The sequence below is a fragment of the Danio rerio genome, chromosome 3, assembly GCF_049306965.1.
Source record: "Danio rerio strain Tuebingen ecotype United States chromosome 3, GRCz12tu, whole genome shotgun sequence".
Lineage (NCBI taxonomy): Eukaryota > Metazoa > Chordata > Actinopteri > Cypriniformes > Danionidae > Danio > Danio rerio.
The window spans coordinates 1,500,965-1,573,053 of NC_133178.1; the positions used below are offsets into that span (position 1 = coordinate 1,500,965).

At 42.0% G+C, this 72,089-nt stretch overlaps 3 protein-coding genes across 4 annotated transcripts; 2 read left to right on the plus strand and 1 right to left on the minus strand.

Annotated features, from left to right (window-relative positions):
• Positions 1-1,956: 1,956 nt before the first annotated feature.
• Positions 1,957-51,793, minus strand: LOC108179126 (GTPase IMAP family member 8). Of its 2 annotated transcripts, XM_017354872.4 has the most exons (6): positions 51,644-51,793; positions 49,292-49,410; positions 26,693-26,786; positions 24,722-24,813; positions 6,320-6,933; positions 1,957-6,209 (listed from the first exon to the last, which is right to left on the minus strand). In XM_017354872.4, the coding sequence occupies exons 3-6, from the start codon at positions 26,723-26,725 to the stop codon at positions 4,678-4,680; spliced, it is 2,271 nt and encodes a 756-aa protein (XP_017210361.3). In that variant the 5' UTR covers positions 26,726-26,786; positions 49,292-49,410; positions 51,644-51,793; the 3' UTR covers positions 1,957-4,677. The 2 variants fall into 2 exon arrangements, 1 of the variants encoding a protein (XP_017210361.3); XR_658470.4 differs by lacking the exons at positions 1,957-6,209; positions 6,320-6,933; positions 24,722-24,813; positions 26,693-26,786 and adding an exon at positions 43,600-48,569 and having other exon boundaries at positions 51,644-51,760.
• LOC141381346 (uncharacterized) lies at positions 30,965-37,637 on the plus strand. The gene is made up of 3 exons (XM_073945292.1): positions 30,965-31,078; positions 31,615-37,521; positions 37,608-37,637. The coding sequence occupies exons 2-3, from the start codon at positions 31,918-31,920 to the stop codon at positions 37,635-37,637; spliced, it is 5,634 nt and encodes a 1,877-aa protein (XP_073801393.1). The 5' UTR covers positions 30,965-31,078; positions 31,615-31,917.
• Positions 51,794-53,831: 2,038 nt separating the features above from the next.
• On the plus strand, positions 53,832-57,344 carry zgc:172090. The gene is made up of 3 exons (NM_001128253.1): positions 53,832-53,876; positions 54,297-54,359; positions 54,441-57,344. The coding sequence occupies exons 2-3, from the start codon at positions 54,315-54,317 to the stop codon at positions 55,665-55,667; spliced, it is 1,272 nt and encodes a 423-aa protein (NP_001121725.1). The 5' UTR covers positions 53,832-53,876; positions 54,297-54,314; the 3' UTR covers positions 55,668-57,344.
• Positions 57,345-72,089: the final 14,745 nt, after the last annotated feature.

Genomic DNA, 72,089 nt, shown 5'->3' on the forward strand with positions numbered 1-72,089 from the left:
AAAGGGCATCCGCTGTGTAAAAACTTGCTGGATAAGTTGGTGGTTCATTCCGCTGTGGCGACCCCGGACTAATAAAGAGACAAAGCTGACAAGAAAATGAAAGAATGAATGAAGTTAGCCTAATTAGCCATGCCTACCTAACGCTAGATTGACGTGCTGCTCTACAATTACTGTGATTTACTTTCTGGCTTTAATAAAAACAAGCTAACAATATTGTTTTGAATATTTTAATCTAGCTATTTAACGCGACTAAACTTGGCCTCTTGCTAATTTAGCGACCGTATTTTTGTCTAATAACTCGGTTTTTAGCATGTATTATGTCAATTTCATTTAAAGACAAACGCCAGAAAGGTAAACCAACACCTTTTTGAATTTGCGTTTTTGGCGGACTCTGCAGGCCACACATAATTATGACATAATCACGTTTGATTGGCTGATAGAGTTGCTGTCCCTGGGTTATCATAAATTATGTTGGTCACAGGACAACTAGCACCTGGTAAAATCAGGATGTGCGCAGTGGCACACAGTATATTGCCCCGTGTTTCATGTGATATGCAATTTGTTTCTCCAAATAAAGAGCCCCTTTCACACAGTGATACCGGTAAATATCTGGAATATTTCCGGAACGATTTTAACGGTATATTCAAAAAAGCGCTGTTCACACAGGCGAGGACGTTACGGAAATTTTCCGGAAAAGAGCATTCACACATCCATTCCAAAATACCGGTAAATTCTGACATCATTCACCACAAATGAGCTTTAAACGGCTGCGCTTGTATTTGTAAACATTTGACTACATCACAAACTCTGTGGATGATCAATATTGTAAACAACTTTCACAGGATCACTTTCTCATGTCGAGATGTTCATAATATGTGCGTGTGCATGCGCTCACAGGCTGTTTCACAGGCACACGCAAAGCTTGAAGGTAAACAAACAACGGCTTATCATAAGCATCTCATCGATGATTATTTACACAGTTGGCATTAAGAAGAACATATAAACGTGATCTGACTAACTTCTAGCAGCTAAATGTGTCTGGAAAAATATTCAAAGGCTTTTATTCTCATAAACCGCGCGGACGTAAATGCGTCTGACTGTTGTGATTGGCTAAAGCAGACGTCTCACGTCAGCACGTTCTAGACGTGCACGCGCTTATTACGGCAATCTTCCTTCTGCGTTCACACAGCGCAGCATTCCGGCAAATTGCTGATAATGTTACAACTTCTCTTTCCGGAAAATAGCCAGAACGAATTTACCAGTATTTTCAAAAAGGACCTGTTCACACATACAACCTTTCCGGAAAGGTCTGTATGTGTGAAAGGGGCTATTGAGAACCACTTTTGGAGGGTTTCATTGATTTAAGTTGGTGACGATTGCAAACATCACAATGCAGAGGTCAACAATCGTTACACTTAAGGAGGTTATAAGAGAGGGATTGTATCCCATAGAGTCTCCTAAAAGAGACGCAGTGTTGAGTTACCTGGGAGTGAACTGTTGTGCCTATACCAGCTCACTGATATTTTTATGTTCATCACTGAATATAAGAGTATGCAAAATGATGAAGTTATGCAAAAAATATGTCTGTTTCAATTTATTTTGACCTAATATCACGAATATTGATCTTTTGTGTGTTGAGTGTTTAGTAGACCAACTCAAAAATATATTTCACCAAATATTACAGCACGTGGTGAGATTCAGCTGCAAATATTTTATGATTTGAGGATCTTGCAGAAACGATATGCAACAAATAAATAATTATAGGCTGTTCAAAGCTCTGTGGTGGTTAAGAATCAGAGTAGATACACTCAAATAACTCAAATCACTTTTAAAAAATGAAGCTTTGAGGTGAGCATTGTGTGTTCAGTGGAGTAAACTAAAATATTTTTAGTCTTTAAACGAGAAAAAAGATGAGAGATCTGCTGAAACACAGCTTTAACTAGAATAATCAGAAACTGAAATCAAATCAAATGTAATTTTTCTGAATATGCATAATTAAAGTCAATAACAGAGTTTATATAAAGCTGTGCTCATTGAGACCAGTTAACAAGAGACACTGAACAAGAAAAATACACATCAATCAAAGAGCAAGAAACATTTACAAAGTTTAAATGTCAGCAAATGCTTTTCCAGAGCAGGATAAACCAATCTGATAATAATGTCTATATGACACTGTAGAAAAATACAACTTAAGTGTTATTATGAAACAAAAAGATAACTTCTTTTTTTGATGAACACAAACCATATCATCATTTTGTAAATATAGACTTTCATTCAATGCACAATAGAAAATAAACATGCTTTATGGAAATGCATGGAAACATTGAGGCAAAACCTCTTCAATTACTGTTACAGTATTTTATCTTAAATCAATGTGTCGTTTAAACCAAAGCAAATTTGTGCACCCACAGCCAAAAATCTTTAATCAAGAAAACATTTCTTCAAACACCCATGCATGTATCAACTATTAATAATGAAATAATTCATAAGAATTCATAATTCATACTGTTCATCATGTGCAGGAGAACTTCAGCACGGTCCGCACCAGTTCAGATATAAAGTTCTCAAGATCACTTTTCTTGAGACACACATCCTTAATGGCCACATCTTTTGAATTATTAAAGAATTAATCAAAAACTTAATTAAACAGATCTCTGATTAGCCTGCTAAAAATCCACAAACTGCTAAAGCAGCAACTCCACCAACATCAGCTAAAGCAACAACTCCACCAACATCAGCTAAAGCAGCAACTCCACCAACATCAGCTAAAGCAACAACTCCACCAACATCAGCTAAAGCAGCAACTCCACCAACATCAGCTAAAGCAACAACTCCACCAACATCAGCTAAAGCAAAAACTCCACCAACATCAGCTAAAGCAACAACTCCACCAACATCAGCTAAAGCAACAACTCCACCAACATCAGCTAAAGCAACAACTCCACCAACATCAGCTAAAGCAGCAACTCCACCAACATCAGCTAAAGCAGCAACTCCACCAACATCAGCTAAAGCAGCAACTCCACCAACATCAGCTAAAGCAACAACTCCACCAACATCAGCTAAAGCAGCAACTCCACCAACATCAGCTAAAGCAGCAACTCCACCAACATCAGCTAAAGCAGCAACTCCACCAACATCAGCTAAAGCAACAACTCCACCAACATCAGCTAAAGCAAAAACTCCACCAACATCAGCTAAAGCAACAACTCCACCAACATCAGCTAAAGCAACAACTCCACCAACATCAGCTAAAGCAACAACTCCACCAACATCAGCTAAAGCAACAACTCCACCAACATCAGCTAAAGCAACAACTCCACCAACATCAGCTAAAGCAACAACTCCACCAACATCAGCTAAAGCAACAACTCCACCAACATCAGCTAAAGCAGCAACTCCACCAACATCAGCTAAAGCAACAACTCCACCAACATCAGCTAAAGCAGCAACTCCACCAACATCAGCTAAAGCAGCAACTCCACCAACATCAGCTAAAGCAACAACTCCACCAACATCAGCTAAAGCAACAACTCCACCAACATCAGCTAAAGCAGCAACTCCACCAACATCAGCTAAAGCAGCAACTCCACCAACATCAGCTAAAGCAACAACTCCACCAACATCAGCTAAAGCAGCAACTCCACCAACATCAGCTAAAGCAGCAACTCCACCAACATCAGCTAAAGCAACAACTCCACCAACATCAGCTAAAGCAGCAACTCCACCAACATCAGCTAAAGCAACAACTCCACCAACATCAGCTAAAGCAACAACTCCACCAACATCAGCTAAAGCAACAACTCCACCAACATCAGCTAAAGCAACAACTCCACCAACATCAGCTAAAGCAACAACTCCACCAACATCAGCTAAAGCAACAACTCCACCAACATCAGCTAAAGCAACAACTCCACCAACATCAGCTAAAGCAACAACTCCACCAACATCAGCTAAAGCAGCAACTCCACCAACATCAGCTAAAGCAACAACTCCACCAACATCAGCTAAAGCAACAACTCCACCAACATCAGCTAAAGCAGCAACTCCACCAACATCAGCTAAAGCAACAACTCCACCAACATCAGCTAAAGCAACAACTCCACCAACATCAGCTAAAGCAACAACTCCACCAACATCAGCTAAAGCAACAACTCCACCAACATCAGCTAAAGCAACAACTCCACCAACATCAGCTAAAGCAACAACTCTACCAATTACACCACCAACAGCTCTACAAGCAACAACACCATCACAACCCCCCCTTAAAAAAAAATCATAAAACTGTTTCAATTGTTTTGTATTTCCTATTTTGTTCTGTAATTTTGTTGTTTTGATGATAGAGATGCTAATGGAGCTATTTTCTCTGTTCTGACCCTCTCCTCAGTTTCCATTCTCACTCTCTCTATCTCCTCTTGTCTTTGTTTTTCTCATCTTTTCTGTTCTTCCTCACTCTGTCTCTCTGCTTTAAGATTTTCAGTTTCCATTTCTTCTCTAAATCTCTCCTTTGTCTCCTTTATCACTCTCTCAATCTCCTCTTGTATTTGTTTGTCAACTTGTTGTTTTCTCTCTTCTTCCTCTCTTCTTCCTCTCTTAAAAAAATAAAAAAATCCACTCTTCTCGTTTAATTTAGCCTCATTTTCTGCTCTGACTCTCTCCTCTGTCTCTTTTATCACTCTAACTCCTCTTGTTTTTGTTTCTCTCGTCTTCTCTGTTCTTCCTTACTCCGTCTCTCTGCTTTTTAGCTTCAATTTCTGCTCTGATTCTCTCCTCTGTCTTTTCTCTTACTCTCTTAATCTCCTCTAGTCTTTGTTTCTCTTGTCTTCTCTGTTCTTCCTCACTCTGTTTCTCTGCTTTAAGATTTTTAGCTACCATTTCTTCTCTGAATCTCTCATCAATCTCCTTTATTGCTCTCTCAATCTCTTCTTGTATTTTTTTGTCAACTTGTTGTTCTCTCTCTTCTTCTTCTCTTCTTCTCTTCTTCCACTTTATTTCTTCCTCATATTTGCTAGCAGCAACACCTCCAACAACACCTCCAACAACACCTCCAACAGCAGCTCCAGCAACTGAAACACTTCCTACTCCAGCACAAAAAGCTGCTAAACCAGCTCCAGCAGCAGCTCCAACTCCAACTCCAGATAAAACTGCAGCTCCGATAGCAATTCCTCCAACAACATGTCCTGCCGTGGCAAAATGATGTTTGTATTTGGAAAAAAAGTTTAAAAAGCCACTCTCCTCATTTAATTTAGCCTTATTCTCTGCTCTGATTCTCTCTTCTGTCTCCTTTTTAGCTTTAATTTCTTTTCTAACCCTCTCCTCAGTATTCTTCTTCACTCTCTCTATCTCCTCTTGTCTTTGTTTCTCTCGTCTTCTCTGTTCTTCCTCACTCAGTCTCTCTGCTTTAAGATTTTCAGCTTCCATTTCTGCTTTGATTCTCTCCTCAGTCTCCTTTATCTCTCTCTCAATCTCCTCTTGTATTTGTTTCTCCTCTTGTAGTTTTCTCTCCTCTTCTTCCTCTTGTCTGAATATCTGAGCATCTTCATACATCTGGTTAGTGTAGTGTCCTCCTCCATTCTGCTGTATCATTGAGTCAATCTTCTGCTGTAGATCCTCCACCTGCTCTCTGTTATTCACTTTATTGTTGAACACATGATATCTGCCTCCACACTGCTGGACTAGAGATCTTAAGGCAAAGTTCTCCTCTATCAGCTTCTCTACTGACTCGCCATCCAGCAGATCTCCATGAGTGAAGAGAATGATGGAGTATTTCAACACTTCTTCACCAAACATCAGCTCAATCATCTGAGGAATCTGTTCCTCCTGTTCAGTGAATCTCGTGTTCACATGAAACACAATGAGGAAAGCGTGAGGTCCAGGACTGGAGATATACACACTTCTGGCGATCTCCATCATTAACTCTTCAGGTTTCATCTTTGTGTCAAAGAATCCAGGAGTGTCGACTACAGACACAGATCTGCCTGAAACTGTGGACTGAGCTGCTGAACAAACGCGGGTTACTGAATTTGTGCTCATCACAGATGTAAACTCTTTCTGTCCCAGGATTGTGTTTCCAACTGCACTTTTACCAACACCAGATTTACCGAGAAGAACAATCCGTCTGGAGGGGAGACCGGAGACACGAGAGACTGCTCCAATATTTGCTGGTATTTTTCTCTTCAGTGTATTCTGCTGCCATATCTTTTCTCCTGCTGAATAAAAATATAAAGCAGAAACTGAACACCATTTATAAACTTCAGTCACTGCAGGTCATTTTCATTAAAAGTGTAAAGAATATGTAATATTATCATAAAACACTCACCCATTGTGTCGAGGTAAGGCTTCAGTATTTTATTGAACAGTATCTTTACTTGTTCACTTGGTCCCCCCTCCTCCTCTTCCTCCTTCTTCATCTTGTTGTTGTTGAACAGATGGTATCTGTCCTCATATTTCTGCACGAGTGTCTTCAGTTCTTCAGTCTCCTCTATGAACTTCTCTATCGTCATGTTTTCTCCCTCCAGTTTGTCTCCTCTGGTGAACAGAATCCAGGTGTTGTTCTGGTTGTTTTCTCCCAGGATCTTCTCAATCTTCTCCACAGTTTTTCTGTCTTCTTCAGTGAATCTGTCTGCTTTGATGACCAGCAGAAACACACACAGACCTGATGAACATATTTGGAGGATCTTCTCATTGATCATCTGCCGAATCTCTTCTTCACTCATCTCTATATCTGATAATCCTGGAGTGTCGTAAACAGAGACTGGTAGTTCACCGAATGATCCAGACTCCACAGTGACGTCTTGTGCGACACTTTTCTGTGTGATGAAAGCTTGTCGACCCAGGATTGTGTTTCCTGATGAGCTTTTTCCGGCTCCTGTTTTTCCCAGCAGGACCACGTTCAATCCGGCGGTCATTTCTCTCATTTTCAATGCATCAACCCTAAAAACAAAAAGATGCAAAGATGAAAAAGTGAAATTCACTAGTAATTTAAATCCCACAGAGTGCCAAATGTAAAAACCAAGTGTGCCACACATCTGCTTTTGAGTGAAGGTCTCGGCCATTAGATCGCCTGCAGATCACGAGACATAAAGCCGGCTCCTCCGTGCTAATAAAATCAAATCAAATCACTTTTATTGTCACATCATCAGCAGCACATGTGCTTTGATGAGTGAAAAGCTTAGGTGCTGGCTCCAGACAGAACAAAATACAGATGGTGCAAAATACAACAACAATGCAAAATACAGACAGTGCAAAATACGACAGCATACTCAAAAAAAAAAAAAAAAAAAACACAGGACAATGTAAAATTGACAGCGATATGTACAATGAATAAGTGTCCACGTAGTTGTTGTAGGCAGTATAGTTTTAAGTATGGATTGGTTAAAGTGTAGAGCATGCTACATATTGATAGTGTGCAGTTAGGGGTATGGAAGAGTCTGTGTGAGGTTTGTAAAGTGTTCATCAGCCTGATAGTCTGAGGGAAGAAGCTTTCCTTCAGTCGGCTGGTGCATGACTGGATGCTGTGGAACCGTCTGCCTGAGGGTAGCAGAGAGAAAAGTCTATGGCTTGGGTGGCTGGAGTCACTGATGATTCTCTTGGCTTTCCTCATGCACCGCCTGGTGTAGATGTCCTGGAGGGAGGGAAGCTCACCTCCTACTACGCGTCCAGCAGTTCGCACAATCCTATTTAGGCCTTTGCAATTGCTGCTGGTGCTATTTCCATACCAGGTGGTGATAGACAGGATGCTCTCCACAGTGCAGGTTATGAACGAGTGGAGGATGTGGGGGTTAATTCCAAACCTCCTGAGACGCCTGAGGAAGAAGAGGCGTTGTTGTGCCTTCCTCAGCACTGTATCTGTGTGAGCAGTCCATGTAAAGTCCTCAGCGATGGGGACTCCAAGAAACTTGAAAGTGCTGACTCTCCACTGGTGTCCCGTTGATGGTGATGGGGGTCTGCTCCCTCTTCTCTCTCCTGAAATCCACCACCAGATCCTTTGTTTTGCTGATGTTGAGTGAGAGGTGGTTTTCCACACACCACTGCATCAGAGTGTGCACCTCCTCTCTGTATGCCGTCTCATCATTATTGGTGATGAGGCTTACCACCGTTGTGTCATCAGCAAATTTAACGATGGTGTTGGAGCTGTGTTTGGCTGTACAGTCATGTGTGTACAGGGAGTAGAGGAGTGGGCTGAGAACACAGCCCTGTGGAGCACCAGTGTTGAGGATCAGTGTGGAAGAGGTGATGTTGTTCATTCTGACCACCTGGCATCTGATTGACAGGAAGTCCAGGATCCAGTTGCACAGAGAACTGTGAAGACCAAGAGCCTGGAGCTTCAACACCAGCTTGGCACCAGCGAACGTAGAACGAGTTAAGCTCATCCGGGAGAGTTGCAGCAATGTTTACGTTTTACAGTTTGTTACTTTTAAAGTCCGTGATGTAATTAAGTCCCTGCCACATGCTCCTTGCATTATTGGTATTAAATTGTCCCTCTACCTTGTCTCTGTATTGACGTTTTGCTGCTTTGATGGTTTTCTTGAGGTTGTTTTTGCTTGTTTTTGTTCCCCAGCATTTCTGGATTTATAGGCGGAAGCTCACAATGATAGGGCTGTTGGAACTTCGTCATTGATCCATGGTTTTTGGTCGGGGTAGAAACGGACAGTTTTTGTTGGGACCACGTCTTCAATGCATTTCCTGATGAAGCATGTGACTCTGTCTGCGTATACGTCAATCTTGTCATAACATGCTGCCCGGAACATATCCCTGCCCACGTGATCAAAATGTGGTCTTGAAGTATGGAATCCGATTGGTCCGTCCAGCTCTGAAACGTCCTGAGAGTGGGTGGTTCCAGTTTCTGTCTGTAAACAGGCAGGAGCAGAACAGAAGAGTGATTTGATTTGCCAAACGGTGGGCGGGGGAGGGATTTGTATGCGTCCCAGAACGGAGAGTAGCAATGGTCCAGCATGCGATCCCCACGGTGGTTTGTGGTGAAGTGTTGATAGTATTTTAGAGCAATTTTCCTGAGATTGGCGTTGATAAAGTCCCCTGTAACAATAAACGCTGCCTCCGGTGTGTACTTTTCTGAAATTTTATTATTAAGGAGAAAGTCTGAAAGTGCCAATACATAACCAACTTTACCTCTATTGTATATTTTGGGTCCTGTTGATTGCTAATTTAAAATAAAAACCTTTCTAAAAATGTATGTGTTGTTTATATGTTTTTGTTCATATTTTATATTTTCATATTTTATTCATAAGTGCTATTTCTTCCCCTCTGAAGATAACTAATACCAACTACCCTGTTATAAGAGAATATATTGTTTATGCTCATATTAGTCTAACTCGGGCTAGAGTGTATGAAAGATGTTTTATTTCTGCAGTCCAACATGCATTGCTGTTATTAAATTATAACAGCTTACATCACACAGTTTTTAAGTCATAAATTATTTCATGTTTTTAAACGTAAGTGCTTATATTTATATTAGTGAGCCTTTGTTGTAGTGCAGATACCGGCGGTCACGTGAGAGGTTCAGACGGTGTGGTTAATTTGATGTACAAGCATTTGGTTGGAAGCTTGATTCCGCACCTCTGCCTTTGGCTCCACCAGGCAGTCCTTGTGTGCATGCCCAGGCTCCAAACCAGTTTTGCCTTCAAAGTGTTCAATGGGAAAAGGGGCTGTCGCGTTTTCCATATTTTATACAGTCATTAGTAAAAACTTAGTCTTCAGTGTATGTACTTCTGAATGATTATACATAGGATGTATACTGTAGCAAGGTGGAATATCGCTTTATGGCTATTGGCTGGTGTAACACTAACTTGTTGAGCCTATGAGATCCGGGTTGACTATTACTGTAGTTTCTATTGGCTGGGTCGCGCTAAGTCAGTGGTTCTCAAACTGTGGTACGCGTACCACTAGTGGTACGCAGGCTTCCTCCTAGTGGTACATGGAGAAACCACTGAATAATGAAAGAAACAATTAACACTTTTAATCCTTTAATGCGTAATATAACATCGATGTGATCAGCATTGGCTGTTTTGTGAAGCGTACGATCACAACGCTGTGCTTAGAATGTTTATTTTATTGCATTGTGTCATAAGCTGCTATAAATCATTTTCTGAAGTTTAAGAATTGATTCTGAGGCGTGATTTGACTGACATGAAAAGTAGCCAATCACAATCGACCTTTTCTAGTTGCGTGAAAAGTAAAGGCAGGACAAATGCTTTCTTTGTTGCAGAGACAGAAAAAAACAACTTAAAAACAAATGTTTTGTTGGAATAATGCTTCTCGGATGTTTTCACTATAGAGATGTCTAGCTGAGTAATTAAACCGCGGGCATATTTCCTGCCTTTTTGATGATCTACAAACACATTTCGCTCTCCGACAGCCAGTCTCTCACCTCTGACCTGTCACTCCTCTAAATACATTCTGAATGGCGGCGCGGGAATGGAGGTATTGCGCAATAACTCATTTCTGCAAATGCGGCGAGTGCTCTATTTTAACACGAGAGCGCATTCATGTACGCAAATCGCTAAAACAGATATGTGAGCTCTTAAATGGGCTTTTTTTTTTTCAAATGAACTGCAAGTCCTCTCAGGATTGCCCGTGTGCTCAGATTGAATACAATCGCGATCTTTCCACTATTAAAGTAAACATTATTTATCTTTGCTCCTTGACTAAATTTAGTCAAAAGTATTCAGAGTTATCAAGTATTTAGAAATAGATTGATACATGACCGATGACAATGCTAATGGTCTTCTTATTTGGCTGTGTTGTGAAGTGAAACTTACTTTTAGCAAAGGTGTATTTTTTTCTTTTTTTTTCTTTACGACAAAAGAATTATGCTGGAAATGTTTCTGGATGAGGTATTTGTGTGATTTATACATTTAGCTGTATTCTGATCTGTCTTAAAGCATTACAGCTCAAAGCAATCCGTTGTTACTTATTGTTTATTTATCAAAATTAACAATAAGGCTCTTTAAGCACTGCTTTGATAAATGTAGTCTTGTCATATTTCAAATACCTCAAGTAAAATGAAGCCATTTGTTTTATTAATTTTTTTTTTTTTTTTTACTGACAGTGTACTTGTATGTTTTTAAAGTTTCTATTTTAGATTAGGTTAAATGTAAAATAAAATATACATGTGATGTACAGCTTTTTAAGAAACAAATTTGCCATATTGTAAAGAAAAATAGCATAAAATATGTAAATAAAAGGCTAATTTAAATATTTTTACCATATACTTCAATTAAACCTTTCAAAGCTTGTAAATATCGTTTAAAAAATGGGCAAAAAGTGTCTCTATGGCCTTAAAGTATATGTGGTAGTTTTACCAGTGCTATTGAAAAAGATTAATTGTCATGAAAGGAAAAATTGACTATACTTTCTTTGTTAGTGCAATTACCTATACATGTAGCTTTGGATTTAAGCAATTAAACCATTCAATCAGGTTTCCATGTAAAAAAGTGATTTCATAATGAAAATCTGATTTTTTTTTTTCAAAAGTAACCAACTAGTACTTTTTAAAAGAGTAATTTGTACTTTTACCTAATATTAGTATTATTTACTAAAATTTGTGTTATTTTAGCAGTGTAATAGTATTTTTACTTGAGTACAAAAAAGATTTCACAAGCATTTAGTGCAGGTTTATTATATTATGAATATATGATTAATAAATATTATTTTTAATGTTTTTTATTTGTATCTATTCTTATGCAATGTTTTATGGGTTGCTGAGAATACTTTTCAGGTCTTCAATACATAGCATGTCAGTCTTGAGAAAAAAAAAAATAGGTGCTGGAATTGATTTTCATTAGGCTGTGCCTGTATGAACCCTGTCATATGTACATTTAACATATATTTCAAGATTTGTCTGAAAGTGTATGAATATGACATATAGCCTATATTTATAAGGTCCAAGCAACATCTCCAGCTTTTGATGAATAGGCTACAATGAATACTTTAGATTTAAGTACAGCAGTTTTCTTTTTACTTTTTAAGAACAGCGCCATTTTTTAATGAACTTTTAAAAGCACATTTTAACAAAAACTTTTCTTTTTTAATCTGCAAGCACAGTTAATGTTCAGACTATTTCAAATGTTTAAAGTGACTGATAATAATACATATTCTTAATAATAGGAATTAATCTGCATCGTTTTTAAACTGTGCACACCTGTAGCTGCTTAATTAGGCCTACAACGCTATTTTTAAATACTGGTTAAAAAATAGCGTCGTAAGGTGGTACTTGGAGAGACATTTTTTTCTAAGGTGGTACTTGGTGAAAAAAGTTTGAGAACCACTGCGCTAAGTCATCGAACCTGTCAGATCCCGTCTAGGCAGTATAAAAGTTGAGCGCGTTTGGTAACTCAGTATGTATCATCGGTGTTGCCGTCTTTTGTTCTGATGGGTAAACCCTTTCGGTTGAAAGTAACGGTAAGTGCGGAAGTTGGGTTTGTGTACACTTCAGTATATTTGGGTAGTAACCGTAGTAAACGTGTTGCCAGGATTGACTGGTTTGGTCCTCAGCTGCTCTGCATCAGTCGATGTCCGTTCGGTGTGCTTTCTGCCTGCTCTGGTTCCCGGCGCTTTGTGTGCTTTGATCTGCATTGGTGGCATCCGATTTAGTGTTTACCAATAACTTCTGATGTTTAAAGAGTGAGGCCATGTTCTAACATCTGTACGGTATGTATGGCAGAGCATTTGTTTGTTTTGATTTTGTTTTTTTTAATTGTAATTTGTGGCTTTGTGACAACAGGTGACTGTGCACAAGGGTTGTCAAAATGACTGGTGACCAAGTCTGACAACTGTGGTGGCATCGCTGCTGTTTTGCCTAAGCCTTATTTTGTGATTTTTGTTTCTTTGTATATTATGATTTTTATAGTTTTCGTTTGAATAGTTATATGTGATGTTTTGTAAACAAATTTCGGGGGGAGTATGCGCAGAGGTTTCAGTATCGAATACGTCATTGACAATAATCCCATCATCAAATCAGTTTCTGAGCAACCCCTATATATACCAAAGCTGTCTTACCTGCAGCATCTCACGACTTTAGCATTGGCACATCCAATCACTGTAGCCTTGTCCAAACTGCAAATTTCCATGATGATGACACAGCTCCTCTTGCAAACTCCAAGCCGATGCCCAGCGCATCAGCACTCGGCAGAGCATATCAACAGAGTCCGCGGTCTTAACTTAGGCCTGCCACGCTGCCGTTCTTCCAGACACCGGCAACAAACCTGAGCCGCTCCCCAGTTGGAAACCACTGGCTCAGATCAAGCGAGTGCCAGGCCACCGCTCTACAGGCGAAGCGCCACCATTGGCCAATTCGCTATGACAGCGGGAGCACGTCTCCGCTACGGCCTCATCCACCCCCCACGCACGGAAAATTTCCACTTAGTAGCGCCCGCAATGGCTGCTCTTGGCGCGCCAAATTTAGGAATAACAAGCCTGTCCGCTTGTGAGTGTGACGTCACGCGAAGCGGCTTTCGCGTCCAAGCGCTCTATTCAACTGCATGGGGAGACCCATGAAATGGTAATTATAACATTTACAAAGCAATTTATTATTTTTCGAAAATCATGACGCAAGTGATTAATTTTTATAAATCGTTAAAATTTTTGGTATTTGTTACGCAGCAAGCCCAAAAATGGTTGTGTACAACATGACTTTGTATAAAACTTATTGTGTAATATGTTTAAAATAGATCATAAACAAATAATGTCTCAACTTACTGCACGTGGAGACTCATGAAATGTTAATTATAATGTTTAAAAAGCAATTTATTACTTTCAAAATCACTATCAACACATACGTCCACACCTCATATCTGACGGGCAGAAAGTGATTAATTTTTATAAATTGTTAAGTTTTTAGTATTTGTTATGCAGCAAGCAATGGTTGTTTACACTGATTTTGTATAAAATTAACTTTATTCTGTGATAAGAATTTAAAGTGATCATAAACGATTAAATTTCTCAAATGAGTGGCGGCTTGGACCAGGAAACAGTATTACATAGGTCACCAACAGGTCACCACTTAACAACCACTTAACTCTTCCTTCATGCCGCTTGCAGATTAACCAGGTTTGTTCAGGCCCTGATGCAAGTTCCAGCGTGAGGCTGCCTCCGCTGATGTCACCAAAGCCGGCAGCCCCTTCTCTCTTCTCTTTTCCTTCCACCTGTGATCCTAGGGCCATCAGTAGCGTGAGCATGCCTCCGCAATCGGCTCTAGCCCCTAACTTTCTTCAGGCCCCGACGCAAGTTCCAGCTTAAGGCCGTCTCCGCTAATGTCACTAGTGCCGGCAGCCCTCCTCTCTTCTCTTTTCCTTCCACCTGTGATCCTAGGGTCATCAGTAGCGCAAGCATGCCTCCGCAAACGGCTCTAGTCCCCAACTTTCTGTCAGGCCCCTACGTAAGTGCCAGTGCGAGGCTGCCTCTGCTGACGTCACTAATGCCTGCAGCCCCTCTTCTCTTTTCCTCCCACCTGTGACCCTAGGGCCATCAGTAGCGCAAGCATGCCTTCGCAAACAGCTCTAGTCCCCAACTTTTTTTTAGGCCCCGACGTAAGTTCCAGGTTGAGGCCGCCTCCGCTGTTGTCATCAACGCCGGCAGCCCCTCTACTCTTCTCTTTCGCTTCCACCTGTGATCCTGGGCCACGTATAAACTATATTCCTTATATTCATCGTCTAGGTACTTAACATGTATAAACTTAAATACGTTATTAACATTTACATAGACAACACGCGTATATAAAATAAATTGCTTAATTAAATACATTTGATAAGTGATTATGAAGTAATAATAACACCAAGCCGATAAGCAACTTCAGCTCAGAAATCATCCAGAATCACATGACTAGCTTACCCCCTCTATTTTCACAGCGATTCAAGTCGCAATTGCACTCAGTATAAACCATAGAACTCCATTCAAACTTTCGGCTACTACTCAATGCTCCTTGCACTACCTTAAGTTCCTTTAATACTATCAATTAAGTTTTCCACAGAAATTAAACTGAAAAGTCAGTGAAAATGCGCCATCATTGCCCCCTTTTTACTATTTCAACCCCTAAACCTTTCCTAATCCTGGTCATTAACCCCTTCAAGGAGTTCTATTATAAGGTTGCTGCTGCACAGCGACCGCGCTCACTGGGGACGTACACCCTATTACGTACTACTGCAAGCACAGTGGCTGCTTCCACTCTAGACACACGCCTTATTACGCTCCACTGCAAGCACAGTGACTGCTCCTACGATAGACGTACACATTATTATTATTATGCACCACTGCTAGCGCAGTGACCGCTCTCACTGGAGACGCACACCTTATTTATCATGCACCACTGCAAGCGCAGTTACCACTCCTACAGGAGTCACACACCTTATCATTTTGTATTATTGCAAGCGCAGTGACTGCTCCTACAGGAGTCGCACACCCTATCATCTTGTATTATTGCAAGCGCAGTAACTGCTCCTACAGGAGTCGCACACCCCATCATTTTGTACTATTGCAAGCGTAGTTTCCGCTCCTACCGGAGTCACACTCCTTATCATTGTGCACTACTGCAAGCGCAGTGACCGATTCTACGGGAAATGCACATCTTATTACATACTACTGGTAGTGCAGTGACCTCTCCTACAGGAGACACACACCTTATTATCATGCACCACTGCTAGCGCAGTGACCGCTCCTACGGGGGACGCACACATTAATATTATGCACCACTGCAAGTGCAGTAACCACTCCTACAAAAGACGCACACCTGATTACACACTGCTGCTAGGGCAGTGACTACTCATACGGGAGACACACACCCTCTTATTTTGCACCACTGCAAGTGCAGCAACTGCTCCTATGGGAGAAGCACACCTTACTATTATGTGCCACTGCAAGTGCAGTGACAGCTCCCACTGAAGACATACACCTCATCACGCACCACTGCTCCCACGGGGGAAGCCCACCTTATTATTATGCACCACTACAAGTGTAGTGACAGCTCCCACTGGAGACGTACACCTTATTATGCACCACTGCAAATGTAGTGACCACTCCTACGGGAGATACACACTTGATTACACACTACTGCTAGTGCAGTGACCGCTCCTATGGGAGACGCACATCTTATTATGCACCACTGCTAATGCAGTGACCGCTCCTACGGGAGATGTACACCTCATAATTATGCAACACTGCAAGCGCAGTGACTGCTCCTACGGGAGACGCACACCTTATTACACACTGCCGCTAGGGCAGTGACCACTCAAACCTCATACAGGAGACACACACCTTATTATTATGCACCACTGTTAGTACAGTGACCGCTCCTACGGGAGACGCACACCTTATAATTATGCATTACTGCAAGCGCAGTGACTGCTCCTACGGGAGACGCACACCTTATTACACACTGCCGTTAGGGCAGCGACCACTCATACCTCATACAGGAGACACACACCTTATTAGTATGCACCCCTGTTAGTACTGTGACCGCTCCTATGGGAGACATACACTTTATAATTATGCACCACTGCAAGCGCAGTGACTGCTCCTACGGGAGACGTACACCTTATTATTATGCATCACTGCAAGCACAGTGACCACTCCTATGAGAACGCATACCTCATCATACACCACTGTCAGCACAGTGACAGCTATTACGGGGATGCATACTTTAACACACACCATTGCTAATGCAGTGACCACTCCCACGGAAGACGCCCGTCTCCCATGGGAGCAGACACTCTTGCTGGAGACATTTATCATGCACCACTATCAACACAGCAACTGCTTCCTCCCAAAACACATACCTTATAACTCAACAGCACCCCTCCAATTTTTTAAAGATTAGCTAATTTTGGGGGGCTTGCACATTGTCTGGCTGCTGTCCTGTAACCAAATAGCGTTTTTTTGGGGGAGCGATAAGGGGAATAACTCGAGTGGGGTGTCTCCTCGAGCTCAGAGCCCTCCCCCCGGACAGCACGCCAAATATGCTATATACTTAAACGAATGCAAGTGTGAACTCGTGAAGTGTATTGTGATTTGTGTTTCTGTTATGCATTCAAGTGATTTTTGCTAATTTCCCCTTTCTGTTCAGATCTATTCTAAACTGTTACTTATTGGTTGTGATTTTTTAAAATATTTTTCTTTAATAGTTTCTCTTGGTTTTGTAATTGTCTTGTGTATTTTCCTTGAAACCTATTTGGTTTATAGGGGGGAGACCCAGCTGGGTGCCTTGTATTGGTGTGTGTTTATACACTGAGTGCTGTGCTAAACAGATTTTGCTATGTGAAATAAGTTAGCTGTGTTTGCACAGAGGCTGTGTGTGTTTGTGTGCGTGTGTGTGTGTGTATTCCTTGGTGTTGTGGACACTTGTAAACTTCCGCTGGTACCCCGCTCTATAGTTTTGAATTATTATTTTTTTTTATTCTAAATGGCTTATGTTTAAAATAATTTTGTATGTTTGTAACTTTTGTATTTCAATAAAGTACCGTTTTTCTGATTTTACGTCTCCATGCTCACCCTACTTTGGCTATGAACCTAGGTGCCTGTTAAATATTATTATTATTGTTGTTGTTGTTGTTGTTATTCCCGGCATAACCAGGTGGCGTAGTCGTTTAGGTAAATTTCTTATTCTCCCTCCTTGCCACAATACACAATGAGGATGTTGTAGGTATCAATGAAGGAATTATTATTTATTGTTAGTCGATAGTGTAGTAGTTTAGACATTGGTCACACTCTTTAGTCACAGGATGCTTCTCCTCTATCATTGACTCATCACTGGTGTAAAGTTAATTCACAAAACTACAGGAGATTAATAAGAGCTGCTCTACAGTGAATCTCATCCATCATCAATAACTTTCACATTGAACTGAACTGAATAACCAGTGAACTGACAAAACCAGCAGTCTGTGCTAATGAATGTGTCTAATGAATTGATCAATGAATGAACTCACTCTGATGAAACTTCACTCCAGAATTACCCTTCAAGAGTTCACACTTAGCTGATGATTGATTATAAGCAAGTTTGGCATGCTGTCCCGGGAGAGAGCCCTGAGCCCGAAGGTTCTTGAGCCCTGGGCTCCCTCCCGTTTGGAGGTAGAGAGGGGAGCCTCGAGCTCAGGTAGATCTCGACAACTCCCCCTTTTTATAATAGCTAAAGATTAAGATTGAAGGCTATTAAAAGATATGCTGCATTATTAAATTACCTGTATTGAAATTTAGATTTAACGATTAACTTGTTGTACATGTTTTTGGAATGTGGGAGGAAACCGGAGAACCCGGGGAAAACCCACGCAAGCACGGGAAGAACATGCAAACTACACACAGAAACGACCACCGGCCTGTTAAGGAACTAGAACCGGTGACGTTCTTGCTGTGAGGCGACAGTGCTAGTCACTGAGCCACCGTGCTGCCCTTTGGAGGGAAAGGTGAAAAGGTAGGGGTGGAAGGGGGGATTCTTCAAATCAAAGATGACTGTAGTGAGAAATCCCTGGCTCTTTATAGTGGTTAGGAATGGCCTGATTGGTGGATCAAGCATGCTAATGCAGAACCAGCCGTGTTCAATCATAATCACGTGCTCCTCTCGAAATTTGTTTATGAATAAACTTCACTTCAAGAGTTCACACTTAGCTGATGATTGATTATAAGCAAGTTTGGCATGCTGTCCCGGGAGAGAGCCCTGAGCCCGAAGGTTCTTGAGCCCTGGGCTCCCTACCGTTTGGAGGTAGAGAGGGGAGCCTCGAGCTCAGGTAGATCTCGACAACTCCCCAAAATGCTCCGCTCGGGACAGCAGCCGCGTATTTGAAGAACCCCCCAAAAGGCACATGAGATTAATGCCATATCCGGCTGCTGAAAAGTGATACAGAAATAGCTTGGAGGAGCAACAGAGACTGGTGTGGGTGTAAAATTTAACTGAAAGTGCTTATGTATGACTATGTGTGCTCCCGGGGCCGGTTAATTGTAAGGACCAGCGGGAGAGTGAGTGGGGTAAGTGTAAAGGTTTAAAACATATGTGGTGAGTTTCGTAAAGGTTTAGTATAGTAGTGATGGAAAATGAAGCTGTAAGGTTCTGCGGAGCTGTAGCTGCAGATGAGAAGCGGTTAACTGATTAACCGCTTTGGCAGTCCAATGGGGGGTGTGTCAGTAGTGGTATGGATAAATGGTAGTGTGCGTGAGCTCCGGTGGTGCAGGGGGGATGAAGCTCGGCGGAGCGTCTCTGCGACTGCAGAGGTGCGGTGGTAGTCAGTACTAAGGGGAAGAATACGCTTCTGCAGCAGCGTTTTAACTGCTTTAGCAGTGCTGGGAGTGACAGAAGTGGTATAAGTGTAATGGAAGTGTGCATGAGCTCCAGCAGAGCGTCACTGCTGCAGCAGTGGTGCAGGGGAGGTAAATGATGCTCGGCTGAGCGTCTCTGCTGCTGCAGAGGTGCAATGGAAGTCAGTATCTGGAAGGGAAATACGCCTCCGCAGGGACGTTTAACTGCTTTAGCAGTGCTGGAGAGTGTATCAGTATTGGGTTGCTAAATGAAAGTGTATATGCGCTCGCTGAGCGTCACTGCTGCGGCAGTGATGTGGAGGGGAATGATGCTCGGCTGAGCGTCTCTGCGACTGCAGAGGTGCGGTGGTAGTCAGAACTAAGGGGAAGAATACGCTTCTGCAGCAGCGTTTTAACTGCTTTAGCAGTGCTGGGAGTGACAGAAGTGGTATAAGTGTAATGGAAGTGTGCATGAGCTCCAGCAGAGCGTCACTGCTGCAGCAGTGGTGCAGGGGATGTAAATGATGCTCGGCTGAGCGTCTCTGCTGCTGCAGAGGTGCAATGGAAGTCAGTATCTGGAAGGTAAATACGCCTCCGCAGAGACGTTTAACTGCTTTGGCAGTGCTGGAGAGTGTATCAGTAGTGGATTGCTAAGTGGAAGTGTATATGCGCTCGCTAAGCGTCACTGCTGCGGCAGTGATGTAGAAGGGAGTGATGCTCGGCTGAGCGTCTCTGCGGCTGCAGAGGTGCGGTGGAAGTCAGTATCTAAAAGGAAGTGCACTTTGGAGAGCTGATTAACAGCTGTGTAGCAGATAGGAATCAGGCTCAGTAGAGCGACTCTGTGGCTGCAGGGGTGCATAGGTATTCAGAGTCTGGTGCATTATATGTGTGAAAGCAATACATGTTCCCGCTAAGCCTTTACAGCTGTATTATAGCGGGGAGTGTGGTGATGGAAAATAAATTGATACTACAATGCAATGTAATTAATTTGAGCTGCTGTAAAGGTGTGATAGTGGTTAGTATGTAAGCAATACGAGTTCCCGCTAAGCCTTTATGGCTGTATAGTTGCGGGGAGTGTGGTGATGGAGAATAAATTGATGCTACAATGCAATGTAATTAAGTGGAACTGCTGTAGAGGTGTAATTGTAGTCAGTATGGAAGCAATACGAGTTCCCGCTACGCCTTTACGGCTGTATTATTGCGGCGGAGTGTGATAATGGTTAAATTTTTTGAAAAGTGTACATGTGAGCTCTTAAAGAGCTTCACTGCTGTGGCAGTGGGAGCTTGGGGCTACCCCTGTGGGAGTCCGAGCTGCGGAGAATGAGTGCAAGTGAAATTGAAAAATTATGAAGAGGAAGAGAAGGGAAGTTTAATAAAATAAAAAGGAAAGTTTAGTAAAAATAAGTCCTATGCAACTAAGACAGAAAGTAGGAAGAACAGACAGAGTCGTGCTGCTTAGAAACTAGGTTGAAGTCTGCAACCGAGAATCAGCTGGGCTTCGCTGAGGAAATATTGGCAAATTGAGGATTTAAAGGTGTTAGAGGACCAATGACAGAGTTTATATCTGTTGTTGGAAGACTGTTCAGGCAGGGCGTCACTGCTGCAGCATTGGTGCAGGGGAAAAAATAAATCTCAGCAAAGCTTCTCTGCAGTTACAGAAGTGCCATAAAATCAGTGGTGCAGAGAATTAAGGCTAAACAGCCGTCTCTGCAGTTGCAGCTCAGGCAAAGCTTAACTGTTGCAGCAGTGGTGCAGAGGGAGAATAAGGCTCGGCAAAGCGTCTCTGCAGTAGCAGAGGTGCAGTGGTACTCAGTATTAGAGCCTCACACGGAAATACTAAGTACTATTAGCAGTGATATTTAGAGATGAAAGTGAAAAAGGGGCTCAGCTAGAGCGTCACTGCAGTTGCAGTGATGTTAATGGGGTGTATAGTTAAGTGGAGCACCTAAACAGTCGATATTAGTAAGTTTTGAGTGCTCCCGCAGGGACGTTAAATACTGCCTTTAGTGATATGTAAAGATGAAGGTGAATAAGGCATATGCTAGAGGGTCACTGCAGTAGCAGTGGTGCTTTGGGTGTGCAACTCTGCGGAGCATTTCTGCGGCTGCAGTGGTGTAGTGGGCCAGTATGGAGGCAACTTGTGCTCCCGCAGAAGCATTTACTGCTGTATTAGTGCGGGAAGTGCAACGATAGTGGTATTTAGAAAATTTGTAAGTGTATGCAAGCTCATTTAGAACGTTCCTGTTGCAGCAACTGAAACTCAAGACAACCCCTGAATTGGTCCGAGCTGTGGTGAATGAAAGTGAATAGAAGTATTGGATAGTTTAAATTTGGAGAGAAAAAGTTAAAGCTAGAAAAACAGGGAAGGGTAGTGAAGGAGCTCCTATGTTAAATAGGAAGGGAAATAGGAAGGAAATGACAGAGTCATACTTCATACCCAATAATGCATGATGGTGGAAGTTGGCTGGAGAGGATCGGCTGGGCTTCCCCGAGGTGGTATTGCTCTTCTGTGGTGTAAAAAATGCTAAGAGGTTTAGAACCAGGGCCGGAGTGGGACACCTTTTCAGCTCAGGAGTTTCAAGCCTCAGACAAGCCCACCTCAGTTCACGACTGACTATATTAAAATAAGTAAATAAATATTTCCAAATCAGTTTCTAATGGCACTATCATGTTTTTTTTTTTTTTTTTTTTTTTAAGAAAACTGCTGCTTTAGAACTTCAAATGTTCTACAACCCTAACAGTATTAGATGTCTTATCAATAAAAATGAAAACACTAAATTACTCTTGCAAGGATCTAACCCGGGTCCGCGGCGTCTTAACCTAACGTGCTAACCACTCGACCACGACAAAAGAGAAAAGTTGCGGTAAAATAATGAATAAAAAGGCTGTGGTCAAGTAAATAAATTAAAAAGGTGTCACTGCTGAGAGCAACAGATTCTGGAGCTAGGGGCACCGGCCCTCGCGGCCAAAAAAAGAACCAGCCCACCGGGAATTCTCCCGGTCCTCCCGATTAGCCAATCCGGGCCTGTTTAGAACGGGTGTGTGGGGGAACGGATATCATCCTGCATCCCTTCATCCTGCGAAGATAGATCAGATATGGTTAGGTGTATTGTTGGATTGAAATGTCATACTTAGTTCAGAAGACTTAAATTAAAAAGGCTAGTGTGAATATGGCATCGAGGGTGTGGGCTATGTGAGTGGAAAAGTGTCATTTGCAAAGAGTGTAAATGTATTTAGAAATGGATGTGGAGTGTAATAGGTTGGATGAGGGTCAGCTTCTGCAACCAGCTGACATGATCTCTGAAATGAGAAAAACAAGAGAGAATCAGAATTGACATTACAACATTGTACATGTGTGGCAAACACAAATTATTTTAGCTGATAACCATGCGGGGCGTCTTAATAAGAGCATGGGCAACTAAGTGTGGAAGTGCCTTTGTTAATGCATGGTACGAAGCCTCATTGTCGCAACGTGCAAAGATAGTAGAGGTAGGCATTTGTTCCTCTAAGGATGGCAGATTAAATGGGAAATCTGCTCGTCTAGTGGTCCTGATGTACCTCTTGAAGACAGGGTAGGTGGAATTACAGTGGAGTTTAAACCCCTTGGTTTGTATCTAACGCAGAGTCAATTGATGAAACATCAGACATGTCAGAAATGTCCTCCTCTCATTCGTGGAAGTCAAAGCGGGAAGTTTGTTTCTTTGCCGTTTTCACGTCTAACCAACTTGCCATTATAAGCTTATGGCTTATAAGTGTATGGACATGAGTCACTGGGGCATATTATGATTGGACTTCTATGCCTAATGCGTTGACTGTTTTTCAGTAGCAGAGTAAACTTTTTAGAAGTTAAACTGCTATCAGATGTGGCAGTTTTTTTTTTTTTTTTTTTTTTTTTTTTTTTTTTTTTTTTTTTTTTGATTTATACATTTTAAAATTATTTATTTTCTTTATTATTTATTTATTCATTCATTATGTATTTATTTATTAATCATCTGCCAACATCAAACCCTGAACTTAAAATTAATGTCACCATTTAGTAGTAATTGTGTAAATGTGATGATAATCATTCATGAGCTTGTCACGAGAGAGGGTGGGACCATCTAAATTTTTTTTTTTTTTTTTTTTTTTTTTTTTTTTTTTTTTTTAGTTCATTGGATGGTGACGCTTCTCCTTTCAGCTATTAGCTCAAAGGAGTGTCAATCAAAGTTGCAGAAAAAGGCTGGCAGCCATTTTGTTTGCCAGAGAACTAGTGTTATGATTGGAGACGCTACTCTATTGAATGCACCACAGCGACTAGTTTGGAGGATTAACATGGATGTTTATCAATGTATGCATAAGTTGTGGACTGATGTTTTAAGGATTGGATTGTCTAGAACCTTGAATGAGAGGTGAGTCATTCTATTCACGCTAGAATCATCCTTTAAAGATGGATGTTTAATCTTAATTGTAGTTTGTGAGGCTTCCCCTTAAAAAGTGTCATGTATGTTACCGCTGGTGCACCCCTAGAAGAGAGTTCAGCTTGGATCGCAGGCATCAAGAGTTTAGGCAAAGTTCATGGATGGTGATCGAGTGTTTTTACTGTGATCTTGTTGGAGAATTGGGTTGAAGACACAGAGATTGCATTGTGTGAGGCAATTTGAAGTAGAAGGTTGAGAAGTTGTTGTTGTTGTTGTAGCTGGAGAAGTTGTTGTTGTAGCTGGAGAAGTTGTTGTTGTAGCTGGAGAAGTTGTTGTTGTAGCTGGAGAAGTTGTTGTTGTAGCTGGAGAAGTTGTTGTTGTAGCTGGAGAAGTTGTTGTTGTAGCTGGAGAAGTTGTTGTTGTAGCTGGAGAAGTTGTTGTTGTAGCTGGAGAAGTTGATGTTGTAGCTGGAGAAGTTGATGTTGTAGCTGGAGAAGTTGATGTTGTAGCTGGAGAAGTTGATGTTGTAGCTGGAGAAGTTGATGTTGTAGCTGGAGAAGTTGATGTTGTAGCTGGAGAAGTTGATGTTGTAGCTGGAGAAGTTGATGTTGTAGCTGGAGAAGTTGATGTTGTAGCTGGAGAAGTTGATGTTGTAGCTGGAGAAGTTGATGTTGTAGCTGGAGAAGTTGATGTTGTAGCTGGAGAAGTTGTTGTTGTAGCTGGAGAAGTTGATGTAGCAGCAGTAGCAGTAGCAGTAGCAGTAGCAGTAGCAGTAGCAGTAGCAGTAGCAGTAGCAGCTGATGCAGAGCAGTGTGTTCTTCAAATCAAAGATGACTGTAGTGAGAAATCCCTGGCTCTTTATAGTGGTTAGGAATGGCCTGATTGGTGGATCAAGCATGCTAATGCAGAACCAGCCGTGTTCAATCATAATCACGTGCTCCTCTCGAAATTTGTTTATGAATAAACTTCACTTAATGCCTAATTTTCTCTGAAAACTGCTTTCTAATAATTTGCATTACATGAAGTGCTACAGAAATAAAAGCAACTTAAACATTTTATTATATTTCAGTTCTTAAGTATGAAAATGTAACCTTTTTTGGAGTGAGCTTGTCCTCTCATCATTGTCTTGAAGCAGTTTGTCTCCTTCTATAATGTCGTGCTCTTCTCTGGCTCCTCTGCAGCACTATAAAACACAAAGAGCAAAAGTCAGTCTCAGCATTTCAGCCAAAGACATGTTCATTATTCAGTGTTTATCTTCATGTGTGTGGTTCTTGAATAAATCATCTCGTGTTTAGTCAACGATGTTGAGAAATTAAATGAAAAAAATCAACACAAATACATTAAATCTGCTCCTGATTTGATGAAGATGAAACTTCTCAATTACACACACGTCAGTTACATTAGATTATTTACCAAAACTGATTTTGTTGTCAAACTGTCTTTTCTAGCTGTTTTAGCAATGATTTAGCACTAAACTATATTCTAGAAGTAAACTTGAACTCCATGCTACACTATCTGGACAGCAGAATGTTCTGCATTTAGCTTTAAAGTGTAAACTTGCTTTAAAAATGTTCACAATCTATGCAGAATAAAGTTACTAGAATAAATTTAATGATGGAGGAAATGTAAATATCCAAATATTCAAAAAAGACTCGACTTGACTTGGGCTTGACTGTCATGATTTGAGACTTGACTTGTAAAATGGTAAAATGACTCGAAATAACTCGTTTTTGTTAAATGCACAACCGTGTGTTTTATATTATGCATTTAAAAACAAAACAAAACCGAAAGTTACGCATGCGCAGTATTAACAGCTCATCGGTTCTCAGATCGGTCTGAAAGAATCAGTTGAATTTCCTGGACTGGATCATTCGGTTCATTAAGAAGAACCACCTTAAATGATTCATTAGATTCATTTAAACGATTAATTTGCTATTCGGCCATCAGAAAATACGGTGATGAAAAATGGAAGGTGCTCTGCCAAATAACCTACTTTACAGGTTTAAAGATTACGAAAAAGACGGCTAATCAAAGTTTATACTATTTAGTCTGACTCAGTGCTTGCCAAACATATGGCGGGTCGTATAGTTTATTTAGAGACACTTTTTTTTACAGTTATAATTGTTCTTCTACACTGTTTTGTATCCGCCTAATTTAACCAAACATCCGCGATCGATGTGTTGGAAAATCCTCTCTTGTTACTCGTTTTTTTATATAAGCCTACTTTCGCTTGGCTTTGCAGCTGTCTGCTTGCACAGTCGCGAGAGAAACATTCAATAATTTAAAACACATACTGGAATTTATTTGGTAAGAGTGTTTCCATCATAGTTTATGCACATATTATTAAATAAAATCTTTATCCTACTCAGTTATGCGCATATATTTTTTAAGGGCATTTTCAAAAGTTATGTGCATCTTGCCATTTCCATCAACCGTTTTTTTATTCACATCGCCATTTTTTTTACGTTTTCACCTAACCTCCTTTCTAAAGGTTATTGTCACATAACCAGCGATCGCTCTCCAGAGATCGCTGGTTCTCACACGAACATTATAGACTACACTTCCGCCTTCTCTTGGACTACAAATGCATACATGCTCTCCGGTCACACTCACGCCTGCTCATTCATCTAGACTGATTACACAAGCTACACCCGAGGACTATCAGAGACTCATTAGACACCCTACTTAAGCCACTCAGTCACCTATCCAGTTGGCTGAGTCTTGTTTACTACTAGTGACACTACAACGCGTTTCTTCCTGTCTTGTTTCTCCATGTTAGACCCTAGCCTTGTTTACCTTTGTTGTCCTGTTTAGCCGCCTGCCTTTCGACCTGTTGCCTGTTATACTGACTACGATTCTGGACTGCCTGAAAATACCCGTTTGCACCTGTTTGATCTTCACTTGCCTGATGCTGAATAAACCTGCATTGTGGATCTTACCTCCAGTTGTCTCTGTCACTCCCCCCCATCGTTACAGTTATAAATTATAATATTTTACACATCATATAGCATTAAACCATTATAGCTTAATATAAATCTGAATTTAGATATTTGTAAACTTACCTTACAGAAAAACATCTCTTTGAAACATCTCATCTCTTTGAGATTTGTGTGAATGTGAGCTTCAGATGGTTGTATTCACTGCTTTTAATTTCACCTGCAGAAAGAGAAGCAGCAACTGTAAGAGAATGATCAAATCCAGTAGATAAAGCACATATGTTAGGATTAAAAAAACTTCCGTTTGGGTAAACACATCGAAACCAGTATCAAAGTATTCTTATATTTCAGAATCAAACACATGAAGAAAATTGATATGGCATAGAGCAAGACAAAATACATATAGTTTTCTGCTGGCTCATATCTATAAAGTATTAATATATTTAAAGGTGCATAAATAAAGTAACATGTTCTCACAATAAATGAATTAATGACAAAGAAAGAGTCACTGAGTAGATTTAAAGGCTACTTGTTACTCACACTTTGAGTTCACAACAGACACTCTTACTTGCATTACATTTTTTGTCAGGTAATGGTAGTTTTTCTTGAGTATGTTTTTTTTAATACTCTTTTTACTGCTGCGAAAATTTCCACATGTACATATTAAATGTCTGTCTTAAACAGTTACAACTATTACTGGCTTATGACCTATTAAGATATTAACTGTTTATTAGCCCTTATAAGGTATGATCTTATTCTACATCCCTAATCCTGCCCAATTCCTCAAACCAACTGCTACCTTACTAACTATTAATGAGCAGTTAATTAGTTGTTTATTGAGGTAATAGTCTTAGATAATACTGTACGTTTGTTAACAGCATAACCTGTGACTCAATATACAGTGCACAGTGGCTCAGCGGTTAACACTGTGGCCTCACAGCAAGAAGATTACTGGTTCGAGGACCGGCTAGGTCAGTTGGTATTTCTGTGTGTAGTTTGCATGTTCTCCCCGTGTTGGGGAGGGTTTCCTCTGGGTGATCTGGTTTCCTCCACAGTCCAGACACATGCGCTATAAGTGAACTGGATGAACTAAAATTGTCCGTATTGTATGAGTGTGAATAAGTGTGAATAAGTGTTTCCCAGTACTGGGTTGCAGCTGGACATCTGTTGCGTAAAAAATATGCTGCAATAAATGGCGGTTCATTCCACTGTGATGACCCATGATTTCTAAGGGACTAAGAAAATTGAATGATTAAATGAACATTGACAGATCATGTTAACTCGTAGTGCTTTGTTCATACAGGGCCGAGATCCAAATTCATGCTTGTTACCATTAGTCAGAGTAGGAGTCTGGTTCGCATAGCCAGCATTATATCAGACTTGTTTCCAGTGCATGTTGGACTCCTGTAGGGCTGCCCTTTGTCACCAATTCTGTTCATAATTTTATGGACAGAATTTCAAAGTGCAGCCTTGGAATGTTCAGGGGGTCCAGTTCAGTTCAGTGACCAAAGGATCTCATCTCTCTTATTCACAGACAATGTTGTTCTGTTGGCTTCATCGAACATGGACCTTCAGCATGCACTGGGGTGGTTTGCTGCAGAGTGTGACATGGCTGGGATGAGGATCAGCACCTCCAAGTCCAAGGCCATGGTGCTCCACCGGAAAAAGGTGGTTTGCTGTCTCCAGGTTGGAGGAAAGTCCTTACCCCAGGTGGAGGAGTTCAAGTATCTTGGGATTTTATTCACGAGTGAGGGAAGGACAGAGCATGAGATTGACAGGCGGATCGGTGCAGCAACAGCAGTAATGCAGTCAATATATTAACGGGTGTCCTTTTCATGAGGGTCATCTTTGAAAGCACCCCTGTCTTGCGAGAGGAGATTGCTGGCAAAGGATGCAATCGAGCAGGTTCCTCCAGCCGAGATGAGGTCCGGGCCCAAAAAGAGCTGGGGGTTAAGTACAATCCTAAATCTGTGCAGAATGAACTGTCTTTATACAAAATGCCTTTCAGAATGCTCACGCAGAAACGCTTGATTCGGAGCATCCGTCCACAGGATTGGTTTGCAGCCATAGACCTGAAGGACGCATGTCACCGCCCTTTTTTCCCGTTCGCGTTCGAAGGACGAGTGTGGCAATACAAAGTCTTCCCCTTCGGGCTCTCTCTGTCTCCGTGGGTTTTCACCAAGGTCTTGGAGGGTGCCCTAGTGCCCCTGCGCCTTGCGGCCACCCGCATACTCAACTATCGTGACGATTGGCTCATTCTAGCCTCGTTCCGCAATCAGCTGATTATGCACAGAGACAAAGTGCTTCGGCACCTCGTCCAGTTGGGGTTTTAGGTTAACCAAGATAACAGCAAACTTTGTCCTGTGCAGAAGATCTCTTATCTCGTGCTGGAGCTGGATTCGGTCGCTATGTTTACACCCCTCTCCGAGGAGCACGCCAGGCTGATGCTTTCCTGTGTAAAGAGCTCCACAGGAAGATAGTGGACCCACTGAATGTTTTCAAAGGCTCCAGGGGCATATGTCTGCTCGGTTTGCTTCATACGAGACCACTTCGGCGTTGGCTTTGAGATCGAGTCCCCAGACGGGCATGGCGCGTGAGCACACATCGGGTGCACTTCACTCTGCTGTGTCTCTGCACCCTCAGCCCTTGGATGGATCTGTTTTTTCTACGGGCCGGAGTGTCCCTAGGGCTAGTATCCAGGCATGTTGTCGTAACAACAGATGCCTCCAGCATGGGCTGGGGGGGGGTGCAACAAGTATAGAGTTGCAGTCTCATGGTCCGGACCCCGCCTGCATTGACATATCAACTGCCTGGAGCTGTTGGCAGTGTATCTGGCTCAGTGTAGCGGAAACACATGCTGGTCAGGACGGACAGTATGGCGACAGTGTCTTATATCAACCATATGGGGGGTATATGCTCCTGCCGCATGTCTCAGCTCGCTCACCGTCTGCTCCTTTAGAGTCACACGCAGCTGAAATTGCTGCATGCCATCCACATTCCAGGCGAGTTCAACCGTGCAGCAGATGCGCTCTCACGGCAGCTAGTGACCCGGGGAGAGTGGAGACTCCACCCCAATTCGGTCCAGCTGATATGGGCCCCTAAGGGAAGAACTCCTCTCTAAGGGATGGGGCACCATCTGGCACCCACGCTCAGATCTCTAAAACCTCCACGTGTTGGTCCATAGATGGAGCGTGGAAGACTTGGGTGACTTTCCACCCGCGGTACTTAACACAATCACACAGGCTTTGGTGATGCCATATGCATTATTACCACGGTGTGTTCCCCCTTATCAGGAAGTCCCGTGTCTTCCCTAGCCGCTAACCAGCTTATCATATGTAGGTCTCCCCTTCTGGGTAGCAGGTGGTCTCCACCGCGTCCTCCCTCTGCAGGTACTGACGCTTTCCCAACGTACTGTCGTATTTCCAAAAATCCCTAGTCTATATTAGCTAGGTAAAAGCAAGCTTACGACCCCCGATTAAACATTACACATTATTCCCATGTAATGGTAATATGTTTGGCCTAGGGGACGTTGAAAGGTTGCGCTCTTGGTGATATTAGCGCGCTCACACTTTGGCTTGGCAAACTACACATCAGCAGCGTGATGGGCTTGGTTGCTGTGGCGCTTTCCATACAGTCTCCCAAAGTCTGTTTATACTGACACACGTTGAAGTTCCCATATGAAAGGGGAACACCCAGGTTATGTACATAACCCAAGGTCCCCGATAAGGGAAAGGAGAAGTGTGTCTCCACTGTCACAACACGTGAGTCTCCAGCTGGGAGCTGAGCGATTGGATCTTCAGCAGGCAAAATTCTGACAAGCTGACTCACACAGCCGACTACTAAAGCCCTAATTGGCTCATTAGTTCCAGCTGTGGAGCTAAGCTCCGCCAATTCAATTGGCATTTCATTGGCCCGTTTTCACATCTTCAGAAATGATTGGTCGTCTAAAGCACTCCCAAAGTCTGTGTATTCAGACACACGTCTCCGTTCCCTATTCAGGGAACGTGGGTTACGTACGTAACCTGGACGTAAAGGTGAATAGGTACTTTGTCACTAAGGGTCAACCAACAAAAAATAAGGTCAAGAATCTTGGTGTGACTCTCGAGTCAGATCTGAGTTTCAGTTGTCATGTCAGAGCAGTTAGTAAATCAGCACACTACCATCTCAGAAACATTGCAAGAATCAGATGCTTTGTTTCCAGTGAGATTTAGAGAAACTTGTTGATGCTTTCATCAGCAGCAGGATAGATTCTTGACCTTATTTTTTGTTGTTTGACCCTGTCAAGTCAAACTAATATAAAAGGAGAAAAAAAAATCCATCCGCCAGTCGGAGGGAGAGGCGGAAGGACATGCAGTAGTTCGGCATTCACGTAAGGAAAAAGGAAACTGAAACCTAACCAGAACAGAATCTCCGCCAAAACGAAACCTCCGCCAAAGCCGAATCTCCGCCAAAATTGAGAAAGAAAGTGCACAACAGTTAAAAAACCATCATCAAGTCCCGGAGTGGCAGCCGGTGAGAACTTTACTTTGGTTATTGCATGAAAATCGTGACTGTCATGTCAGTATTTGAGGGCAAATCAACCGTGAAGCAGCATCTGAGTTCAAGTTCGGCACAGAGGAAAAAGTTGCTCCAACAGTGCTTATCTGCCCGCTGCTTAATTATTTCAAGATACAAATAGTTATTTGCAAACTAGAAGATGTTATAAAGCAGAAATGTATAGTTTTAGTTATTTTAATCATCATTTGAGTGCTATCTGAGTGACGTTAAGATGTTAATTTTCCTCCGTGATTCATATGCATGCATGAGCAGATCACGTGCACATTAGCTGATTGCTGCAGTAGCAAAATTAATCGCATTTCATTTATGTCTTAAAACTAAATATTTAAGTTCAGTATTAAACTGTACTGTTGATTGTGTTTTAACAAGCGATAATTCAGTATAATACTTGAAAATACTGTGTGAAAAATCAGACAAATTTCACAAATGTTTGTATATATATGTTTATTTGCAATTGAATTACATATCTTGTATTTTTGTTTATTTTGAAGGTTTTTCACCTTTCAACTTTCACCTTTCAACTTTCCACCGTTATACTTTTTACCTGCCTTTCTGCTGCATTTATGATGCAATAAATGGATGAGTGGAATCCAGTTAAAACTCCCTTGATGATGTGTCTTCCTTTCAAGCGGGAAAAATTGTGCATAAGAGAATAGCTTGACAGTGAAAAACCGGGACCAGTGAAAAAACTGGACAGTGAAAAAACGGGAAACCAGGAAAACTGGAAACCTGTTTGACTCAAAAAAGGGCTAGTGAGAAGATAATATATTCAATTTGAAGAATAACTGTGAAGAATGGCCACACAGGCGGTAGGAAAGTCACTCGAACAACTAAAAGCAAAAAGGACAGTGGAAAAAAGGGCATTCACACGTCTAGCCAACACTATATTCAAAACTTGTAAAAACATGACAGAGATGGATCTTCAAGACAGTTTAAATAAACTCACAATACAAGCAGAGAAAGTCATGGAAGTAAATGATGATCTTGAAGCAGGCATGATTGCAGAAATAGAGGCAAATCTGGATACAGACCAGTCAGCTGAATTAACAGAACAGCAAAAAGACGACCTCGAGAAGACTGCAAGCGACTGTGAGTTAAAACTGGATGAAGTGAAAGTTCTTCTTCATGAAACGTTATGGACTAGATATGGGGATGTTGAACTGTCCACGGCACTGCAGGTTGCTGAAGCTGAGAGTGATAGAGTCGAAGCAGTAGATCCAACTGGAAATCATGAAGCATACGATTTCATGCTTAGTCACCTTCAAAATCTGATAAAAAATGCAAAGGAGATGTACAACAAATGGCAACGGTGCATCCCATCAGGTGATGAGAGAGATTTCAGCCAGAGACAAAGAGGACTCGAAGCAAACATTACCAGGTTAGTGGCAAGGAAAGCTGATTTCATGCAAGCAAGACAAGCTGAGGAGGCTAGGAATATAGCACATGTCCCAGTGATTTCTACTTACCCCATAGCAACAATTAAGTTGAAACCTGCAACACTACCAAAGTTCTCTGGTAGCAAGAGAGATTTTCACAGATGGAAGAAGGATTGGGAGGCACTCCAAAAGCAGGGTGAGCCCACTGGCTCTAAGGAGGTAAAAAAGGTTCAGTTACTAGACAGTCTGGAAGAAAAGATTGTAAGAGAACTCCGCCTTACCACTTATAATTCTGCTGATGACATTTTTCGTGTCTTGGAAAATCGCTATGGCAACAAGACAGCAATTGCTATCGAAATAGTGGAAGACTTGCAAAAAATTCCTCCCATTAGAAGTCACCAACCACGAAAAATAGTTGAACTAATTCAAGAAGTAGAAAAGGCACTTGGAGATTTGAGTGATCTTGGAAATACTGGCGCCATAAACAACCCACTGGTAACAAAGTCGATAGAAGGAAAACTTCCTGAAAGTTTAAAAAAGGAATGGCTTATTCACGTATCTGCCCAACAGAGTGCAGTCACACCAGATAATCGATTTGACTACCTTTTGGATTTCCTCAAAAAGCAAGAGAACATCTACGAGCAATTGGAACAATTAAGACTTGAAGAACCTAACAGAAAGGATGTGCGAAACGAACCAAAATGGGCAAAAACAAAGTCTACAAAATCAAACACTGACCAGGCTGGTTGTGTAGTCTGTGGTGATGCTAAGCATAAATGGAAACTCTACTTCTGTAAGCAGTTCCGGGCATCGAAATTAGTAGATAAAAAGGCTGCAGTAAGTGCACTCGGAGCTTGTAAAAGATGCCTTGAGGTCCATGAGCAGTATTCATTCTGCAAACGAAACTACTTGTGCAAAAGCCAAGACTGTGAAGATGAGGGTGTCCCTGAGCATCACTACTATTTATGCCCTAATGCTAAAAGAGAGGAGAAACGTGCTGACCAGAAAAAGAGCAAACTTTGTCCGAAAACGGAGAAATGTGTAAAAGACTACACTAGAGATCAGGAAGATTTTCTCAGCAGACTTTCACCAGAATTAGCACAGCAGTGTAGAAATGTGTTCTCAAACACTACAGCAAGAGTGTTCAATGTGACAAAGGAAAAGCCAGGTTTACTAGCACAAAGTGGACTGCTAGAATTGCCTGTAATCATGATGCTTCTAAATGTTACAGCCAATGCTGGTCAAAAGATTGGGACATTAATTGATTTGGCATCAGACACTAATTACATAACGCACAGCGCTGCTGATCGTCTGAACCTAAAAGGAGAAAAGATAACTCTTGTAATCCATGGAGTTAGAGGCATAAAGGTTCGGATGAAGACTAAACGTTATCTTCTGAAAATAAGGGTGAGAACCTCCCAGGGAACCTTCAAGTCCCACCAATTGGCGTGCTATGGGTTGGAAAGCATCGCTGAAATTAATAACACAGTGCAACCGAACCAACTGAAAAAATTGTTTCCAGACATACCTCTTGCCGAACTTGCAAGGCCAAAAGTAGTCGACCTGCTTATAAGCCATAGGGAAGGACAGTTGGCTCCACAGAGGATCAGAATTGTTGGAGACCTGGTATTGTGGGATGGTCCACTTGGAAAAACAATTGGAGGAACTCATCCTGAGCTTTTCGAAGATGTGACTGTATCTGCCTACCGGTCCAAGACTCATTTTGCACGATCAATGAGATTGGCTGCTGTTAAATATGAGGAAGTAACTGAGTACAGTCCACCAAACAAACCACTAGCCAGACTCCATGAATCAAGCGTCTCAACCAGTACTCGAGACTTTCTTGAATGGTGGAAGTGGGATTCCATTGGTGCAGCATGTGAGCCAAAGTGTGGGGGTTGTCGCTGCGGGAATTGTCAGCCTGGTGGAAAAGAAATGTCTCTTGCTGAGGAGAGGGAGCTGGAGTTAGTAAAAGAAGGTCTCACTTATGTCATGGAGGACAAACACAGCAATGAGCCACATTGGCATGCTAAATATCCTTGGATACAGGACCCAACTTCCTTACCAGACAACAGGCGTGCAGTTGAGGCTACATTTCTGCGTACAGAGAAGCAGTTGGCCAAAGATCCTCAGTGGAAAGCAGCTTATAGTGCTCAAGTGAAAGACATGCTTGACAGAGGGGCTGCAGTTAAGCTACCTGAAAGTTCAATTGCTAATTGGGCTGGACCTGTATGGTACGTGAGTCATCTCATAGCTCCAAACCCTCACTCAGTCACAACCCCAGTGAGACTCGTTTGGAATAGCAGCCAAAGATTTAGAGGTGTCAGCATGAATGACCTGTTAATTAAAGGACCAGACGTTCTAAACCAGATACGTGCTGTTCTGCTGAGATTCAGAAGTGGAGTGTATGCTGCATTGGGGGATATTAAGAAAATGTACAACTCCGTTTGGTTGGAGGACCAAGAAGTACATTTGCACAGATTCCTTTGGCGAGACACTGAAAATGAGGAGCTGGGAGATTACGCAATCACAAGAGTCAATATTGGAGACAAACCAGCAGGGTGCATTGCGCAACTGGCAATGCGTGAAACTGCTAATTTGCCATCCTTTGCTCACCTTGAAGAGGAACGACGGGTAATCCAACATGACAGCTATGTTGATGATATTCTCACATCTCACAATGACCTTGACCAGCTACAGTCCATTGTGGCAAACACAGAGTTGATCTTGAAAGCTGGAGGATTTCATCTGAAACCATGGGTCTTCTCAGGTCAAAGTGGGAGGGAAAAGTCTGATGATAAGAGCTGTAAGATAAAGGAAAAGGTTATGGTTCTGCCAAACCAAATGCATGATGATGACAACAAAGCACTTGGCCTAGGCTATTCTGTGGAAGACGACAAGTTGTATGTGATGACATCCATCAATTTTTCAAAAAGAAAAAAGAAAATTAGGCTTGGACAAAACCTAACACAGGAGCAAGTTAGAGCCCAAACACCAAATCCACTGACAAGAAGAGAGCTCTTGAGTCAGGTATCAGGGGTATATGATCCAGTAGGCTTAGTGACTCCAGCCAAACAAAAGGGAGCAATTCTGGTTCGCAGAGCTTTTCAAGAAGCAAAGAATACAAGACTTCAAGTCAAGGAAACTTGGGATGTTGCTCTCTCAGATGACCTTAGAGAAGATGCTATCAAACTCTTTGAGGAATACATCCAACTAGGCCAAATTAAATTCACAAGAGCCATAACGCCTCCAGAATTTGAAGGACACCCCTGGGCGATAACCTTTTCTGACGGAAGTGAAAACACTTATGGTGCTGTAATGTACTTGAGATGGGACTCAAAACAGGGCCCAGTAATCAGGCTTGTGGAGTCCAAAGCTAAGCTGACTCCTTTAGACCAAAAAGGAGATGCTATCAAGGCAGAGGTGTGCGGAGCTGTGTTCGCCTCACGTTTGCGAAAGTACTTTGAGCAGCACAGCCGAATTCAAGTGGAGAGATGGTTCCATTTAGTTGATAGCCAAACAGTACTTGGTGCTATACAACGTGAAAGCTATGGCTACAAAACATTCTTCGCCAATCGGATCGGGGAGATACAAGGAATCACAAAAGCGCAAGAGTGGTGGTGGATACCAGGCCCACAAAACATTGCTGATGTGATAACTAGAGGAGCTAGCCCTCAAAATCTCGATGAAAGTTCAGAGTGGCAAAATGGGCCAAGATTCCTGAGCTTACCAGTAGATGAATGGCCAATCAAGTCAGCTAAAGACTTAGCTATCACTGCCCGAGAAAGCATTAACGAACTTCAAAAGAAAGCATTTGCAGCTGTATTGACAAGGTCAAAAACAAAGCAAAAGGAGCCGACTATGGAGTCGAATCCAATTGAGAGCCCATACCTAGTTCGAGCGGAACAAAAAAGACCACCAGCAGGCTTAGCTGTCCTGAACTTGTGTGACATAAAGCGGTTCAGTGACCTGTCACGACTAGTTAAAACAATAGCATGGGTTTGGAGAGCTGCAAAGAAGTTTCTCGGCAAAAAACGGACTGTAAATAAACCAAAGTGGGAGGCAGTCTTAACAGAAGGAACCATTTCAGTAAGAGAAAGAGAAGATGCTCAACGAGACATTTTTCTTGCTGAGCAGGAGGGGGTGACCTTTCCAAACACCACTAAAGAGAGGTTAGTTGTCTTTAAAGATCCAGACTCTGGATTGTTGGTCTGCGGTGGCAGGGTGCAGGTCTTTCAAGATGATCAGCTGAGTGTTCCAATTCTTCCTTCCAATTCATGGATTTCCACATTACTAGCTCGAGAATCTCACAAGGAGAGCCACGGAGGCTTGGCTGAGACTCTGCTTAGAATGCGAAGGAGAGCTTGGGTATTAAAAGGCAGAAGAATAGCACAAAAAGTTGTGGACAGCTGTGTACAATGTAGGAAGAACAAAGCAAAAAAGTGTCAGCAAGTGATGGGTGATCTTCCTTTAGAAAGAACCCAACCAGCTGCACCCTTCGAGTTCACAGCAGTAGATCTTTTCGGACCTTACCATGTGAAAGATGATGTCAAGAAAAGAGCCTTACTGAAGGTCTGGGGTGTTGTGTTTTGTTGTATGTCGAGCAGGGCAATCCACACGGAACTAGTTAACTCTCAGTCAACCGAAGGTTTCTTACTGGCCTTTCAAAGATTTGCTGCAATTAGAGGCTATCCCAGAAAGATTTTTTCAGATCCTGGTACCAATTTCATTGGAGCAAGACCAGTTTTGCAAGATCTGTACCAATTCCTGGAGGGAATTGACAAATCTACCCTGGATGAAACAGCAGTAAAACACGGAACTGAGTGGATCTGGAAGATTCACCCAGCTGATTCCCCACATAGAAATGGAGCTGCTGAAGCTGCAGTGCGCATTATCAAGAGGGCACTCCAAAACTGCGGATGCCCTCCAAAAATGCATACAGCCCTTCAAATAGCAGCTAATCTTGCTAATGAGCGACCAATCGATGCCAGGGCACAAACTCAGGAAGGCTGCATTCAATATGTAACGCCAAATTCGCTATTGCTCGGACGAGCGTCTCAAAGTGGTGACATTAAAACTTTTGACTTTTTCAGCTATCCCTTCAAAAGACTCCAAGCAATGCAGTCATTGGTAAATAAGTTTTGGGAACGTTGGAGCCAGCTTGCAGGTCCTAATTTGTTCATAAGGAGCAAGTGGCACACCACACACAGGAATGTCGCAATTGGGGATATCGTCTGGATCGCAGATCAGAATGCACTCAGAGGACAATTCAAGCTTGGCAGAGTAATCAGTGTCAATCCAGACAGTAAAGGTGTCGTAAGAGATGTAAATATACGAACATTCCCAAGTTACCCTGTTCTGATCACAAAACCATCAAAAGCAAGGGCAAATTCTTCGGAGTCCAAAATCGGTCGAGAGAAGATCCCGAGTACTGTCCTTCACAGAGATGTCAGACGGCTAGTTGTTCTACTTCCTGCAGAGGAACAAAAGAGTAAATAATTCAGAGAACATCCTTTTGGAAGCTAAAAGTAACTAAACAGTTTGCCTCCAAAGAGATGCGATTTCCTCTTTATCCCAAGAAAATCGAGTGGGAGGTGTCAAGTCAAACTAATATAAAAGGAGAAAAAAAAATCCATCCGCCAGTCGGAGGGAGAGGCGGAAGGACATGCAGTAGTTCGGCATTCACGTAAGGAAAAAGGAAACTGAAACCTAACCAGAACAGAATCTCCGCCAAAACGAAACCTCCGCCAAAGCCGAATCTCCGCCAAAATTGAGAAAGAAAGTGCACAACAGTTAAAAAACCATCATCAAGTCCCGGAGTGGCAGCCGGTGAGAACTTTACTTTGGTTATTGCATGAAAATCGTGACTGTCATGTCAGTATTTGAGGGCAAATCAACCGTGAAGCAGCATCTGAGTTCAAGTTCGGCACAGAGGAAAAAGTTGCTCCAACAGTGCTTATCTGCCCGCTGCTTAATTATTTCAAGATACAAATAGTTATTTGCAAACTAGAAGATGTTATAAAGCAGAAATGTATAGTTTTAGTTATTTTAATCATCATTTGAGTGCTATCTGAGTGACGTTAAGATGTTAATTTTCCTCCGTGATTCATATGCATGCATGAGCAGATCACGTGCACATTAGCTGATTGCTGCAGTAGCAAAATTAATCGCATTTCATTTATGTCTTAAAACTAAATATTTAAGTTCAGTATTAAACTGTACTGTTGATTGTGTTTTAACAAGCGATAATTCAGTATAATACTTGAAAATACTGTGTGAAAAATCAGACAAATTTCACAAATGTTTGTATATATATGTTTATTTGCAATTGAATTACATATCTTGTATTTTTGTTTATTTTGAAGGTTTTTCACCTTTCAACTTTCACCTTTCAACTTTCCACCGTTATACTTTTTACCTGCCTTTCTGCTGCATTTATGATGCAATAAATGGATGAGTGGAATCCAGTTAAAACTCCCTTGATGATGTGTCTTCCTTTCAAGCGGGAAAAATTGTGCATAAGAGAATAGCTTGACAGACCCTTAGTGCCAAGGCACGCATTCAACTTGAGAACCTCATATCTGTTCCCAAGCGCAATGACTTCAGTTTTCTCTTTGTTTAACTGAAGAGAGTTTTGGAACATCCAACTGTTCATTTTTTCAATGCAAGGCAGAGGGTGTCAATGGGTAGTCATTTGGCGGTAAGCCTAAGTAGATCTGAGTGTCATCAGCATAGCTGTGGTAGGAGATTTGGTTCCCCTTCGGTTGGGGAACTTCAGTGCTATACAGTGGATTTGATCTTTGGGAAAATCCAACGTATGGGGGGATTCGGTTCAGAAGCCACTTGTCTGAAAGAGTATTGAACGAGCCAATAAATTAAATGAATTGGCAGCATAAGCTTGCGCAGGTGTGCTGCATTGCCAATTATGCTAGCATATAAGCACACCTGGAGCGACCAAACGCCATCCTTTTCGCTTCAGAGACTTTCTGATCGAGTTGATGAGGGTTCCTCTTGCTGTGGTCCAGCGATTCTGAGCGAACGAGAGCATTCTCCTGGTCCAGAGTGTGTACACGCAGCGGCAGACAGTCGAGCTGGGTTTCTCCCTTGCCTGGCGTTCTTTGGGTCCGGTCCTCCAGAGCGTATAAAGTTGCAAACTTCACAGAAAGAGCAACACAGTCATGCAGCACGTCCTTTTCAGAACGGCGCTCCGACTTTGCGTTTCTGGATGCAGTGGTTTCCTGTCCTCAGATGATGGGCACGGGCACTGCTTTGCTCTGATGAGAGCAGAGAGCAGTCTGATGAGTGATGTCTTATCGGCGGTCCGTAAGCCTGCTCCGCCCGCCATGCCATTCATTCCTGCTCCTCGCCGAAGGCGCCCACCTACGAGAGCTGCACCACCCTCGCACACGCCTCTGGCGAAGCGAGCGCGTCGAGCACTTCGGAAGCAGGCAGAACCCCCTTGACCAGAACGCCACTAAGTCCGGCAATGGACCGCGAAGCGTCCCTGGGACAGGCCATCTGGAGAAGAGGGAACTTGCTCTTTCCCCGCTGGAGGGCGGGGCCCCATTTCCAACAGCACTTTATACTGCCATGAAAACATCAATGAAAGAGCACTTTTCCCTTCCCCGGATGTGACAGCACGAACCTTGCCAGTCCGGGACGCGCTGCCTTTCGGCTCGCAGGTTCTACGTGCTTCGCCAGTGGCTCAAGAGCGCTGGGGGGATGGTCTCCTTTCCCACAGCCCTCTAGCCCCCTTTCCGGAGTCAGGGTGCGGAGCCAGAGTGAATCGCTCTCCTCCAGCTCTTCCGCGGGACCCTCGCGCTTCCCGGATCAGCACACCCACTCCGTGCTGCCCCACCGCTGGTACGTCAGCGATTGTATCGATGACTCCATTAGCGAGGGCTCTGCCTGCCTGGTTAGCGCGGGCCAGCCCCTCGCGGTGGCTCATACACACAATCACTCGGTTACGCGATTCCGTTCGCGAAACGGCCCCCCAAGTTCACGGGTGTGTATTTCACCAGGGTCAACCCCCTGTCCATCCCTGTCTTGCAAGAGGAGATTGCTGTCCTCCTGGCGAAGGGTGCAATCAAGCCAGTTCCTCCAGCCGAGATGGAGAGAGGGTTTTTCAGCCCATACTTCATCGTACCCAAAAAGAGCGGTGGGACACGACTAATCCTTCTGCGCGTTTTGAACCGCTGTCTGCACAAGCTGCCGTTGAGAATGCTCACGCAGAGGCGCATTCTCCAATGCGTTCGTCCTCCGGATTGGTTTGCAGCCATAGACCTAAAGGATGCGTATTTCCATGTCTCCATTCTTCCACGCCACCGCCAATTTCTGCGGATTGTGTTCGAGGGTCGAGCGTCGCAGTACAAGGTCCTCCCCTTCGGGCACTGTCTGTCTCTGTGGGTCTTCACCAAACTCGCTGAGGGTGCCTTAGCGCCCCTTCGGCTCGCGGGCATCCGCATACTCAATTATCTCGACGACTGGCTGATTTTAGCCCACTCGCGGGAGCAATTGATTATGCACAGGGACAAGGTGCTTCAGCATCTCCGCCTACTGGGGCTTCAGGTCAACAGAGAAAAGAGCAAACTCGCCCCCGTGCAGAGGATCTCTTTTCTCGGGATGGAGCTGGACTTGATCACCATGGTAGCGCACCTCTCTGAGGAACGTGCTCGCCTATTGCTGAACTGTCTGAGAGAGCTCGACAGCTAACTAGTGGTTCCACTGAAGTTCTTTCAGAGGCTCCTGGGGCATATGGCATCCGCAGCCGCCGTCACGCCGCTCGGACTGCTCCATATGAGACCACTTCAGCATTTGCTTCACGATCGGAACCCAAGACGCGCATGGCACGTGGGCACATCTCTGTTACTGTGCTGTATCGCCGCGCCCTCAGCCCTTGGAACGACCCCTCGTTCCTACAGGCCGGTGTGCCTCTAGGGAAGGCGTCCAGCCATGTTGTTGTTTCAACGGATGCTTCCAACACGGGTTAGGGGCCGTGTGTCGCGGGCATGCAGCTGCGGGCCTGTGGAAGGGTGCCCAGTTGCATTGGCATATCAATCGCCTAGAGCTGTTGGCAGTGTTCCTTGCTCTCCACCGCTTTTTACCGGTGCTGGAGCGGCAACACGTGCTGGTGGGGTATGCGCTCTCGCCGCATGTCTCAGCTCGCTCGCCGTCTGCTCCTCTGGAGTCACCCGCGGCTGAAATAGATTCAGCCGAAGGGGGCAGACCCAGCCCTTTCTTTACTTTGTCCAGTTTGCGCTCTGTGCATTTATGTGGACCGTACTTAGAATTTTAGATCATCTGAGCAGCTCTTTGTCTGTTATGGCGGTCGGCAGCAGGGAAGTGCCGTATCGAAACAAAGATTATCCCACTGGATTGTGGATACCATTTCACTCGCTTATTCGAGTCGAGGTCAATTGTGTCCCTCCACTCGGAGCGTTGCATCCTCTTGAGCGTGTGCACGCGGCGCCTCTCTAACAGACATCTGTAGAGCTGCGGGCTGGGCGACACCAACACATTTGCAAGGTTTTACAATCTGAGAGTGGAGCCGGTTTCCTCAAGGGTATTAGGTAACCCTTGGTGATTGAGGAAACAACTCGGTAGGGTGTTGAAACACGCTAGCTGCGCCATTTTCCCTAACACGGAGGTACGTGCGCCTTTTTATCTGTCAGTAAAGTTCCCCGTCAGGTGAGCCCTGCAGATTCCTCCGTGGCCCCCAGCACTGACTCAGCGGAGGAGTCACTTGCTGGCCCACTACTTTGTAGGTCTGCCCGCTGGTCAGCCCGCGTTTTGGGTAAAGGTGCCTGCTATGCGTGATCCCCACTAGGCGATCCCATATGCTTATTCCGCCACGGTTAAGTCCCCCCCTGGGCGGACCCGTGTCTTCCCTCTCCGCTAACCACTCTTTTGCTATGCTTACTCCCCCTTTTGAGGGCTAGTCCATATGTAAATTCTACCATCTATCCCCCGGAAGGCCTCCGCAGCGTCCTCCCTATCGGGATTGCACGCTTCCCAACGTACTGTCGTATTTTCCTAGAATTATCTAGATGCTCACGACTTCCCAAAAAATATATCTAAATCCGTAAGACTTCTGTTGAAGTAGGATAAATTAGGGCCAGGGACACGTTGGAGGACCGCGCCTCCCATGATGTGGGTGTGTCACGCTTGCTTGACTATCTCCTCATCGGGGGCGTTGGTAAGGTGCAGTCATTATGGCGCTTTCCATACTTCTCCCATACATGAATTTTTCCCAAAGATGAAATCCACTGTATAGCACTGAAGTTCCGCAACCGAAGGGGAACGTTCCAGGTTACAGAAGTAACCCTTTGTTCCCAGAGGAGGGGAATGGAAGTGCTATACTCCGTCACCATAATGACTGTCCCTTAGCTGTTTGAAAGTCTCTTCAGCTTAAAAGGATGGCGTTTGTTCAAGCTTACACTGCCAATTCATTTAATTTATTGGCCAGTTCAATACTCTTTCAGACAAGCGGCTTCTGAACCGAATCCTCCCATACGTGGATTTTCCCAAAGATCAAATCCACTGTATAGCACTGAAGCTCCCCTCCTCGGGGAATGAAGGGTTACTTCTGTAACCTCGAACGTTCTTTTTCTATATTTGGCTCAGAGGGAGCATATGAAGGTTGAACAGGAGAAGTGCCAGAATCGAGCCTTGTGGGACTCCACATGTCCACCTCGACCTATTGTCACCTACACTGACATAGTAACCTCTCCCTTCAAGGAAATCTAAACTATTTAAGGACCATGCCAGACAGCCCATCCCAGTTTTCCAGTTTATCCAGAAGTATGCTGTGATCAACAGTGTCAAATGCAGCACTGAGATCAATACCAGCACTATTAGATAACCTGAATCTGTATTCAGGCTGATATCATTGATCATCTTTATAAGAGTGCTCTCTGTACTGTGATGTGCTCTATTCAGTCAATCAATGTTGTATTAATGCACATACAGCACTCATAATAAGTGAGTACAGCCCATTTTAGAAATAACCAGTTTCCTCCATTTCTCATTGAATATAGGCAGTGTATTTTAGTGAATTTAAACAAAACTGTCACGAGAGAGTTTCACAAAAACAAGAAAAGATCCATGTGCAGCAAAATAAATTTATTAAACTAAACAACGATAATCCAAAAACACAGTGCAGACAAGAAACAAGCAGGAATACAAAGGCAACTAAAACACAACACAACAGAACAGTGCTTATAAAGACAGGACTCGATTAAACAAACAAGGAACAGCTGAAAACGATAAGTGATCACGTGTGCTGAGATACAAGCGAAAACAAAACAATGTTAGTGGCCTCAAGCATCCACATGAGGGCACTACAACAGGTGTGACAAAAACATTGAAAACACAAATATATTTTAAAAAATAATATTTTAGTCACCAAAAATATTGATAAATCAAAAAATATCACAATTAAATTTAAGCAAACCTACATTTTTTTTTTCTGGATATTACTATAGGTTAAAACATATTGTCACATATGTAGACTTTTGAGACGATCTGCAATTTTCCCCTTAGCCTTCTCTCTTGCTGTTACAAGTTGTAGTTTTTGATTGTTTTGTTGAAATTATTAGATGTTTGAACTCTAAAAACAGACGCAGCTCACTCGCTGTGAACAGCTGCGTCTCATTTCAGAGCTCTTTCATCGTAGTGGCCATGGTAGCAAACAACATAATTGATGCATCTATGCCCGACCTTCAGGGTTTCACGTCAGTAATGTGCACGAGCATTAATGTAGATTATTTAAACTGAACTCAGATTAGTTCAATTCATCAAATGATCTTCAACTTGCTGTTATGGAACCAGTTTAAGTGTAGACGTTTAGTTTGGCTCATTGAAGTCAAGTTTTTGACTTTAATTCTCACTTTTCTACACGGCTTTTATGAAACAGTCCCCAGGACATGAACCAGCGAAACTCTGTCTGCTGTTGTTTAAAAAAAAAAAATTAAACTACTTCAATGACTTTAACAATCCAGTGATGGTTTTGTACTAAAAAACCTTCCCTATTTGTTCTTTACAGAGCCCCTATTATGGATGTTTGAAAATGACCTTTCATCAGTGTGTAATACAGCTGTAAGTCAACAAAAACATCAGTTACTGGCTCTCAAAGAAGAGTCAACTCAAAATCATTCAAATGAGTCATTTTTAAAATGAATCCCGAGGCGGTATAAGCTGAAAATGAATGAATTTGTAAATATTGTTTTTATCAATTTTTCAATTCAATTCAGCTTTATTTGTATAGCGCTTTTACAATGTAGATTGTGTCAAAGCAGCTTCACATAAATGGTCATAGTAATTGGAACAGTGTGGTTCAGGTTTTAGTGTTTAAGTTCAGTTCAGTTCAGTTTAGCTCTGTTCAGTGTGATTTAATCATTACTGAGAGTTCAAACACTGAAGAGCAAATTCATCGATGCGTAGCTCTACCAATCCTGAACCATGCGAGGCAGTGGCGACAGCGGAGAGGGAAAAAAAACTTCACCTGATGGGAGTGAAGAAAAAAAACCTTGAGAGAACCAGACTCAGTTGGGCACGACCATTTTAATTTCTCCGCTGGCCAAAAGTCTTGTGCAGAACTTCATTCGCCGTGGTTTATGCTGGAAGATGGCCTCAATGAAGACTGTCTGTCTCTGGAGCGTCGCTGGAATCAGACTCATGTTCTCCACTCCCCACGACCATCAGCGCAGCAGCAGCTCAGGATATGGCCTGGTCCCGGATATGGAATCCTTGGGATCATCACGTCGCTGGTCTTGGATCCAATCAGTGACTCCGCCTAATCTGAGGACCTCGGGATGAGTATCCCCAGGTGAAAATAGAGAATAAAGAGAATAATTAGCGTAGCTGCTGTTCATAGTGTATATAAGCAAGATGTAGAAGCCAGTGTGGAACCCGCTAGGTGATGCATTGAGAGTATGCTTTACTAAACAGATAGGTCTTTAATCTAGTTTTGAACTGGGAGAGTGTGTCTGAGCCTCGGACATTACCAGGAAGGCTATTCCAGAGTGTAGGAGCCATGAAAGAGAAGGCTCGACCTCCTTTACTTGATTTTGCTATTCTAGGTACTACCAGAAGCCCTGAATTTTGAGATCTTAAGGAGCGAGTTGGTTCGTAGCGAGACAGAAGGTTGGTTAGATAAACAGGAGCTAGATTATTTAGAGCTTTATAGGTGAGAAGTAATATTTTAAATTCAATACGAAATTTAACAGGCAGCCAGTGTAAGGAGGATAAAATTGGGGTTATATGATCATATTTTCTAGACCTGGTCAGAACTCTGGCTGCTGCATTTTGCACTAATTGAAGTTTGTTAATAGAGGATGCTGGGCAGCCAGCAAATAGAGCATTACAGTAATCCAGTCTCGAAGTCATAAAAGCATGGACTAGCTTTTCTGCACCTGAGATGGATAGCATATTTCGTAATTTAGCGATATTTCTCAGATGAAAGAAGGCAGTTTTTGTGACATGGGATATATGGTTTTTAAAAGTTAGATTGCTGTCTAATATGACACCCAGATCTTTTATAGTAGAGCTAAAGCTAACTTTGTATCCCTCTAATTGTAAATTGAGTTGCGAGATCTGCTGTGTGCAAGATTTAGGCCCAATAAGTAATAATTCTGTTTTGTCTGAGTTTAAGAGAAGAAAATTGTTGGTCATCCAGTCTTTGATGTCTTTGATACACTCAGTTAGTTTAGAAAGTTCAGACGTCTCGTCAGGTTTAGTGGAAATATATAATTGAGTATCATCTGCATAGCAGTGAAAGCTGATCCCATGTCTTCTAATAATGTCTCCCATAGGTAGCATGTAAATTGTAAACAGTAAAGGGCCTAAAACTGATCCTTGAGGCACCCCATACTTTACTGGGCAGATTTGTGAAGGCTGTCCATTAAGATTTACAAACTGGTAGCGGTCAGTTAAGTATGACTTAAACCATTGTAGAGCCTGTCCCTGGACACCTGTAGACTTTAAGCGATTTATGAGGATATTGTGGTCAATGGTATCAAATGCCGCACTAAGATCGAGTAAAACTAATAGCGAGACGCACCCTCGGTCAGCAGCTAAGAGTAAATCGTTGGTTATTTTCACTAAGGCGGTTTCTGTACTGTGGTGAGCCCTGAAACCTGACTGAAACACTTCAAAAATATTGTTCGTCTGCAGAAAAGAGCATAATTGAGTGGAAACAACTTTTTCTAGTATTTTAGACATAAATGGAAGATTTGAAATAGTCCTATAGTTAGCTAAGTTGTTGGTGTCTAGTTGCGGTTTCTTAATAATAGGCTTAATAACAGCTAGCTTGTAAGAGTTTGGAACATGGCCTATAGATAAAGAAGAGTTGATAATGTTAAGAAGAGGTTCTCCTATAGCAGGTAGCAGCTCTTTCAGTAATTTTGTTGGAATTGAGTCCAGCATACACGTAGCTGGTTTAGAGCTATTTATAATTTTCACTAACTCTTCATGTTCTATGATTTTGAAGCAGTGTAGGTTATTATTATGATTTAATGAAATATTTACAGGATTTGGAGTATAAGCCGGTGCAGAAAGTTTGGCATCTCCTATTTTCTGTCTAAAGCCTTCTATTTTATTACTGAAAAAATTCATGAAGTCATCACTACTAATTTGCGGTGGAGTAGTTTGTTCCAAGGATGACCGATTATTTGCTAATTTAGAGATGGTGTTAAATAAAAATCTAGGATTGTTATGATTATTTTCTATCAGTTTGCGCAGGTGCTCGGTCCTGGCAGATTTTAGAGCCCTCCTATAGCTGGACATACTGTCTTTGTACGCAATTCTAAAGACCTCTAAATTAGTTTTTTTCCATTTACGTTCCAGGGCGCGGGTTGCTGTTTTGAGCGCACGAGTATGACTATTATACCATGGTATAGTTTTAATCTCTCTAGCCTTTTTTAATTTTATGGGTGCCACAGTATTTAGTGTGCTAGTAAAGATGGCATCCATACTGCTGGTTACTACATCAAGATCATTTGAGTTTGCGGGTGCATTACGAAATAGAGAGAGATCAGGTAAGTTATTTATAAATTCATCTTTAGTTGACGGAACAATAGTTCTACTAGGGCGGAGTATTGGAGCGGGTTTGCTGATTTCAGGTAAACATAGCTTATATAGTAAGAGGTAGTGATCTGTAATATCATCACTTTGTGGTATAATGTCTACGTCAATAACCTCGATTCCATAAGACAGAATTAGATCTAATGTATGCTTTAAGCGATGGGTTGGACCCACAACGTTTTGCTTTATCCCAAGTGAGTGTATTAAATCCATAAACGCGAGCCCTAATGTATCATTAGCGTCATCTATGTGGATGTTAAAGTCACCTACAATTAGCATTTTATCAGTTTTGACTAGTAAGTCAGAAATAAAATCAGAAAATTCTTTTAGAAATTTGACATAGGGTCCTGGGGGTCTATATATGGTGATTAAAGCGAGAGATAACATAGGTTTTTGTATAGTATCTGGAAGCTGAACATTAAGCGATAATACTTCAAAGGAGCTAAACATAAGTCCGTTTCTCTGTTTAATATTAAGGAAATCACTAAAGATTGATGCAACTCCACCACCACGACCAGTTTGACGAGCCTCATGTTTATATAAGAATCCTGGAGGAGTTGCTTCATTTAAGCTAATATAGTCATTTTGTTTCAGCCAGGTTTCAGTGAGACAGAGTGCATTAAGATTGTTTTCTGTTATTATTTCATTAATGATAAGTGCTTTAGGTGCAAGTGACCTGATGTTTAGGAGACCAAGTTTTACGAAATTTGTATTTTCACTTTCTACTGGTTTTTCTGGTTTGATTCTTACTAGATTTTTCCTGGAGCACACAGTACGTTTATTTCTTAATCTAATAATACGAGGAACAGACACAGTCTCTATAGGATTCGCCAGATATGCGTTACTGATGTTTAAGTGGGGTGAACAAGAGTCTAGGTGGCTATAGTGTGAATTTTGTGAATTTTTACCTGCTAGTCAGATGGTGCGAAGTAGTCTGGAGATGTTGTCCGACAGGAGTTCAGCTAGGTATCAGTAGGCATTTTTTCACACTGTTTTGTTTTGAGTTGAGGGAATAAATATTATTTCTTTTTTCACGTAAAATAAATTATAGTACTTTGAGTAATTTTCTCACAACAAAATTTATTTTTGAGTACTTTTTTATGAGATCCTACAAGTCATCGAGCTGCAAACAACACAGGGAAAATGGTGAAAAAAAAAAAAAAAACAGTGGAAATATCTGCTGACTTTGGTGCACTGTATTAGTGTTGGCAGAGACCCCCCTTTTTTAATTGTAATATCAGTCTGGGAAAAATACACAAGTCACAAGCAAATTATTTTTGCTTTAACCTACGAGAGCTCATATTAGAAATTATATGCAGATGAATTGATATTTTCATATTAAAAGATGCTATTTGTAATGACAGAACTTATTAACAAGTGTTAAACTGTTTTTGTGTTGCTGTTATTGTCTTTGGTAGTTCTTTCAGATAGACAATACAGTAATATGTACTATAGACCTACACAGTACTAAAATATCTTTCAAACAATATTTTCCATATTATACATTTTATTTTAACATTTTTACTTTAACGTTTTTTATTTTGCCAGAAAACATTGCTAGAAAACTGTCCCTGAATGCTTAAATAATACATAAAATAAAAGTAAGCTGTAAATATCATAAACTCTTTTGACACTATTCAAATCAAACTTAATTTTTTGTAATAAACTGTAATTTTCAGGAATCACTTTAATAATCAATAACCTTACTCACGTGTCTGATGTTGCTACTTGGTCTGAGCGTGCAGTTGGCTTTCTGGACCTGCAGTTTCCTCAAACCCAACAGCAGGTGGCACTGTCTGAGCAAATGGTCTCCGTTCCTGCAGTTTTACCCTAGTCAATACAGGAAAATAACAGATATTATTGAGGGGTTTTGCACACTCGAAGCAGAACTGCAGATTGATCAGTGTGTGACGTCAGTGTACCCTCCAATCGCTCTCACTGCACTTTGATCACACATTATAACACTGATGGAAAGACCACATTTGGTAGTTTGGTAATATATATATATATATATATATATATATATATATATATATATATATATATATATATATATATATATATATATATATTTTTTTTTTTATATATATATAATGCAGCATACAGGCAAGCAGATACAGTAAACCCAGAATGCAATGCACTAAATTAAGCTAAAAACAAGTTAGCAATGCAATACGTTAGTTTCGGGTATAAGAGACCCCAAAGCAAATAATGAAATGATGCTGTTCATTTTTGACATAAGTGGTAAAGGATTCTGCAGTTTTAATTGTGTAATGAAACATGCTTTCAGCCTCCTTTTGTGGCACAGTCCTACAATTAAATAAAAAACTATAGGCCTACCGTTATTTATTTATTTAGGCTATGTGTTAATTATTATATGGTGTCGTATGGTGTCTGATGCACAAGAAGTGTCAGTCTGCATAATTGTACTCCTCCTCTCTTCACTCCAGCCACTGTTAAAGGTAAAGAGAGGTACATCTCAACAGAAGACCAGATGCTGTCAGGCAGAATTCACACTTGGTACTTGAGTGACAGAATAGAAGAGAAGAGTAAATAACAGCACTTTACACTCTTTATTCACTGTGGAGAAAAAAGCCTTTCCAGTACACAAAATGCTCACTACAGTAGAGAAGGGTTTTCTCCTAATAGATTAAAAGTGTTACTGATTTTAAGTGTTGCTTTCATTTAATTCCTTTATTTTTGAGTCCATTTACACACATTTGTTTGGGCTACATGGGTAAGCGTTGATCCTCAGCCACCTTTCGTTTTCCTTTTAAAAATTATGTCATTGGTTTGATGCCTTTTATAGTAGCAGAGGCTAAAACGTTATACATGCAGAAACTAAATGAACATGATGTTAGATATTTCTGTAGGGCAGCGCGAAGTAACCTGGGGTAAAATGTAGCACAAAGTTTAAGGTATTTGCTCAGGGTTAACCATGGCATTCTTCAGAGGTTTTCAGCACAGTGTCGGCAGATGTCTTCTTGCCAATTATTGAAAAAGTTTGGCAAAATTTTAATGAGAAACACATGAGAAACCTTTCTGCAGTATTTTTTTTATCGTAGTCAATCTTTTTTATTTAAAAATAAATCTGTGAAAGTATGTTAGTGACATCTTATATTGTTGTTGTCACCATCTTCTACGCTAAAAGATGAAACATTTTAAAAGATGTAAAACACACAGTGACTGCTAGCCTGTTTTGAGGAAAACACAACACTGCTGGGTTAGCTGTAACAGGGTCTTACAATTAAGCCACGCGCTGATGGAAACCAATTAAACTAACAATATAAATTTTGAGTAATTTTGGGAACATTTTTATATGAAAAACAGTTTTTAATAGAAAATCTTTTTTAACAGAAAACAGAAATTCTGCTGCTAATAATGAAAAAAAAATGCATCGTATGATAATTGATAATAATGCAAATAAATCCAAATGTTTTTATCCAAAAGCTAAATAAATACACATGCTGTGCTGTATAGAATAGAAAAAGCTGAGTTACAGTAAGTACTGAGGAAATATAGCTACTATTCAGAGTTAAATTAACTGTGTGAAATCTGCCTTTAAGCATGTGTTACAACTAATCTCCTGACTGTTACAGCTTGCCCTGCAGGTGGGGTAAGTAGTAACATTTATACTTCTGGCACTTTTGACAATACAACATTGAAAGTAGCCTTCTATTTACATGAAACAAACCATTACAGAATTAAAAGCCTTATTAAAAGTTGTTTATTTACTGTCTCTTTGTCCTGTTTTCAAAAGAATTGCTGTGATAGAGCTAACAAACACATTTCAGATGAATTTAATCGGCAGTTGTACAAAACTGATGGTTTATAATTTATTTGCTTCATTTTTATGTAGATAACCATAGTTACGTGTCTTGAAAAAACTCCAATAACTGATGAATATATATATATATATATATATATATATATATATATATATATATATATATATATTATTTTATTTTTTTTTCAACCCGAAGTTGAACGTGAAACGAATAATGTATAATGTGAAATAAATCTATCATTTCCCACCTTATGATAATGCAGTTATTCCTCTTACCTTTATTAGCAAGATCTTGGGAATACAGGTTGTGTTCAGATGCTCTTGGTAAGCTTCCAGCAGTGTGAGATTTCTGCTTTCAATTTCAGACTAAACGTCTTATTCTGAAGGCGGAAACGGAGCCACAGCGAGGGTGGAGTTAAAAACTAGCTTAAAAAAAGAAAGTAATTATTAATGAATATGCCTATTAAACACAAAACCTTGGAGCAGCGAGCACATAAGTGGCAACACTGCTTTTGAAAAAATACAGACACCGCTACAACATATGTGTTTGTTGATTGAATTTCAATCTTTAGGCTTCTACAGTAGATGTTGAATGGTGTGTTAATACTGTTCCAGTTCTTGTTTACATATACTACAAATGGGTTCAATTTATTCATATTTATGAATATAAAACCTTCCAATAAACTGCACCATGTTTATACAATAACATGCGTTCATAATAACCCAAAAAGACTGAACAAAAGGACATTTCCAACAATAAGTGAGCTGCACTTTCAGTAGAAATGTCAAAGAAAGAGCAAGATAATCAATGTTTCTTTAAAATTTCAGTATAAGCGGCTTAATATTATTTAAGAATTATTTTATTTTGTTAAAAAACTTTATAGGATGGCATGATCAACGATGAATGAATAATAGACGTCTGTAAGACTTATTTGAGTTGATAGTTGATTATTCACTGCTCTGTAGGAAAATGTAAATCAAAAATAAATCTATGCAAACAATCTAGCCTTTATAAACAAATTATTTGACAAAAAAGATGATTGCTGCAGTAAATTATTCGTAGCCTTTTAATAAGTTTGACATGTACAAGATAGAGATGGCACTAAAAGTAAATTGTTTGTTTGGGAATTTGTGAGACTGTAGTTGTCCAATAACAAACCCTTAAAAGCATTTGGTTGTTGTCATGTAGTGAACTCATTGCTGGTGCACGCTCGAGTGATGTGTTAGTTATGGAAAATGATGATTTACAGGCTCACCAGGGTTGGGAAGAGGGCGACTAACATTGTAAACATGAAGGAATAATATTAAGATATCACTAACATTTAACACCAGGAGGAAAATAACTGATTATAGAATATTGATCTTCCCAATGTTTCCTTCCTATTAAAAATAAATGTATTTCCAATCTGGCATGTAATGGGGAGAGAAAACGAAGAATGAGTTCAGCAGACGGATTCGACTCGAGTTGATGAAAAAGCATATTGCTGTATTGCAGTGCTACATGAATTAATCATGAATACACTGAAAAAAAAAATAAAAATCTTATGTGGTTTTTACCTAAAAAAACTAGTGGTAACACTACTGCATGTATTATGTTTAAGTAATTTTTAAGACTTGATATTTTTAGCAAAAACACTTGAATGAATCATGTGAAAACTACAAATTTTTTGAGTGATAAATAATGAATTTAATATTATTGTGCTTAATATAAATGTGTTTTTATAATTTAAGCAAATCCACCATCATTTACTCAAATATTTTTTTTTAGCAACAGACCCAATGAAGAGGAGCATGAGGGTATAGAAGATGTTATGGTAACATTATGAGCAAGCAAGCTTTAACCAGGAGAAGAAGAACAACAGCAGTGCAGACTGGATTCAACATGTTTCTGAATAGGAGACACACAGAAAAAGGAGAAACAGTCAAAAAGAGAGTGATGAAATCAGATATAATGTCTGATTACCTAGATTGTGTTTGAGCCTGATGTCGACACATCTAGGTGAACTCAGAAAATCAAGGTTTGGAGGAGCTGCTTCATTCAGGGCTGCTGCACTGCATCTGTTATTTAGCCAAGTTTAATTTAAAAGCATAAAATCCAGGCAATCTGTGTTGATACCAAACATAATACAACTTGCCATTAGTGTTAAATGCCACAGTTATGCATGAATAGTCATCAGACAAGTGTAGGCAAGGTGAGCAAATCTTAAAAAATCAGTCAAAATATGAAATCAGGTAAACTGATCTAATAGCACACAATAATAATGCTTACATATTCATGAAGGTCACATTTATCCACCGATGTTTAGGTGAACATGCTTATGTTTCAGAGAAAATGGCATTCCTTGCCGGTGCAGCTGATGGAGTCACAGCGCCTCCTGCAGGACACAAACAGCATCACATCAGTCAGTAACGCTGTTGTTAAAAGTGAAAGTGTTTCAGTTCTCCGGCATTTGTTGAAGCTCACTGAAGACTGAAGACATCTAACCTCGACTGTTCTGAGTTCATCTCTGTGAGTACACTTACATTAATATATTTAACAAACTCATTGTGCTAGAAGCTGATCATTATCTTTTAATACTGCAGTAACATCAGTAAATGAGCTGTTTTAGGTTTAATAAGAACTATACTTGTACTGTTATTGTAAAGTGTAACCTCCTTTACTACATATTAATACATCATTATTCATGTACTGTTATTGTAAAGTGCTACCAGAACTATTAATAAGTTAACTGTGAGCTTCACGGTTGTGACCTTTATTAACATTAAAGTTAGTTTACATGTAAAGTATGTTAACTAACTAGCCCTAGTGTTGTGTGAATCAGTGTATGATCTCCTTCAGTTGTGATCACCTGTTCTGTGTTCATGATGTCAATAATATTTGTTTTTGTGATTTTTATGCTAATTACATTTGCCATTGTTGTTGATTCAGACTGTTTTGTCGGTGAAAATGTCGTTGAGTAAAGAGACGAATGATCCTCAGTTCATGGAGCAGGTGAGTGTCTCTCTTTTTCTCCAGTATTTATCACAGAAATAAATTGTACTGTTAGTTTTATGTGTATTTCTCATGTTTCAGAACACAGTGCTGCTGCTGATCGGCAAAAGTGGATGTGGGAAAAGCTCCACAGGAAACATCATGTTCAATAGTTCGGTGTTTGAGTCCAGAATAAGCTCTTCATCAGTGACGAGAGTCAGTCAAACACACACTGCATCTGTCAATAACCGCAGTGTGATGGTAGTCGATACTCCAGACTTCAGATACTCCACACACGCTGACTTTGACTCAGACTCTGAGCTGAAGAGAGCTCTTCAGTTATGTGTATCAGGAGCTCATGTTATTCTGCTCTTTCTGCCTTTAAGCACCTTCACTGAGCAGGAGCAGGAGTTCATCCACTGGTTTGAGCAGAAGTTTGGTGCAGAAGCTCTCAGATTTACTCTGGTGCTCTTCACTCACGCAGATAAACCACACATGAGGACACTAGCAGAACTGATCAGGGGAAACACCCAATTATCTGATTTCATTAATCGATGCGGACGCAGATATCATGAGTTTAACATTAAAGCTCCAGCAAACAGACGACAGGTGACTGAACTGATGGAGAAAGTAGAGAGACTGGTGTCTGAGAACACACACTCCTTCTACACACTGGAGATGATGGAGGACGAGGAGAAGAGGAGAAAAGAGGAGGAGAGAAGAGAGAAAGAGAAGAAAGAGAGAGAACGTCAGATTACATTAGAGAGAGTCAGACGAGAGACAGAGATACGAGCCAGGAGAGAATATGAGGAGGCGAAACAGTGGCAAGAAGAGGAGAAGAAGAAAGAGAGAGAACATCAGATTACATTAGAGAGAGTCAGACGAGAGACAGAGATACGAGTCAGGAGAGAATATGAGGAGGAACAGAAGAAAGAGAGGAAGAAGCTCTTTAAACAGATAACCCTGAAGCGCCTCTGTGTGATTGCAGCTTTCTCTGTAGTATCAGGGTTAGTGTTAATGAGTAAGAAAGACTCTTCACTGTGGATGTTCATGTGTGGCTTCATCACCGGAGGATCAGCAGCCACTGCTGGAGTGGGCTGTGGGTTTCTCTGTAGACTGATGTGGAAGAGTTCGTTCTTCTCCTCTTCTCCTCATGAGCGTCCCAGTGTGTTCAGATACTTTCTGCTGAAGACGTCAGGTGTTGTGTGTGGTTTAGCTGTTGGAGCTGCCATTGGTCAGTTTGTTGGAAGAAATTTACTTTTGGTTACGTTTATCAATGGTTTAGCTGGAGCTGCTGGAGCCTGGACAGCATTGCAGAGAGGCTGGTGATGAGTTACAGATTAGAGATCTGCATGGGACTGAAATTTTAACCCCATTCCTGCCAGGTTTTATTCCACACCTGACCGCTCCTGCCGTATATTCAGTTTAGTTCACCCTCTGCCAACCCAGTCCATTTTCTACCTGGCCCGACTGTTTCTGCTAAACTAAGATCTGGTTTTCAAAATCTCTCATTTAAATTGAGTACTGCCAAAAGAGAGAGAGAGAGAGATAGAGAGAGAGATAACAGATACAAGTGTAGGTTGTGCAACGATTGTAGGCTAAATGTCAGTGTTGTTTGCCCTTTTGTGATGAGACATGAGTGCCACCTTAAACAGTGACGTGCGGTGATATTTCAGTCAGATTTGCAAACATATCTAACCGGTATATTTGCCAACTACTGATTGTGTTTCAAATATCACATCAGCATTATTTCTATAAATGAAGCAGGTACATATTGGGCCAGAGCAGAATGTAAAGCAATTAAATATGCCTCCCAAAAACACCCAGCTAATGTTACAGAGTCAAGCAGCACCATGGTGGATGCACATGCTCTATTTCTCATTCAAACACACACACACAGCACCACGGCGAGCTCTTACAGTCACATTTCACATATTGGTGCTTTATTGGCATGACAAATAACTGTACATTCATATTGCCAAAGCAGTGCAGTGTTGCTGGGCACAAACAAGACAGTGCAAAAATGCAAAGCAGTAGTGCTCTCTCTCATTCTCTCTCTCTCACACACAGCACTTCAGCGGGTATGTGCACATGCTCTCTACCTAGGGAGCGCACGCTCTTTCTCTGGGAAGTGCTATAGGTAGGCTGCCCAGGCCGCCTGCTCCCATTCAAATTACACCAAAGTTCCTGACCGCTACAGTGTTTTATTCGGGAATTTATTCCCGCACTGCAAGAAAACAGGTCAGGTGTGCAGCTCTCATGGTACAGACACGGGAATGCAGACCTCTAATACAGGTCATGATGAAAGGACACTCTTTTAATGCTCGACATGTTAATTGTGCTTCTGTTTCTGTATTAATTCTTTAATCTCATTTAGATTTTATATGGGTCATAAATAATGCTCAAATCCTCAAATGAGCAGTACAGCTCACAAAAAATTAGTTAACATGTTTTATTTAGCTCAGATTATTTGGCAAATCCATCTGGAGTCTCTGAGTTGATGATCAGGTCTCTGTTATATTTGTGATTCTTACCAATGTTCATTTTTCTGAGATTAAATAACATCATTGATGCGAACCTGACATGATCTTAAATGTAATGTGTGTAAAACTATATGTTGGTGTATTTTATAATGGTGTAATGTAAATTCTTATTCCTACATGTCACATTTACAGCTAAAGTTTTCCATTCATCCTGTCTGTCTGTCTCATTTTATATACTATTCTAATCCCTATAACTTCACAATATTTTTTATTGTGTCTGCTCATAATAAATTAAATATATAAATTAAATTAGAGATGGAGAGACCAAATTACATATTGTTATGTCTAGGGTTTAAGGGAAATGTAACAGAATCATGAAGAGCCTGTGTGTGAGCCAAAGCTAAACAAGATCTCATGACAGATTTAATAATAGCTGAAAGAATTAGCATGATTTTTATTGTTAGACTGTAAATTAGGGATGATCATAAATACAGTTGTGAAAAATAAATGACAATACAATAGATGTGCATGTGTGTTTGTGTCAGTCTGTACAGTAGAAGCATCATTCTAGCTATGAACAGGGAACTTTCATGGACACCAGATTCAAGGTTTTAAAGGGTTTTTAAGGCACTATCCATATCCAATAAATTGAATTTAATACTGGTGAAAATCAAATGCAGTTTCTGAAATATTGATCAAATGTGCATAATTAGTCAGTTTTATTGTACAAGATTTATGAGTCCTAATTTAAGATTTTTTCAGTTTATTTATTGTTTTTTACAATTGAGTACAATTGTTTAAATAAAGTTATAAACAAGTTTAATTTCAGATTTAATTTGTAAGAATGGGTTTTACCCACAGCGGTTCCAACTGTACTTCTGCAGAGTGACTAAACGGTTATCAGCATGAGGGTAAAAAACTGTGCAATTCTAGTCAAACCATTCTTCTGCAATCTCATACCAAAAACAGAAATAAGGGCAGTATTAAAAGCTAAAATTGTTGATATTATGTGATTGTATTGTATTTCAATAATGAACAATAAATGTTGATGTTAAATCAAAAGTAATTCACAAATACTTGAGTATGAGATGCTTTAATGACAATAATACTCAATGGTTACAACTGAATTATTTACAAAATAACTGTATAAAGTGATCAAATATGAAATGATATAAACATATGATTACAATTATACCCAGCTTAAATGTAAAAATGAAGTTACCTAAAAAAGAGAGGGAGACAGGGAGGAACAGAGAGACAAAGAGAGCAGGCCCAGAAGTTAGCCTGATTGCAGTAGAGTCAGAGAAGATAGACTCCAGAGGAGGAGAGCAGGAAAGCAAGAGATAGAACAAAGAGAGAGAGCAAAGTTTACCACCTATAGTGTCTCTTTCTTGACCATGTGACTAAAGCCCAAATACTGGGACATTTTTGTGTTGTTTTTTTCTTTGCATAAAAGTTGTTTTACTTTATATATATATTATTTTTTTAAAATAAACATATTGTAATAGTTATTCAAACAAAATGTATTTCACCAAAAACTACACTTTATTGTTGTACCTATGTATGCAACATAAACTTTATTAACTTTATTAACTTTATTAACTATATTTGATTTGCTTTCATTTTGTTTTGTTTTTTATGTTTCATTACTGCACACGGTCATCTACTGTAAAGTACTGTTAGTTCTGCAGAAAGTGCGTCTTATTTTATAAATATACATTTTGGATATTATCTTATGTTTTGAATGTTATTAAATAGTGTGAGCAGTTCTGAAACTAAGCAATATAACTTTATTGACAACCATCACAAAAAAAAGTAGACCAATACTAACAGGGTAAATAACTGCAACATTATACAAAGTGCACCATCAAAACCATTGTTCCACTAAATCTGTCCTCACAGATGTGAGAAATATGAGCACAATGCATCTCTAGTGGCATTTGACCTGGTGGCTGAATGACAAGAATTCCATTCATTGTTCACATTTTCGTCATCAGTAGCAATCTCATCACAGTCGTCACTATACAATTGACAAAAATTGTGACGCACACAACAGGCACTGATAATAGTGATAATAGTGTTAATGTTGTCTATGTGACAATCAAACTGCTTCATCAAGCATCTCCATCTTCCTTTCAGGAGGCCAAATGCCGTTTCCACAGTCATCTGTGTCTTGCTAAAGCAGTTGTTGAAGGTAGTCTGTGCAGGGGTTGTCTGTTGGTTTTCTGGGTATGGGTTTATCAACCAGAGCAGCAACGGATATGCAGCATCCCCTAAAAGCATTACAGGCACATCTACTTCCCCAAACCTCTCTATGTTAGGAGGGAATAGGTAGTTACTCTGACCCCTATCAAACAAGGATGAATTAGCAAAAACCCTTGCATCTTATACCTTGCCTGGCCATCCCACATTAATGTCCCAGAACATAAGCCTATGATCAACCACACCTTGCAGAATAACAGAATAGAAACCTTTCCGATTATAGTAGTCTGCAGGGCTGACAGGTGGAGCTAAAATGCCAGTATGAGTGCCATCAATAGCTCCTCCACATTGTGGTAACCCCCACTTGTCTCTGAAACCCTGAATTATGCTTCAAATTCCTGTTCAGATGGTGTTCTGATAAAAAGTGAATTCACATTTTTTCACAATTGCAGACAACAAAGTTTGTAATGCTCACTGCAGTTAACTGACCTATCTTAAATAAATAGGAGATTGTTCTCAACATTTGTGGCCAATCTCCATATGCACATTGCCACAGGCACTGGTTACCTGAATGTAGTGGTTTGTCTTTGAATGTGTGGCTGCAGGCTGTTGCACAACTGTACGGATGCAGCCCTTCCTATTCTGAAATTATACTTCCTCTCACAATCTGTCTAACTGGTGAGAACATGCTGCCACCACACATCAGATCTCTGACGAATCCATATAGTCCTGCAGCAGAATGGAAAAAATATTGATAATTGTTTATAGTTTTTGCATATACAATCACGTACAGCTCTTTGAAGTGTAATTAAACAAACGAACCACTTTGACAATGCACACAAAATACTAATGTACTTAATATTAAATACCTAAAATACAGCTGTTATATCTGCTATATCAATGTTAAGTTGTTAATACCAAAAGTAAACACTGATTTAAAACTTGATTTCTTTTGCATTTCCACTAAAAACTGCAACAACATATTGTTACAAAGTAAATGCTAAACAAATGAATCAAAATGAAGATCGAAGTGTCACAGTTTTTATTAAATAACAAATTTATAATTAAATAACCTGTATGTAACAGAAGCAGTTAAAAACAAGTGACGTTACGTATTGGACACTTGATTGTAAAATATGCAAAACTCAGTTTTTTATGTAGTTATCGAACTTTAATTTCAACATATCCCTAATAGTCTAAGACGTTACACCATCATTAGCCATACTACGCTACAGTTATCATCAAAAAACATACTGTGTTGGACATTTAATAACACAACTTCCTTTTGTTCTTATTACTTTTTATTTTTTCTCACATTATAGATGTACAGGAACTGTAGTCACTCTCCAAAGCTGCAAAGTCTTTGTTGCATTTCAGCTGCCACTTCGCAAACCTCCTGAAACGAGCAGCACGATTTCGTGAAAATTTCCAAGTCACAAAGACAATAAACCGGCTCATCGTTATGCTGTGAGAGGGCTGGGCACCACTGAGGAGCAAACGACTAAAAAAAAAAAAAAAAACAATCACCCACAAAATTAACAAAGCAATGGACTCCATTGTGCTTAGCGCAGCTCTTACTGTTTATTTTGAGTATGTCGTACTATAATGACGCACTATAATGATGTAAACGGGTTTGGGTATGGATGCTTAAAACGCAGTGTGAGTGCGGGCCGTAGTGGGAGAGAGGAGGGACGCAGTCGTGCTTCGGCCCGGTTCATTGCAACTGTACATAGTGTAAGTACGCCCTGAAAGACTGGTGCTAGCATATCTAAAGGACATCACTGGACTCTTGCTTGACCTCCTGCAGTTTGCCTATAGAGAAAACTGGTCTGTGGATGATGCATTCAACATGGGGCTGCATTATACCCTTCAACATCTATACAAACCAGGGAACTATGCAAGGATTCTGTTTGTGGACTTCAGTTCCCCTTCAGGGGGAACTTCAGCACTATAAGTGGATTTGATGTTTTAAATCCACGTATGGGAAATTCGGTTCAGAAGCTACTTGTCTGAAAGAGTATTGAACGGGCCAAAGAAAGCAATGAATTGGCAGCGTAAGCCTGCGCAGGTGTGCTGCATCGCCAATTAACTGAGCATATAAGCACACCTGGCGCCAGCAGACGCTATCCTTTTCGCTTCAGAGACTTTTCTGATCGAGTTCATGAGGGTTCCTCTTGCTGATCTACAGCCACTTCGAGCGAACGAGTGTCTCCCGGTCCAGAGCGAGTCCACGCAGCGGCAGACGGTCGAGCTGGGTTTCTCCCTTGCCTGGCGTCCCTTTAGGTCCGGTCCTCCAAGAGCGGTGCGTATTGTGCAAAGCATCCTAAAAGAGCAAAACAGTCGTGCAGCACGTCCTTTTCAGGATGGCACTCCGACTGTGCGTTTCTGGTTGCGGGGGTTTCCTGGCTCCGGATGATGGGCACGATCACTGCATTACATGTTTGGGGGTCCAGCATGTTAATGTGGTGTTCGGGGGTGGTTCATGTCGTCACTGCGATGCCATGACCGTCGCGCAGTTGAGATCACGGCTAGCTTTCGTAATAGAGCGAGCCACCCCAGTCGCCTCCTGCTCTGCAGCGGGCGCTCGGGCAGATCTGAGGGTCTCAGCGGGAGATAATCCACCGTCTAAGGGCTCGCGGACCTCTCGCTCCTCCAAGCGCTCCATCCAAGCTTCGGGTACTGGAAGTGATCCGTCTAATCAGATGGTAGCTCTCACTCTCGCTGACACCGGAGATCAGATGTCCTCCGCGGCATCGGAGGGTGGGCTTTCATTGTCCGACGATGATCCGGACCCGCTCGCCCCCTCTGGGCAAGCGAGCGCCATCAAAACGGATCCTGAAGCGGACATGTTGGCCGTGCTTTCTCGGGCTGCTTCGGCCGTCGGGTTGGAGATGGTTCATCCCCCAGCCCCGCAGCCGGACCGACTAGATGGGTGTTACGTAGAGGACCAAAAGGCGAAGCCTTTGAAGCCTTTCGTCCCCTTCTTCCCGGAAGTGCACAGTAGGCTCACGTAGTCCTGGAGGGCACCTTTCTCTGCCCGCATTGTGTCCGCCTCCGCCCTCACCACCCTGGATGGTGGAGCTGCCAGGGGGTATGAGGCGATCCCGCAGGTGGAGCGCGCCATTGCGGTCAATCTTTGTCCGCAATGGCCACTAAGTCCACCGCATGCGCACTGGGGAAGACGATGTCCACACTTGTGGTCCAGGAACGCCACCACTGGCTAAACCTGGCAGATATGCGCGATGTTGACAAAGTTCGCTTTCTTGACCAGCGATTTCTCGCCCAAATCCCAGGCTGGCCTGTTTGGCGACACCGTCGGTGAATTCACCCAGGAGTTCAAGGCGGTGAGCTCTCGCCGCATGTCTCAGCTCGCCCACCATCTGCTCCTCTGGAGTCACCTGCGGCTGAAGTCGCTGCGCGCCATTCACATCCCAGGTATGCTCAACCGTGCAGCCGATGCGCTCTCACGGCAGCAGATTCACTCTGGAGAATGGAGACTCCACCCCGAGTCTGTCCAGCTGATATGGGCGCGATTCGGGGAGGCCCAGATCGATCTGTTTGCTTCCCCCGAGAACGCTCATTGCCAGTTGTTTTATTCCCTGACCAAAGGTTCTCTCGGCACGGATGCACTGGCCCACAGCTGGCCTCGGGGCATATGCAAGTATGCGTTTCCCCCAGTGACCCTAATCGCGCAGTTACTGTGCAAGGTCAGGGAGGACGAGAAACAGGTTCTGTTAGTTGCGCCCCTCTGGCCCAACCGGACCTGGATATCAGAGCTCTCCCTCCTCGCGATGGCCCTCCCATGGCAGATCCCTTTGAGAGAGGACCTACTTTCTCAGGGACAAGGCACCGTCTGGCACCCTCGCCCCGATCTCTGGAACCTCCACGTGTGGTCTATAGACGCGAGGAAGACTCAGGTAACCTGCCGCCCGCTGTGGTCGATACCATCACTCAGGCTAGAGCCCCCTCCACGAGGCGCGCCTAAGCCCTGAAGTGGAGTCTATTCACTGAATGGTGTGTCTCTCGCAGAGAAGACCCTCGATCTTGCCAGATCAGTGTTGTGCTCTCTTTCCTTCAAGAGAAGCTGGATAGCAGGCTATCTACCTCCACTCTCAAGGTTTACGTTGCCGCCATCTCCGCTCACCATGACGCGGTGGCTGGCGGCACCGTGGGAAAACATAACCTCATCATCCGGTTCCTCAGAGGCGCTAGGCGAATTAATCCAACTCGCCCCCCTCTCACGCCCTCTTGGGATCTCGCCCTCGTTCTCACGAGCCTACGATTTGATCCCTTCGAGCCACTCAATTCAGTATCCTTAAGATTTCTGTCCCTGAAGACAGCTCTGCTGGTCGCGTTGGCCTCCATTAAGCGGGTCGGGGACCTGGAGGCATTTTCGGTCAGTGACTCGTGCCTGGAATTCGGGCCGGATTATTCTCACGTTATCCTGAGACCCCGCCCGGGTTATGTGCCCAAAGTTCCTACCACTCCCTTTAGAGATCAGGTAGTAACCCTGCAAGCGCTGCCCCCGGAGGAGGCAGACCCAGCCCTTTCCTTACTTTTTCCAGTTCGCGCCCTGCACATTTATGTGGACCGTACTCAGTACTTTAGATCTTCTTAGCAACTCTTTGTCTGTTATGGCGGACGACAGCATGGAAGTGCCGTGTCCAAACAAAGATTATCCCACTGGATTGTGGAGGCCATTTCATGTGCTTATTTGAGCAGAGGTCAGCCGCGCCGCCCGGGAGTGCGTGCGCACTCCACTCGGAGCGTTGCATCCTCTTGGGTGTGTGCGCGCGGCGCTTCTTTAACAGACATTTGTAGAGCTGTGGGCTGGGCGACACCCAAAACATTTGCAAGGTTTTACAATCTGCGAGTGGAGCCGGTTTCCTCAAGGGTGTTAGGGAACTTTGGTGATTGAAGAAACAACTCGGTGGGTATTGTAGCACGCTTGCGGTGCCTTTTTTCCCTAACACAAAGAGATGTGCACCCTCCTGTCTGTCAGTAAAGTTCCCCATTCAGTGAGCCTTGCAGATTCCTCCGAGGCCCCCAGCACTGACTCAGTGGAGGAGTCACTCGCCGGCCCACTACGTTACGTCTGCCCGCTAGTCAGCCCGCGTTTTTGGGTACAGGTGCTTGCTATGGCCGATCCCCGCTGGTGATCCCCATATGCTTTTCCGCCACGGTCAAGTTCCCCCCCCTGGGTGGACCCGTGCTTTCCCTATCTGCTAACCACCTTCTTATGCGCACTCCCCCTTTTCAGGGTTAGTCCATATGTAATTCCATTTGTTTCCCCCTATTGGGTGCGGATGGTCTCCGCAGCGTCCTCCCTACTGTGATGGCACACTTCCCAACGTACTGTCGTATATTCCTAGAATTATCTTGATGCCAACGACTCCCAAAAAAATATACCTATTCCGTAAAGCTTCTTTTGAAGTGGGGATAAGTTAGGGCCAAGGGCACGTTTGAGGACCGCGCCTCCCATGATTTGGGTGCGTCACGCTTGCCTGACTGCCCTCTCATGGTGGGTGTTGGTAAGGTGCAGTCATTATGGCGATTTTAATGGGCTCCCATACGTGGATTTATAACATCAAATCCACTTATAGTGCTGAAGTTCCCCCCGAAGGGGAACGTTCGAGGTTACTAAAGTAACCCTTCGTTCCCCGAGGAGGGGAACAGAAGCATTATACTCTGTCGCCATAATGACTGTCCCTTAGCTGTTAAAAGTCTCTTCAGCTTAAAAAGGATAGCGTCTGCTGGCGCCAGGTGTGCTTATATGCTCAGTTAATTGGCGATGCAGCACACCTGCGCAGGCTTACGCTGCCAATTCATTGCTTTCATTGGCCCGTTCAATACTCTTTCAGACGAGTAGCTTCTGAACCAAATCTCCCATACGTGGATTTAGAACATCAAATCCACTTATAGTGCTTCCGTTCCCCTCCTCAGGGAACGAAGGGTTACTTTAGTAACCTCGAACGTTCTGCCTTTAACACCATCGTCCCATCACTGCTCGAGTACAAACTGATCCAGCTCTCCAGTCTGTCAGTGGATCACCAGCTTTCTGACAGATAGACAACAGCTAGTCAGAATGGGCAAAATCACATCTGACAGCTGCACCATCAGCACTGGTGCCCCCCAGGGATGTTCACTCCCCACTGCTCTTCTCCCTGTACACCAACGACTGCACTGCAAAAGACCCCAACATCAAGCTCTTGAGGTTTGCAGATGACACTACTGTTATCGGCCTCATGCAGACAGGAGGTGGAGCGGCTGGCGTTATGGTACAGATACAACAACCTGGAGCTGAACATGCTCAAAACAGTGGAGATGATAGTGGACTTCAGGAGAAACCCACCTACACTTCCCCCACTCACCATCATGAACAGCACTGCGGCTGCAGTAAAGTCATTCAGGTTCCTGGGCACCACCATCTCTCAGGATCTGACGTGGGACATTCACATAAACTATTGTGAAGAAAGCCCAGCAGAGACTGTACTTCCTTCATCAGGTAAGGAAGTTTAACTTGCCACAGGAGCTGCTCGTACAGTTCTACTCAGCTGTCATCCAATCTATCCTCTGCACTTCAATCACCGTCTGGTTCGGCTCAGCTTCCAAAACCGACTTCTTAGAGTACATCAAATAGTCTGGACTGCTGAACGTATCACTGGAACAACCCTTCCTACACTTCAAGAACTGTACTCTTCTAGAGTGATTAAAAAGGCTTGCAAAATCACTCTGGATACCTCGCACCCAGCACACTACCTGTTCCAACTGTTACCGTCTGATCGGCGCTTCATAGCACCAAGCACAAAATCAGCCAGACAAAGGAAAAGTTTCTTTCCTCTGGCCATCTACCTTATGAACAGTTAATATTACCCTAATGTGCAATAAATATGTGCAATACTTTCTCATACGCACCTGTACATATGAGCAGATATTCCAAAAATGGAAAAAAGATAATTTAAAGGTGTCAAATTTTAAGAGAGCATTGGGATCTATATCAGCCCTCTGTGAAGGAAGCAAAAAGGAGATACTTTGCGAATATAATCATGTAGAATTGTCATAAACCTGTTATTAAAGTCAATTGATTATATTCTTAATGCCCCTCAGGCTCCCTGTTTTGAACCCTCTTTTGAAATGTGTGCCTCAGCTAGAGCCCAGATAACACAACTCAATTTGGATCCCTTAATCCTTCCCATGTGTCTTTTTGAGTATTTCCAGTCCGGTTTTAAAGCAATGCACAGCGCTGAGTCTGCCCTTTTCAGAGTTTTTAATTATTTTTTTTGTTCGATTCTGGTGACTGTGTGGTTCTTGTCCTCTTATATTTAATAGCTGTATTTGACGCTGTTGATCATGACATCTTGCTTTCACGCTTGGATCATTGGGTTGTCATTATAGGTGTGGCTTTGGAATGGTTCAGGTCTTATTTGGAAGGCTGAATCTTCTCTGTGTGCTTAGCTGATGTTGAGTCCTCCAGTGCTCCACTAGCTTGTGGAGTTCCACAGGGATCTACTCTGGGCCTGATTTTGTTCTCTTTAAATCTACTTCAACCTCTACATCTACTCAATTCTTAGGAGACATGGCATGTCCTTTCACTGTTATGCCGATGACGGTCAAATTTATGTTCCCCTTAAAAGGACAGATGGCCTTCCTCTAAATGCACTGGACTCATGTATAATGGACATTAAATCTTGGATGGCACTGAACTTTCTCCATTTGAATGATTCTAATAGTGAAGTAAATGTGTTTGGCGCCAGCTCCAATGTTGCTCATTCTGTACCTCTGAATAATCTTGAAACTTTCTGTAGGCAAGAAATTGTGAATCTGGGTTTTAAAATGGATCCTGAACTAAAGCTTGAGAGCCAGATTCGGTCTGTTGTTCGCTCTAGCTTCTTTCTCTAAAGACAACTGGCCAAAATGAAGAACATTTCATAACACAGGCATTTTAAAACAGTAATCCATGCCTTTATAACCTCCCGCTTGGACTACTGCAATGCTCTTTATTTGGGGGTGAGTCAGTCTTCTATTTCTCGACTGCAACTTGTTCAGAATGCAGCAGCCCGTCTTTTAACTGGCACCCACAAATATGAGCACATCACGCCGGTTTTATCTTTGCTTCACTGGCTGCTCGTGTATTTCAGGATCCATTTTAAGTTACTTTTATTTGTTTTTAAGTGTCTGAATTGTGCTGCACCACTTTGCCTCTCGGCGCTTCTCTATCCCTACACACCTTTATTGTTCATTGGCTCAGGTCAGCTGACCAGTTCCTCCTAGGTGTGCCCAGAACAAGTCAAAAGCTCAGAGGGGATCGGGCTTTTGCTGTGGCTGCATCAAAACTGTTGAATGAGCTGCCATTGTACATTAGACAAGACTCTTCCATTACTGTTTTTAAATCTCTTTTTAAAACCCACTTGTTCAATTTGGCTTTTAGCACAGTGTGAGATGTTGAGATTTTATGTTTATTTTTAAGTATTTGCTACGCTTTGTTTTACTCTCTATTGTCAGCACTTTGGTCAACTGTGTTGTTTTAAAGTGCTTTATAAATAAAACTGAATTGAAATATGTCTGGGGTCAACTTGACATCAAGAAAAACAAACATGGTTTGCTGGGCATGTATTGTCTAAAGGGACAGTGGCCATGATATGGAACCACACGTTCATCTACAGTGATGTGAGGGCCTGGATTGTAAAGAAAGAGCAATCGCTGGACCCACTTATCCCATACATCTACGACGAGTGTTATTTCCCAAAGCAGTCACATAGGTTGCTATAACAATAATTTTTTTTTATCTCATTTTCAATATGTTTGTTTTTTTAAATATTATTTTAATCTCAATAAGCACTGATGCTTGCAGACAACTACTAACTAGGCTACATTATTTAAGGGCGCTCATTAGGACTTATAATTCCTTTTAAACAGGGGTGTATATATATATGTATGCACTTATAGCCTATTCCGCACTCAAGCGGGCAAAAAATGTGTTAGGGAAAAGAAAACTCAGTGACTGAAAATATAAAGATTGCTGATGCTGCATTCATTTCTTTTCGTCAAGTAGACAGTTGATAGCTGCGAAGCTCTCTTTCACGGAGGCTGCAAGAGAGAAAGCACTTTTTTTTTTCTTTATTTTACAATCATGAAACTTTGGTGTTATTGTGCGTTAATATATTTCCATGGTTTTATAGACAAGGTTCTAGTATTGCATAAGTGTGGGCATTATTTTACCGTGGTAAAGTAGAGCATTTCTTGGCAAGTTAATGCTTTATTGTTTAGTAATTAAATTTCATAGTTATAAAATACATTTAAATAATATTTTAACACTAAATTATTCAGGATTATTTATTGCACCAAAAGTCATTTCAAATGAACATTAATGTTTGTAAACTTTGAAACTGCTTAATTTGCGTATAAACGCCTGATGCAAAAAGCTTATTTAGGCCTGCAAAATGCACCATGCAATTTAAAATATTTATTTTCTTTTTTTCTGCAAATTGTATGTAAACATATAACCTAAAATTACTTGAAAACTTAAAATTGGCAGAGTGTGCATCGCGAATAGTGTTTATTAAATGAAAAGTCAGGTGTCTATTGTGGCATTCATTTATATATGTGCATTGTGCATTCAAAGCTTCAGAAAAAGACTCATAAAAAAGGACAAGATGTAAATGCTTTTTACAAGTCGCAATCAAAAATGATGATATTATGGTGTATTGGAGGGCAGGCAACCCGTAAGAACAGGTTAATGCTTGTACGGTAGCCTATATAACTTTTTTTATCAGAAGGCTTTGAGTATTACCCACCTCAAACCCCCTATGATACGCGTCTTTTTGTAGCATCTTGCAGTAGCAGTCAGGATGCAGTAAACGAATGCATTCAAATAAGTTCAAAAAGTCTTGGATACAGAGAAAGATTTTAGATTGTGTGTGCTATCAGAAAATAAGCCCAGTCTGTTTGCGACGGCCCCCGACCCACAAACTCACTACTGCCACCTGCTGTGGCACCCTGTGAGCTTCGAGCGGTGATGGTGCTCACTACAGAGTGGTGCGTGTCAGAATGGTTCCCGTGCCGCCGTGAGTAATTATGTAATGGACCCGGAATGGGTTCACTACCAGGTGTGGGATGCCCAACACCAGCAAAAAATAAATAAAAATAAAGAGTTCTCAAAAATGATGGCCTTATCCCAGAAGTGTAAAAAAAGATGGTTTATTTACAAGGATAACGCAAAACAGTCCAGTGCAGATAAATGTACAGTGACCTATTTCCCAAAAGGTATGTACAAAAAAAAACAAAGTAACAACTCAATAAAACAAAAACAAAATACGATATATACAACACAAAACAATATATCTACAATATATATGAGAGAAATCTATGTCACACAGACAATAGATTGATAAAGGGGATTGCTTACGGTTCTGCCACAACACGCTCGCTAGCCAGGTGAACTGACCCCGTTTCTGAGTCTGCCGTCTCCTTTTAAAGGCTAGACTCCGCCCCCTTTTTGGAGCATACCATAAACAGGTAAATTCAGGTAAACGTCTACATCACAACATTAAACATTTAAATGTGGCATCTCTAAATATAAAAGCACACAGCTACTAATAATATCTGACATACATACATACATAAAACAACCAACAATCAGAGGTTTAATGACATATATCGCTCCTCTACAACGCTGGCTGTACCCTACAAACACAAACAATTGGTACGGTTGGCGCTTCTGTGATTGGTGCTGCCATGGCTCGGCCGGTGACGTCATAAGCCGGCGCCATTCGCTCGCTCGGTTTGGCCGGCACAACACTGAAGACCAACTTTCCCGGACAAATGACGAAACAAAAACACAAAGACACGAACACAAAGGTGTGTGTAAATGTATGCTTAATGTTAACCTGTGGGAAAATGGAGATATGGAATGGATGACTGGATGCGTGCGAGATGACAGGGCCCTTTGTCACTAGCAGCATACTGAGAGGAAAAGGAGAGGTGAGTAGACATATGTATGTGCGTATGTATGTGCGTGTCTGTGAGCGTCTGTGGGTGTGTGTGAACCAGTGCGGTCGCCAGAGATAAAGGGAAGAAGCCCGGCTACTTCACAGTATCCTCCCCCTCTCCATGCCGCGCACTGTCTGGGAACCTTGACAGGTAGTCGGCTACAAGATTACTCCTCCCAGGGCAATGACTGATCTTAAATTGAAAGGGCTGCAGAGATAGGTACCACCGAGTTACTCGAGCATTGTGGTCTTTCATTGAGTTGATCCACGTCAGTGCCCGATGGTCTGTCTGTAAGTCAAACTCCCGCCCCAGGAGGTAGTATTTCAGGGATTCTAGGGACCACTTTATCGCCAGACACTCCTTCTCCACTGTAGAGTAACGCGTTTCCCTGGGCAACAGCTTCCTACTCAGGAATACCACAGGTCGCTCTCATCCAGCTGGTCCTTGGGCCAGTACTGCACCTATCCCTCTCTCCGATGCGTCTACTTGTACAAGGAATCTTTGAGAGAAATCTGGACTCTTCAGCACAGGTTGTGCACACAGTCTCTCTCTCAATACTGTCCAGGCCTGCTCACAGGCTTCAGTCCAAATGACTGGGTTCTTTGTACCTTTCTGGAGTAAATCAGTCAAAGGTGCTGCAATTGCCGCGAAATCAGGGATGAAGCGACGATACCAGCCCAGTAGTCCTAGAAAGGATCGAACCTCTTTCTTGGTCCTAGGTCGTTGGCTTTTCTTGATCGCTTCGACTTTATCTACCTGCGGCCTGAGTCCACCATTGCTCAGTATATAGCCCAGATAATTAGTCTCACCTCGTCCCCACTCACATTTCACCACATTTAAGGACAGGCCCGCTGCTTGTATCTTCTCCAGGGTCTGTCTTAAGTGCTTTAAATGATCCTCCCACGTGTGACTGTAGATCACTACGTCGTCTAGGTAAGCAGCTGCGTATTCCTCACAACCCTGGAGAACTTGGTCCATCAGGCGTTGGAAGGTAGCAGGTGCCCCATGTAATCCAAAGGGAAGTACCGTGAACTGGTATAGCCCAACAGGTGTTCTGAAGGCAGTCAGGGCTTTAGATGAGTGATGGAGGGGCACCTGCCAATAACCTTTACACAAATCCAGTGTGGTTATGAAGCGGGCCTGCCCTATTCTCTCCAGTAAGTCATCTATTCTAGGCATCGGGTAAGCATCAAACTTCGACTGTGAATTTAATTTCCTGAAGTCCACACAGATCCTCAGTGATCCATCTTTCTTCGGCACGATCACAATAGGACTGCTCCACTCCGATGATAATGGTTCTATCACCCCAAGTTGTTTCATCGTCTCGATTTCTTCCTTCAGTGGCTTTAGCAGTTTTTCTGGTATACGGTATGGTCTTTGCCTTGATGGTGTAAGGTCTGTTAAGTGGATGGTATGTTGAGTTACCTCTGTCCTGCCTGGTCTCTCCTGGAACAGCAAAGGGTACTTGCTTAGTAGCTCTTGTAGCTCCTTTTTCTTGTTTTCTTCCAGATGATTCAGCTTCAGTTCTGCAGCTTCTCTCGGAGTAACCATTTCTTCAGCAGGTTCTTCATCCTCCTCCTTGACTTCTCTCACCATCAATGTCTTCTCTGGTTCCTTTCTCTCTTTCCACTCCTTTAGCAGGTTCACGTGGTAAATTTGTCGAGTCTTCTTTCTCTCAGGTTGGAGTATTTCATATGTCACTGGACCCATCTTCCTGGTGATTTCGTATGGCCCCTGCCATTTTGCTAAAAGTTTGTTCGTTGATGTAGGTAGTAATAACAGTACCTTCTGTCCAGGTTGGAACTGCCGTAGTCTGCTCTTCATATCATACCATCTCTTCTGTTTTGTCTGTGCCTCTTTTAGGTTCTCCATCGCCTGCTCCCTGTAGGTATCCAGCTTGTCTCTCATCTCCAAGATGAACTTCACAATGCTGCTGTCCTCTGCCACTGTTGGAGATTTCGTCCACGCCTTTTTAAGGATGTCCAAAGGTCCCTGGACTGGCCAGCCATACAGCAGCTCAAATGGTGCAAATCCGGTGGATGCCTGTGGCACTTCTCTGTAAGCAAACAGTAAGAAT

Coding starts and splice junctions, on each gene's coding strand:
- LOC141381346 (XM_073945292.1), top strand. CDS start 31,918: ATGGCCACACAGGCGGTAGGAAAGTCACTCGAACAACTAAAAGCAAAA. Junction 37,522..37,607: donor AGGAAGGCTGCATTCAATAT/GTAACGCCAAAT, acceptor TCCCTTCAAAAG/ACTCCAAGCAATGCAGTCAT.
- LOC108179126 (XM_017354872.4), bottom strand. CDS start 26,725: ATGAGATGTTTCAAAGAGATGTTTTTCTGTAAG. Junction 6,934..24,721: donor ACAAGCTCACTCCAAAAAAG/GTTACATTTTCA, acceptor TTTTGTTTTTAG/GGTTGATGCATTGAAAATGA. Junction 6,210..6,319: donor GCCTTACCTCGACACAATGG/GTGAGTGTTTTA, acceptor ATTTTTATTCAG/CAGGAGAAAAGATATGGCAG.
- zgc:172090 (NM_001128253.1), top strand. CDS start 54,315: ATGTCGTTGAGTAAAGAGACGAATGATCCTCAGTTCATGGAGCAG. Junction 54,360..54,440: donor ATCCTCAGTTCATGGAGCAG/GTGAGTGTCTCT, acceptor CTCATGTTTCAG/AACACAGTGCTGCTGCTGAT.